Genomic DNA, 72,089 nt, shown 5'->3' on the forward strand with positions numbered 1-72,089 from the left:
CTAAGCTTCCTTTTTGTGTTTAAGCTCATAGAAGATTTCTCTGTTAAGTCAAGCTGGTAGCCTCCCAGATTTGCTATTCTTTCTGCACATCAGAATGATTCCTTCCTGTGCTCTCAATAAGGCTTCTTTAAAATACAGCTAGCTCTCCTGGACTCCTTTCCCCCTCATATTAGCCTCCCAGGGTATCCTGCCCATCAGTTCCCTGAGGGAGTCAAAGTCTGCTTTTCTGAAGTACAGGGTCTGTATTCTGCTACTCTCCTTGGTCATTGTTGCCCAGGTTGCCACCCACTTCTACTTCCCCTACCAATTCTTCCCTGTTTGGGAGCAACAGGTCAAGAGGAGCACAGCCTCTAGTTGGTTCCTCCAGCGCTTGCACCAGGAAGTTGTCCCCAACACTCTCCAAAAACTTTGTCTATGGTGTTTAGTTTTCTCCTTCAGTCTTTTCATTGAAAAGCTCTAGTGCCCTCGTGGTTTGCAGCAGGGACTTGAAATTAGGCAGAGGGGTAACTCTGATATCAGGGAAGTACCCTTTACTCTTCCTATGAAAATCTGCCAGATGGGCCCAGTTTTAAGCCTTTGAAAAAAAATCCTGTTTGCAAATGATCAGTAGAGACATGTTAGAGTTTGGCTGCTAAATTTTCCGAGGATTCTGTCTGTACCAGGAATGCTCCAACCCAGGGATGCAGAGGGTGAGCATGACCTTCCCTGAATTTGCACTTGCTAGCAGCCTGGGACAGCTGTGATGCCGGACACTGAGAGTGGTAAGCCTGTCTGTTCTGTGCTGCCAGTGCTCTGCATGCTGGCACACAAGCCAAAAAAGAGGATGAGGAAGCAACCGGACTGGAATGCAGAGGGATGAGGTACGGTGGGAGTAGAGAATGCTCTGCGGGGGGAACAAGAGAGGCTCTTTGGTTGTAGGAGTCTCGGGGGTAGGAGCAGAATCCAGGATATGTGGATGGGACAGGACTGGAGGGAGTGGGAGAGGGGCAGGAATCATGAAGGTAGGAAGGATAAATGCAGGCGGGGCCCAGGTGCAAGATCCCGGGAGGGGGAATGGTCAGGACCTGAGAGGGATTGCAGGAGGGTGAGGGACAAAGGCAAGAGCTTAATAGGAGTTTCAGCAGTGATAGTTCTGTGTGACTGATGTCATGAAGCTGAGAAGTTGTCATGGTTCTTATCACTGATACTTGGTTGCTAGCCATAGCTGAATCTACATCCCATTCTTATGGGGTACAGAAATACTTTACAGGTCTTTTCTGGAGGGGGAGTAGGTAGGAAAGGAGGCTGCCTGGTGGCTGAACTGACTGTGAGGTAATCATTGGTGATGTTGAAATGCCAGCAGTGATTCTGAAAGACCCAGCCTACCCCAGCTCATGCAACTTTACACTGGCCACTGCAACAGTACCAAAGAAAGAGTCAACTAATAGCTGAGCAGGTACAGAATGACAGTTGAATGCATGTTTGGTAGATTGGAGTTGTGCTGGCAGTGTTTCCTCACTAGTTGGGATGTCACTTAAAAAAATCCCAACAGCTGTAGCTGCCTGTTGTATCCTGCATAATATCTGTGAGGCAAAGGAGGAAAAGCTGCTGCCAGAGCAGAGGTGGAATAGCTGTCTGCTGACATTGAATAGCAAGACAGAAGGATTATTAGAAGAGCCCAGTGTGGAGCTATGTGCTTGAAGGAGGCTTTGAAAAAGCATTTTAACAGTCAGCTGCAGCACTGTTCTCTACTGCTTTCATGGACTTGTAATCTACATTATTTATAGGTGAGTCTTTGCATGCTGGTACCCATTCCACTGGGCCTGGAGCTTTGGTTGCTGCTGTGAATTGTGGTGTTCTTGCTGTACATTTCTGAGGATGACTAGGAGTTCTCCTGAAGCCATGATTTTTGTGGTGCCTGGTGTACATTTACAAGTACTGTTTGTTTTCTTGAGTACCACTATATATTGTGCATTATTTGTTGTGAAGTAATAAAGATAACTTGAATCTCCAAAAATAGAACTTTCCTGCGTGTGTGTGTGTGGAGAACCTGCAGAAAATCAATGTGAAAAAGACGAAAAATGTTATGCACAATTTTAACATAATTTAAAGGAGTGAGAATTTAAATTTTAAAAGGAAGCAAATATTTATGCCTATTTGTGTAAACACGTAGTCAGTTGTGGCTACACACACACCATTTATGGTTCTTATGGGTCAATGTAGGTGAAGCAATTATTTTTCTTGATGTCCCCCAGGGTGAAGTGGTGGGAGCAAGGATGCAGGCTGCAGTACCAGGATATGGTATGTTAGGTTGCGTGTGAAACAGGGATTGTGAATTTCTCCGTGGATTGCAAAGGGAGTCCAAGAATGGCAAAGGATGGAGTTACCTGTATATCCATCAGAGAGAGTATGCAGCATTTGGATCTGCTGACTGTAAAAACCCATTTTGCATTTCCTGCTCCTTGTCCTGCTGGGGCCCCCAGGCTTTTTTCCTGTTGTGAATTTCTCCATGGTTCCTGTCATATTGGCCCTCCATATCCTTTGGTCATGGTTTGATGCATTGCAAGATTTCAGGATCTCACAGAATATGTCCTCCCTAACCCTCTTCTTTCTCCTCCTCATCAGGGTCAGGTATTCTGCAGGTGTGGAGGGTATACCTGTTATAACCTTATTCCCAGATTCTGGACCTTAGCGTCCAAAATATGGGGGTTAGCATGAAAACCTCCAAGCTTAGTTACCAGCTTGGACCTGGTACTGCTGCCACCACCCAAAAAATTAGAGTGTTTTGGGGCACTCTGGTCCCACTGAAAAACCTTCCCTGGGGACCCAAGACCCAAATCCCTTGAGTCTCACAACAAAGGGAAATAATCCTTTTTCCCTTCCCCCCTCCAGATGCTCCTGGAGAGATACCCAGACACAAGCTCTGTGAAACTACGCAGAGTGATTCCCCCTCTCCGTTCCCAATCCTGGAACAAAAGCACTTTCCTCTTCACCCAGAGGAAATGCCAAATCAGGCTAGCAATCCAACACACAGCTCTCCCCTTGATTTCTTCCTCCCACCAATTCCCTGGTGAGTACAGACTTAATTTCCCTGAAGTAAAGGAAAACTCCAACAGGTCTTAAAAGAAAACTTTATATAAAAAAGAAAGAAAAAATACAAAATGTTCTCTCTGTATTAAGATGATACAACACAGGGTCAATTGCTTAAAAGAATATTGAATAAACAGCCTTATTCAAAAAGAATACAAATCAAAGCATTCCAGCACTTATATTCATGCAAATACCAAAGAAAAGAAACCATAGAACTTACTATCTGATCTCTTTGTCCTTACACTTAGAAACAGAAGACTAGAAAATAGAACTACTTCTCCAAAGCTCAGAGGAAACAGGCAGACAGACAAAAGACTCAGAGACACACTTCCCTCCACCCAAGGTTGAAAAAATCCGGTTTCCTGATTGGTTCTCTGGTCAGGTGTTTCAGGTGAAAGAGACATTAACCCTTAGCTATCTGTTTATGACACGCCCCCCAAATTGCAGACAGTGGGAAAGCTCACTGGCGGCAATTTCCTTCTAGAACTTGAAAATAAACAGATTAATACAACACATGCACCTTTACATATACTACTAAGTATATAACTAACAGACTTTTACATGTTAAGAACACTTTTTAACTACTGGATTCTGGGAAACTCTCACGGGAGAGTGCATCAGCAACTTTGTTAGAAGCTCCTGTGATGTGTTGAATGTCAAAATCAAAATCCTGGAGAGCTAAACTCCAACGAAGAAGTTTCTTGTTGTTCCCCTTGGCAGTATGAAGCCACTTGAGTGCAGCATGGTCAGTTTGTAGTTGGAACCGCCGTCCCCAAACATATGGGCGTAGCTTTTCCAGGGCGTACACAATGGCATAGCATTCCTTTTCACTGACTGACCAGTGACTTTCCCTCTCAGACAGTTTCTTGCTGAGAAACACGACAGGATGGAAGTTGTGATCTGTTGCTTCCTGCATGAGCACTGCTCCTATACCACGCTCAGATGCATCTGTGGTTACTAGGAATGGTTTGTCAAAATCCGGGGCCCTGAGTACAGGGTCAGACATGAGCGTTGCCTTAAGCTGGGTAAAGGCTTTTTGACACTCATTAGTCCACTTAACGGCATTTGGCTGGGTCTTTTTGGTTAGGTCGGTTAATGGGGGAGCGATTTGGCTGTAGTGTGGTACAAATCGCCTGTAGTATCCGGCCAAGCCTAAGAAGGATTGGACCTGTTTCTTTGACCTTGGGACAGGCCACTTTTGGATAGCATCCACCTTGGCCTGTAGGGGGTTTATGGTTCCTCGACCCACCTGGTGCCCCAGGTAAGTCACTCTGTTTTGGCCTATTTGACACTTTTTGGCCTTAACAGTTAGTCCTGCCTGCCTGATGCGCTCAAAGACCTTTTCCAGGTGTAGTAGGTGTTCGGGCCAGGAGTCTGAAAAAATGGCCACATCATCGAGGTAGGCAACTGCAAATTCTCCCAGTCCAGCTAGTAGACCGTCTACCAGCCTCTGGAAGGTGGCGGGTGCATTTCGAAGGCCGAAAGGAAGGACATTGAATTCATACACCCCCGCATGGGTGACGAATGCTGACCTCTCCTTGGCAGGTTCATCTAGCGGTACTTGCCAGTACCCCTTGGTTAAGTCTATTGTAGAGATGAACTGGGCACGTCCCAACTTTTCCAATAACTCATCGGTACGTGGCATTGGATAGTTGTCCGGACGAGTTACAGCATTTAGCTTACGGTAGTCCACGCAAAAGCGTATTTCCCCATCTGGTTTGGGTACCAGAACCACTGGAGATGCCCATGCACTGGTAGATGGGCGGATTATACCCATCTGTAGCATGTTCTGGATCTCCCGTTCTATAGCAGCTTGGGCATGAGGAGACACCCGGTAGGGTGGGGTTCTGATTGGGTGAGCATTACCTGTATCAATGGAGTGGTATGCCCGTTCAGTCCGTCCTGGGGTGGCTGAGAACAATGGGGCGAAGCTAGTGCACAGCTCCTTGATTTGTTGCCGCTGCAGACGTTCCAGGGTGGTTGAGAGGTTCACCTCTTCCACGCCACCGTCTTTTTTTCCATCGTAGTAGACACCGTCAGGCCACTCCGCATCATCTCCCTGGACTGTAAACTGACAAACCTGTAAGTCTCTGGAATAGAAAGGCTTGAGAGAATTAACATGGTACACTTTAGGCTTTAGTGAGGAATTGGGAAATGCTATGAGGTAGTTTACAGCTCCCAGGCGCTCTTGGACCGTGAATGGCCCTTCCCATGATGCTTCCATCTTATGGGCCTGTTGCGCCTTCAAGACCATAACCTGGTCTCCTACCTTGAAGGAACGTTCTCTGGCATGTCTGTCATACCAGGCCTTTTGCTCTTCTTGAGCATCCTTTAGGTTCTCTCTAGCAAGGGCTAAAGAGTGTCGGAGGGTGCTTTGTAGGTTGCTTACAAAGTCCAGAATGTTAGTTCCTGGAGAAGGCGTAAACCCCTCCCATTGCTGCTTCACCAACTGTAATGGCCCCTTAACCTCGTGACCATACACCAGTTCAAATGGTGAAAACCCTAAACTGGGATGTGGTACAGCCCTGTAGGCAAACAGCAACTGCTGCAACACTAGGTCCCAATTATTGGAGAATTCGTTGATGAATTTTCTTATCATGGCCCCCAAAGTTCCATTGAACCTTTCCACCAGGCCATTGGTTTGATGGTGGTACGGGGTGGCAACCAAGTGATTCACCCCATGAGTTTCCCACAGTTTTTCCATGGTCCCTGCCAGGAAATTAGACCCTGAATCTGTAAGGATGTCAGAGGGCCAACCTACCCTGGCAAAGATGTCTGTTAGGGCCAGGCACACAGTGTTAGCCCTGGTGTTGCCTAGAGCTACTGCTTCTGGCCATCGGGTAGCAAAGTCCACTAAAGTCAGTACGTACTGCTTTCCTCTGGGCGTTTTTTTTTGGGAAAGGGCCCAGAATATCCACAGCTACTCGCTGAAATGGGACCTCAATTATGGGGAGTGGCTGGAGAGGGGCCTTGACCTGGTCTTGAGGCTTACCCACTCTTTGGCATACCTCACAAGACCGGACATACTTGGCAACATCCTTGCCCATCCCCTCCCAGTGGAAGGACTTCCCCAACCGGTCCTTGGTTCTGTTCACCCCAGCATGGCCACTGGGATGATCATGGGCTAAGCTTAAGAGCTTCTCCCGGTACTTAGTTGGAACCACCAACTGTTTTTGCGGCTGCCATTCTTCCCGGTGTCCACCAGAAAGAATTTCCTTGTATAAAAGTCCTTGGTCTATAACAAACCGGGATCGATTAGAAGAGCTGAGAGGCGGTGGGGTGCTCCGTGCCGCCGCCCACGCTTCCTGAAGGCTGTCATCTGCTTCCTGCTCAGCCTGGAACTGTTCCCTTGAGGCTGGGGTCACCAGTTCTTCCTCAGACTGTGGACTTGGGCTTGGTCCCTCTGGAAGCGATGTAGGTGATGGGGTTGTTTCCGTTGCTGGTGAACCACTCTCCGCTGGTGCACCTGAGGGTATTTCAGGCTCTGGCTGAGCCTTTTGGGTATGGCTGTCTGTTGTTTCTGCCAGTTCTGGCTCGCTGGCGCCCACTGGCGTTGAGTTTGAAGATGTGGTTGCACTTGCTGGTGCTGGTTGCTGTTCCAGTTCCGGGCCTGGTACTGGAGATGCTGTGGCTGTTTCAGTGGTAGGCATGGAATCCGGGTCCACTACCTCTGTCTGGGTCTCTGGTAACACAGACGGGGCGTCTGTGGACGGCTCAGGAACAGGAATGGGTCTGGAAGCTTGCCTGGTTTGGCTACGGGTAACCATTCCCACTCTCTTGGCCCGCTTCACTTGGTTGGCCAAGTCTTCCCCCAGTAGCATGGGGATAGGATAATTGTCATAGACTGCAAAAGTCCACATTCCTGACCAGCCTTTGTACTGGACAGGCAGTTCAGCTGTAGGCAAGTCTACAGCTTGTGACATGAAGGGGTAAATGGTAACTTTGGCCTTTGGGTTGATGAATTTGGGGTCAACGAAGGATTGGTGGATAGCTGACACTTGTGCCCCTGTGTCTCTCCACGCAGTAACCTTCTTTCCGCCCACTCTCAAATTTTCCCTTCGCTCCAAGGGTATTTGAGAGGCATCTGGGCCTGGGGATCTTTGGGGTGATGGTGGTGTAATGAATTGCACTCGCATGGTGTTCTTGGGACAGTTGGCCTTGATATGTCCCAGTTCATTACACTTAAAGCATCTTCCATCTGATGGGTCACTGGGCCGAGGTGAGTTACTGGAGACTGGTGAGGTTGAAGAGTAGGGTATCTGTGGCTTTACTTGGGTGGTATGGAGGGTCTTTGGCTGTCCTCGGTTGTAGGGTTTATGGTCTGTGTGCCCCCTGGGGTAATCGTTCCCCTTGACAGTAGCTTTTTTGCTTTCTGCCAGTTCCATCCATTTGGCTCCAATCTCCCCCGCCTCAGCGATAGTTTTGGGATTTTTATCTTGTATGTACCGTGTGATGTCTTCAGGAACACCATCCAAGAACTGCTCCATTTGTATGAGGAGGTTCACTTCTTCCAAGGTTTGAATGTTGTTTCCTGTTAACCAGGCCTCATAGTTTTTTGCAATGTAGTAGGCGTGTTTGGGAAATGACACCTCTGGTTTCCATTTTTGGGTTCTGAAGCGCCGACGGGCATGATCTGGGGTTATCCCCATCCTGTATCTGGCCTTGGTTTGAAAAAGTTTATAGTCATTCATTTGCGGCTTGGGCATTTCAGCTGCCACCTCTGCTAAAGGTCCACTGAGGTGTGGCCTTAATTCTACCATGTACTGGTCTTCGGGGATGCTGTACCCAAGACAGGCTCTTTCAAAATTTTCCAAGAAGGCCTCGGTGTCATCACCTGCCTTGTAGGTGGGAAATTTCCTGTGCTGTGGAGCAAGACTTGGCGCCGGGTTGTTAGGGTTGGCTGGCACATGCAGCCCAGCTTTTGCCATCTCCAGTTCATGTTTTCTCTGTTTTTCCTTCTCTTCATTCTCTTTTTGTTGTTTTTCCATTTCTCGGCGGTGGGCCACCTCTTCTTCTTCTTGCTTCCTTCTGTGGGCCAACTCTTCTTCTTCTAGTTTTCTTTTGTGTGCTGCCTCTTGGGCTGCCTGTTCTCTTTGGAAGGCTGCCAGTTGGAGGCTTTCTTCCTTTTCTTTCATCTCCATCTGTCGCCTGTGTTCAGCGTCTTTGATTTGTTCTTCGGCGTCAATCTTTGCCTTAGAAGTCATGGTTCCTGTTTTCTTGTGTTGGGGTGCCCTCCGGTGTTTATTTTCTGAACTGCAGGCTCTCTGTTGCCTCCTGAAGTCTGCCTAGCAACAGTGCTTTTTTCCTTTTCTCTCTCTAGCTAATGTTCAATTAAGGGAAACCAGAAAAACCACTTTATTTGCATGCATATAAGTGCTGGTACTTGCCTGCTAATGGGAGGGCTATTGCATGACAAAAGACCCTCAACAGTCTTCTCGCTTAACATGCAAACCACAAACTGCTAGAGAGAGCAGAAAAAAAAAAAAATTCTCTCTGGTTCCCTTTTAAAACCAAACTGTTTCTCTCTGCTAAAAAGCCCTTAGCAGAGAAAAGAAAAATATAATATTCCTACTGGCTTCTGGATTCTGTCTATATCCCGCCGCTGCCACTCATGTTATAACCTTATTCCCAGATTCTGGACCTTAGCGTCCAAAATATGGGGGTTAGCATGAAAACCTCCAAGCTTAGTTACCAGCTTGGACCTGGTACTGCTGCCACCACCCAAAAAATTAGAGTGTTTTGGGGCACTCTGGTCCCACTGAAAAACCTTCCCTGGGGACCCAAGACCCAAATCCCTTGAGTCTCACAACAAAGGGAAATAATCCTTTTTCCCTTCCCCCCTCCAGATGCTCCTGGAGAGATACCCAGACACAAGCTCTGTGAAACTACGCAGAGTGATTCCCCCTCTCCGTTCCCAATCCTGGAACAAAAGCACTTTCCTCTTCACCCAGAGGAAATGCCAAATCAGGCTAGCAATCCAACACACAGCTCTCCCCTTGATTTCTTCCTCCCACCAATTCCCTGGTGAGTACAGACTTAATTTCCCTGAAATAAAGGAAAACTCCAACAGGTCTTAAAAGAAAACTTTATATAAAAAAGAAAGAAAAAATACAAAATGTTCTCTCTGTATTAAGATGATACAACACAGGGTCAATTGCTTAAAAGAATATTGAATAAACAGCCTTATTCAAAAAGAATACAAATCAAAGCATTCCAGCACTTATATTCATGCAAATACCAAAGAAAAGAAACCATAGAACTTACTATCTGATCTCTTTGTCCTTACACTTAGAAACAGAAGACTAGAAAATAGAACTACTTCTCCAAAGCTCAGAGGAAACAGGCAGACAGACAAAAGACTCAGAGACACACTTCCCTCCACCCAAGGTTGAAAAAATCCGGTTTCCTGATTGGTTCTCTGGTCAGGTGTTTCAGGTGAAAGAGACATTAACCCTTAGCTATCTGTTTATGACAATACCCTGCAAGGCCACCATGCCAGAAGCTGCTGATAAAAACAGGCAGATGCACCATTAGATTAAGAGTCACAAGGGAAAGAAAAAAGGTAAGTTTCAAAGCTCCGTTCCCTTATTCCCATAAATACTTTTTTTAAGAAATGCTTATTAACATTCAGCTTTGAGGCGCCTTGGAACAACACCTCTTTCAAGCCCTGGTGGACAGACTGGCAGGGCAACCCTTTTTCCCCTTTCTTGTCCTTTAATAGTGTTATATGGAATCCTCTGGGTGAGCATGAATGGGTTATGAAACAAATAAAGGAGGTGTGAAGAGCATGTATATTACAGTAACAGTGCAGTTGGCAGAGTAAAGATGTATGTGTAAACAAACCATATTAGGGCATTAGTGAAATAGGGCAGAGTTAAGATTGCATGGGAACCCTTAACTTTGCATGTCCTGGTATTCAGACGTTTGAATTTTGCTCAACTCAATGTTCTACTTCAACCCACCAGCCTAGTATGTTTACCCCTTGCCTAGATTCCTGGCCTTTCCTTATCTACTCTCAAAAATCCAAACAAAATGCAAATAACAAGACACTTTCCATGGGGCTTTAGATCTAAATACATAGTATTTTAAAACACTGCTTTATCTCTCTGCTACTTTTTTTTTTGCTTGTTAATGCCACTGTTTGTTCTTATGCTTATTTTTGTTTGAGTGCAACTCTTAATTGGTATATTCACTGAGGTGCCTTCTCCCAAGGGTTCACTGTTGTGGAGAACAGTTCAATGAATCTCTAATCAAATGTCTTTTGAAGAAAGAGCTTGGTATCTTTAAAAAGATTGGGAAATTTCTAAACAAGTATGTAATATTAAACAATGTGGGCTGGAGAATCAGACTGAAAGCTATCTGCAAAAAACAAAAGTACCAAAATCCAGTCTGTGGTGTTTTATATTTTCTGATACTAGAATATTCCAGTATTTCATTAACTGTTCATTTCTGCAATTGTTTGTTCCATTGCCTTAAAGTAGCTGCATTTTCATACCAGCGTTGCGTCTGACCTCAGAGCAACAGGGTATGTTTCTGAGGGGGGAAATAAAAGAAAGAAGGGATGTGATCGTTTTTCAGAAATAGAACTTCTAATGGAAGGATATTCAGTACTGGATATTCTCCAAGTTTCTCCGTTACTGTTTGTGGCAGTAACAGTAGCGGAGTAGCTCAAAAATAATAGCAATATTCCCATTGCTTAAACTGATCTGTTGTTTCTTGCTAAGATGGCAAAAAAAACCTTACTAGTGAAGTATCTAAGTACCCACAAAGTTAATGCTTATGCATAAAAGGATGTCATCAAAACCAAATCAGCTCTCATTGGAAGTTGTTCCATGAAACCAACAACATTGTTGCAGCCATTGTTTGGTCTTTAGTGTCAATTTTCCTCTTTCTTTGTTGCTGCTTAGTTCCTGTGGTTTGGGGATTTGGGGGGGGAGTGTAATATACTTTTTGGGGTGTATGTGTGTGCAGCTCCCATTGGCCCAGTGCAGTGATCCGCGGCCAGTGGGAGCCACAATCGGCCAGACCTGCGGATGGGGCAGGTAAACACACGGGCCCGGACTACCAGGAGCTTTCGCTACACAAGCGGCGACCCCTGTTTGAGAAACCCTGAACAAAACAAAGGCTACAGCCAATATAACCACTAGCTTTCCAGTCTAGGACCCCAGAGCTGTATTGCCCTGCCCTGATCAAAACCCTGACCAGTATGAATTAATTATCCAGTTCATCTCCCCCTCAATGTGGAGAGGAAATGCAACAGTCCCTTGAGCTAAGATTCTCAAGCACTTCACTCCCAAACTAACTGGTTTAGATTAAAACATAAAATAGGTTTATTAACTATAAAAGAGAAATAAATTTTAAGTATTATAAGGGATAGCAAACAGATCAAAGCATATTATCTAGCAAATAAACAAAAATGCAAATTAAGCTTAACATACTAGATAGATTGGATATGAATTAGCAGTCTCTCACCCTGACTGAAGACAATACAAGCAGGCTTACAGATTCTTAAGGGACTAACTGCATTTGCTATGCAGTTTGGAATCCAAATCCACATCCCCATTTCAAGTCCTTTTCCTTAGGAGTTTCTCTTAGGTGTTCAGTTGTGGGGGAGTGAGGAACAACAGATAATGTCACTCCCTGCCTTATATAGCTTTAGCAGATGATGGGAACCCTTTGATTTAAACTTGGTTCTCAGAACAGTTTGTAGAAAAATACAGACATCCCAAAATGGAGTCCAGAGTCATGTGGCCTGGTCATACCCTTGCATAACTTGCTGAATCATAGCAGCCATTACTTACAGGCTGTCTGGTGCATTCTTAGGAAGTCTCACTGGGTGAGGGATAAACTTCTCCTAAGGCCTATTGTTTTTCCTAATGGTCTATTACTTGAATAGGCCCTTCCCAGTCAGGTATATAGACTGGAAGCATTTTGCCTAGTGGGTGTTGCCCAGGTGTGACTATATGTGAAATTCAGATACAGAGTCAATATTCATAACTTCAGATACAAAAATGATATATGCATACAAATAAGATAATCATATTCAGCAAACCATAATGTTTCCAGTGACACCGTTCTTGCACCGTCTTGTACAAAATGCATCATAATTATGCCATAATCACATCATAATATTACCACTATGACTAATATGAGTTGCAGTGTCGCAGATACCTTTGGGAAAATTGTTTTTTATTGTTGAAATCTAAAGGAGTAAAATCATGAGTATTTTAAACAGAGAGAACATGTCTGTTGATCAGTGAGATCTATAAGCGTCCATGATGGCATCTGCCTGTCCTACGCATTTCCCACCAACAGAATAAAACATTCCCTTACTGGAATATATATATATAATCCTTCTTAGTCCTTTTATCTTTGAATTCTGTTGCATAGAACATGCATTTGAGTGATTGTAACTTTTCATTTCTATGAATAGAAATATAAAGTTTCCAGGATCCAAGGCTTTTTCACTATTGTATTTATCCTGTGAACATATCTCAAACTTTTAAAAGCCTCAAAAAAGAAAACATGGCCTTTTGTTTCATACATGAATTGTTGACATAACAACCTATCAGCTGCATCATGGACTGTTACAGGTGGCCTTGTCATAGCATAGTGCAGGTGGCAATCAGGATTACTGCCTTAAAGGCATAATTAATACTTGATGCAATTATATTGTATAAAGGATTACAGTATTAATTGCCATGACAAAAAACTGCTTACATAATCTTTATAAATGGCCATTGTATTTTCCCACTTTTCCAAACAAATGAATGCCATAAAAAGCTTCCTGCTTTAATAAAAGATTGGATTTTAGGTCACTGAATTTCTCCCACTAATTCCTTCATCAAGCTCAATATTTTGTAGAAGAAATAGAGCATATCTTTTTAGGAAGACATCCAGTCTTAAGTTAAAAAACACTCCATCTAGTGATGGAGACTCAACCACATTTTTGATACAACACAGTAGTTACTTGCCCTTACTGTTAAAAATTTACATCTTATATCTAGTTTGAATTTTTCTAGCTTCAACTTCCAGCTTTTGATCTTGTTATACTTTTCCTTGCTTCTTTAAAGAGCCTGCTGGTATCAGATATGTTCTCTGTGTAGGTACTTGCAGACTGATCAAGTTGCCCCCTAACTTTCTCTTCCATAATCAATATAGATCAATCCCCTTCAGTCTCTCATTGTAAGGTATGTTTTTCAGACCTCCAGTTCATCAGTTAAAGTTAATAAATACAAATATCACTGTAAGCAAAATAAAACAAACAGATGGGAAGAAGTTTCTGGCAATATTTGAAAAGCAAAGACACACAAGTTGCTAGTAACACTCAGCAGGACAGAGCACAAATAGACAAGATTCCTGAACAGTCATTAAAAGCAATTCACAGTTCTAAACATTCCAAAAAGAACCTTATAAACTATTAGTCTTTTAAAATCAAATGGAAAAGGCAGCCTACTTAATAAAAATGGGATTTTCATAGGTTCCAGTCTGTTTTCTACTGAACGGCTTGGCTGAATCCAAAATCTGATTTTTCCATGATCTGGAATTTTAGTGCTAGGAGACAGGCTGGATTTTGTCAAGTGATTTCAGGCTAAATCAAGTAGGGACTGGTCAATACATTGATTCATTTAGAGCCATATTTTCAAAAGAGCTATCTTTTGTCTGTACACAAACCCACATTGACAGGTAGACATCAGATTGTTAGGGTCTCAGTAATAGAATTTACAGGCACATATATGAGTTAATATTCAAGCTTTGAATCTCACAAAGAGAGAAAGCTCAAAAATGCGACCTTCAGAGTTATGCAGATATTACTGGAGATTACTTTGTGTCTTATAAACCATGTGGTCATGTTCCCCTTTGATTTTCAACACTTCAAAATTTCAGAACTAGTCACTATTTACATTTTGGGAGGGGACAACAGTAAGTTTCTAGTTCTCTTCCTGACAAAGACAGCCTTGAAAACAAAAGAATCATTAGGTGTAAAATGTACCATCAGTTTTCCCTAAAGCCTACTGGTGATGCATGGTCTCCTCCCTCTAGCATGGGGTTGATTTTTGGGATCTGTGAAATACATGATCAAATGTCATTCCATTTCTAGGATGAAGCCAGAGCAATGTGTGACCATGGGGGCAGTGTAGCCTAAGCTCTTGATGTTGACCCTCGGCCACCGAAACTCCTGGCAGCCAGCCAAAATGAACCTACAATACTGAAGAGCAGCCACCATGGCCTCTGGCATCTTAGTATAAGGGTACGTCTACATTACCCACCGGATCGGCGGGTAGTGATTGATCTATCAGGGATTGATTTATCGTGTCTAATATAGACATGATAAATCAAGCCCTGATGGCTCTGCCATTGACTCCTTTACTCCACCGCAGTGAGAGGTGGAAGCGGAGTTGATGGAGGAGCGGCGGCAGTCAATCCCATGCCAGGAGGTTGCGATGTAAGTTGACCTAAGATATGTCGACTTCAGCTACACTCTTCTTGTAGCTGAAGTTCCATATCTTAGGTCAATCCCCCCGCCCATCCACCCAGTGTAGACCAGGCCTTAGGTGACTTCTGGATTCTGATCGTCACTCTGACTTGCTCTGGCCCTAGTTAAATTACTTAATCTTTGTGCCTTCATTTCCTCATGTGAGTTGTGTGGTTATTAACTAATTAATGTTTGTGAGGGTTATGTAAGTGTTAAAATTGGCCAGAACAGACGTTCAACATATTTAGAAAACTCTCTCTTCAATTTTTTTTTAATGTTGGCGAATAAATGCAATGAGTTCCTATGAAAAGGCACTACCTTTCCACAGAACAGTACATCAGGACTATATACATGTAATTACACATTTATGGCAGCATTTTGACATCCATGCTAATGTAGAAAAGCACTTTATTCTGCATGTAATGCCATCAAAACCAGTTGCAAAGTAAGGCACTATTCAGTATGAGTAAAGTTAGAAGAATTTGGCCCTTACTGTTTGTAAAAGCACTTGAGATCTTTAGATAAGACAAGCTAAGTGGTTTATCAATTCAAAGTATTACCTTCTGCAAGCTACAGTTTCCCATCTCAGCCCTAGAAATGTGCAAATTTCAATGGATAATGAGAATAGTAATGCATGCCTCTGCTGCCTACATAGAATTTAAGACCAGAAGGGACCATCAGATCCTCTAGACCAGTGGTGGACAACCTGCGGCCCGCGCAGTTTCCCACAGCTCCCATTGGCCGAGAATGGCGAATGGCAGGCACTGGGAGCTGCGGGCGGCTGTGCAAATGTAAACAAACTGTCTGGCAGCCTGCCAGCAGATTATAAAATTGTAGAGCAAGCATTACTTTACATGTGGATTGTAAATAAAGATTATGTGCAAAAGGACTGATCCTATTTACCTTTTTGGTCTGGTATGGCATTTCCTAAATTCAGTTCAGGGAACCTACATATTCTTAGCATATCACAACTATTACAAAAGTATGCCCTTGCATTCTCCTGAAATTTCAAGTCTTTCCATTGACTTCAATGAGATTTGGATCTGGACCTAAATCCCAGTACACATGGGGGCCACAGGCCTGGTGACATTTCATTACCAAATAATGTGAAGTTCTTAACTGTTAGACAATCAGAGGTCAGGATTAATATTTTAACTTGAGAGAGAAAAACAGACTCAGACAATAGGGAATATTCTCAGAGGGCCTTAGCTAGACAATGGGATCACAGAAAGAGAGCAATTACATCATAATACCGAGTACAAAGATAATTTTGATCTACACTACTTTCTCCAAGACATTACAGGGGTCTTGGACATTGGTACACCTTGGTCCGTCCTATCCTCAGCCTGTGGCACATGATTATCAAGTCTCCTATGGGCTGTAACGCTTTGGTCTAATTTTGCTTGCTATGTTTAGTATATTGGTACTGGGTGGTATTGGTGGCCTGAGATATACAGGAGGTCAGTAGTGGACAACCTGCAGCTCACGGGCCGCATGCAGCCTGACAGGGTAATTTGCTGGAGAGCCACCAGACAGTTTGTTTATATTTGCACAGCCGCTCGCAGCTCCCAGTGCCCACCGTTCCCGGCCAATGGGAGCTGCGGAAACAGCGCGGGTCTAGAGGATCTGATGGTCCCGTCTGGTCTTAAATTCTATGTAGGCAGCAGAGGCATGCATTACTACTCTCATTATCCACTGAAATTTGCACATTTCTAGGGCTGAGATGGGAAACGATAGCTTGCAGAATGTAATTCTTTGAATTGACAAACCACTTAGCTTGTCTTATCTAAAGATCTCAAGTGCTTTTCATAAAAAGTAAAGACCTGGGACTATAGGTGTTGAGATTCTCTCAGGACCAAACTAGCACATATTTAAAAATGTATGTGTAGCCCCACCATGAATTCATAGTCTGTTTTAGAGACTGATACCTGATGTGTTTATCATGATTTTCTCTGTTAGAATCAGTTTCATGACATTCATAGGCTAGGGAGGCACTGATACAAGGAAGAGGAGGTGTGCTTGCTGCATTTCTTTTTTTTCTTCCACCTCATTTTTTTTTTTGCTATGATTAAACCCTCTGCCTGTTACTCTTCACACAGCAGCATGCAAGAATCAGTCAATAAACAGATAAAACAGTAATAATAGGGAAGGTAGGATATTAACCCTTTTCTAAAAATACTTGGTCGAAATATTTTTAGGATTTGTTTTTCTTCTCCATTTAGTGGTGAGTCTGTACAGTGAGAATTTGATACTTCTGCTAGGATAGACTTCAGTGCTCACCCTTTGCTACACTATGAACTTCACGCTATGATATATTAACCTGCTGAAAATGTCCTTCAGTATTGCACAGCAGCATCTTCAAAGATGATAAACTACCTTCACTTATGACATTTGCTGTGTTTGATAACATGTTAAATGAAGTAGATATGAGCAGTTTCTTTCCCCTCATGTGTAGTATATATGACAGTCAAGAAAGATTTTAAATCATACACTGCTTCCACACAGCTAACACTCAGGCCTTTAGTATATGGCCAGTCTGTTCTTTTGATGTAACATTTGTAATTCAGTACCCTTCTGCAAGCTTTGTTGTGTGGAGTCTTTGGGAAATGAAACAAAAAATAGAATTCGTCTTCTCCAGCTTGCTTGTGTTGTTTCAGGTAAGCTCAGTTAAATTAATCTAGTAGTAATAAAATTAGTTGTTTTCTAATTAGTCTTTGGTAATTAGAAAAATATTTAAAACAGCATCATCAGATGTTCTGCTTTGGTAATTAGAAAAATATTTAAAACAGCATCATCAAATGTTCTACATACTCCACAGTAATTACACTTTTCCTTGGCCATTGTGTTGGCACTTTACCCTAAAAAAATACATCTCACATATCAATCTTTTATACTCTGCATATTTTTCCTTTTCAAAAAAGTCTAGCTTTCTCTAGTATTTATCAGCAACCCTGATAACTGATTCACCAAAAAAAACCCCAAAAAAACCCAAACACCTTTCTTGGTTAATAGTGTGATTCTTCTGTTCCTCTTATACAAACACCATATCTCTCTGACTGCTTTGCTTATCTTCTATATTAATGTAGCATACATGAAGTCATCAGTGTCAACACTTTCATCATTTACTAACATATTTTAAGTCCTTTTTTGACACTGGCAAACATTTTGTTGCAGGCTAGCTGATTCTTTATCCCCTCTCTTCACTTCCATCTGTTAGCATTTGGCCTGTTCTCAAGCAAAATCACATCACTAGCATATTCAAGATCTTTCAGATGGCTGATTTTGGTATCAGTGCTGGGCAGTACACCCGAGCACATCTCTAATGATGACCCATTATTTCTTATATTAATACACTAAAATGATGTCACGGGCAATCTTCTGTTTCAGTCAAACCTCATTTTCTCATTTTGTAAAACATGTGTCTTTCCTGCTGGCAGCCATAAAGCAGCTTTTTTTAAGCCTGTATCAAGTCATGAGGAATACTTAAAAATGCCACAGTATGACACACTTCATTGACAGTTTCCCAGCATTCTTCTATAAATAGGTCTCAGATAGGAAGATTGTTAACAATTACTGGTTCTGAAAATGACCTTGACTTTTACTGGCCCCATACCACTAACAGCAACAGAATGACAGAACAATTTTTAAACTCATTTTAACCAAAGAATTTGTTTATTACCAGGACTAGTACCGCTGATTATTTTAATCTGACTCCTCTGAAATTTGAGTCACAACCAGTCTGTTGGATCTGCTCATCCCCATCAGTGTAAACTGAAAATTATTAGTCTAAAAGTAACCTGATGCCAAGACTTTATTGTGATGATGTTTCAGAATAGCTCTCCCTCTTTATTTTTAAATTCTTCCTCTTCAATAGAACTTTTCACCAAGTGGCCATGATTTTATGGAGGTTCCTCACTCAGCATTGCTCATGAGTCCTCAAAGAGTCCGGTTACACTCTCAATAATAATAATCTTTCCATTGATTTCAATGAAAGCTGGACTAAGCCTCAGATGTCTACTTAGATCATTATATCTTACCTAATTTGAGGCTTGACTGTAGCTTACATGAGTGCAGCTGGTGAGAGAGTGCAACAAACCTCCCTTGTACGTCTGGCCAGCCACAGCTGCCACCCTGTAATCAGGGGACAAAAGGGGCTGCTCTCTTCCTCTGGATTCATGGCATCTCAAAAGTGGTGGGAATACTGCACATAAAGTGTAACCACATGAAATGTCATGTGGCTTTAGGCATGTTGCCCCTGTGCATGAGGAGCATGTTGCTTGAGGAATTCAGACTTCACTACTAGGATAATGATTGCCAGTGCAAAATCCTAAGCTACATAGATAGCACATCTTGAGGGTGGTACAAAGCCTCACTGCTCATGGAGGAGCTATGTTTCAATGGAAAAGTTGAGCCCTTGGTGACCATGTTGGGCATTCACAATTTATTTTCAGTGATCATACTTCTGAATGTACCTTATGTTGCACAGTTCAACATCCCGGCCAGCACATCCCTCAGCCCACGCCACTTCCAGCAGGCCCCATTGGCCTGGAGCAGCAAACCGCGGCCAATGGGAGCCACGATCAGCCAAAACTGAGGACGCAGCAGGTAAACAAATTGGCCCGGCCCGCAAGGGGCTTTCTCTGAACAAGCGGCGGACTGGCTTTGAGAACCACTGCAGTAGTGCACTATAGAAATCACACCCCCATAGCGCAAAATACTGTTTCACGTAGACAAGCCCTTACATACAAGTAACAATTTCCAATGTTGAGTGGGTACTTTTCTTTTGTGAAATCTGAAACTTTTTTCAGTGCACATTGGTTAAAACCAAAAATCAGAAGCCCTACAATAGTTTACTTCATTTAACGTTTTCTCCAGAATGCAGGCCAAGTAGCATTATATATTCATATATTCTTCTCAAGATTAGATGGTTATGCAATTAAGTGCTTTGTTTTAAAAAGCATTTCTTAAGAAATATTCAAGCATAAAACTGTATTGACTAAAATATCATGGGGAAAAAAGGAAAAATGAAGAAGGAAATAGGCTGTGCGTGGGACAGGTCATGACTCGTGATCAAGTGACTCATGATCAATTTGATTAAAACACTTTTCCTCTGAGGTACAGCATATAAATACAGTGATTAGTAACATTTCAAAAGATCTCACTCCTTCTCTTTTCTCTCGGTTGAACACTTAAACTCAAAGGAACAGCTTTTTATTATACCAGGCAGTTAGAAACATGGACCCTAATGTCCTAACCAAGAACCCAAACTGCAGACCAAATCAGGGACCTGATTATATTTCCATTATTACCAATGGTCCACAGGAGTTTACTGGGAGCCAGCTGGGCACAGAATAGTATCCATTGGCTTATTTTTATGAGTGACCATGAATAGGTTGAGAGGTAGGCATTTTCCACTTCAGTAAGGCACTCAAAAACAAGACCATAGAGTTAACGCTGACCAGGAGCCATTCCAGTGCATCATAGAAATAGGTCTTCACTGTAGAAAATGTTACGAAGAGGGGTTAGACTAATCCAGTACTTAGTGGTATACAGGTACTTCTCTGGTGCCCCCTTAATTTCTGAAACATGTAAGCTTTTATTTTAATGGTAACAAAACTTCTAGACCTTTATGGTTGTGGGGAAAAAATACTTTTTCTGCGTAACGAGTTAATCACATTTAAAACTAGGATATCAGATTAAAAGTGAACTCATTGGCTATGCTTAGCATTATAGTTAATGCATAATTCATGCCTGCACTATTTATACTACGCTGGCATAAAAGGTAAGATACTATGAAAATGTTAACCCTTTTAAATTAAGAATTAAAACACAAGCACGTACATTACTGCATTCTTTATTTCTAATTAAACAACAAATTATCTTTGTTTCATAAGGCACCAAATTGTAGAGGGCTAAATCACTGATGAGTAACACAGATTAAAAAAAATCAGAAAATAGATTATTTATTAAAGAGTAGTGTATTGTGGAGAACTATATTTTTGTATGCAGATTGTATGTAACATACTAGTTTGTTTACTGTCCTGTATTGAAATGACATGCTCTAATATATCGGTTTGTAATTACATTGCCCTCTATTGACTTGCTGGAAAACATAAGCTCTACTATTGCTAAGTAGGTATTACAAGGGGTAGAAACCTGTGATTTCTGCAGCAGCAGGTAAATTCTGTTTCCTGAATATGCACTTGTTGATAATCCTGGTGTCCCTATATTGGTGCATATTCTCTGATAAACATAAAGAGTAGATTTGTTCTATAGTTTCATTGTAGTCCTCTGCCTGTCTGTATCCAACTGTTATCTCTTGTCTTATACTTAGATTGTAAACTCTTTATGGCAAGGATCACTCTATTGTTCTGTTTGTGTAGCATTTAGCACAATAAAGTCCTGGCGTATGACTCTTATGTGCTATAGCAGTGTTTCCCAAACTTGGAACGCCGCTTGTTTAGGGAAAGCCCCTGGCAGGCCGGACCAGTTTGTTTACCTGTCGCGTCTGCAGGTCTGGCTGATCACTGCTACAGGCCAATTGGAGCTGCTGGAAGTGGCATAGGCCAAGGGACGTACTGGCTGCCACTTCCAGCAGCTCTCATTGGCCTGGAGCAGTGAACCACGGCCAGTGGGAGCCTTGACTGGCCAAACCTGCAGATGCGGCAGATAAACAAACTGTCCCAGCCTACCAGGGGCTTTCCCTAAACAAGCAGCGTCCCAAGTTTGGGAAACACTGTGCTACAGTAATACAAATCATACTACTAACCTGAACTAATGGAACCTGATCTGCCTGAGGTGAAAACAAGATAAAGACAACGGATTAAAGAGGTATGGTATTCCCCATCATCTCTTTGGCTTGTTGAGTCTGAAGTATAAAGTCAGTGCAGTGATCCTCATTGTTAACTATTTCACTGTTCCTTATTTTAGGGCAGGCAAGCAGCTGCTCTGGACTTGTAGGAGGAGTTTGAGTCTGTGAATGTTTGACACTTCCTGGCAGTATCCAGGGCTGTGAGGCACCTCAGTACCACCTGACCATGGGGAAACCTTGTTTGTGCCTACCGTGTGTCAGTTCCCTGACTCCACCGGCCACGCACAACATAAATATTCCCCTCTAGGCCATGCAGGCCCAGCTCTCTCTCTACAGGTTAGCACCAAGCCCTCAGCTTTCTAAGCTTCTCCCTGGAGTGTCCAGCCTGTTCCAGAGGACACTCACAGCATTCACAGATACATTGCTTTCAAAGAAACAGTACACCCCCGCTTGCTGTTTCACCTCAGAACACCAATTTGCTCAACACACGGCACTTAGATATGTTCATAGTGAAAACAAATATAAGTTTATTTAACAGAGTAGAGATTCAAATAATACCAAGTAGAAATACTGGAAACAAATGTTTACATATCAAATAAAGTCATAACACATTTTCTAGAGCCTACACTTGGTACTTTCATGTTTTACAGAGCAACGCTCTCCCAAAGTTCTTCCAGCATTTTGCAGCCAGGCTTGGCTGTGATCTGCTGTTCATGAGACAAGTACACTGTTCAGCTTGACTCCTTGGCGAAAAAGACAATGGGTATCTCTTGCGTCCCAGATGTACTCCAACAGTACATTGTCTTTACTTGTAAACAGGATCCTTTCCTGCTGTTTGTATCTTCCTGTACATTTCCTCTCATGAAGATTTTACAATCTCACCATTTGCATTTGGCTAAGTATGCAAACAGGCATCCAGTATGAGATGTACAATGTCCAATGCACCACATGACGAGACAGAAAGATAAAAGTCTGTTTCCTCCTGCTTGAAAGGAACCTGTCTGAGACATGTCATCTCTTGGTTACCTGCCATAAAAACCTAATTATCAATATAGATCAGTGGCTCTCAACCTTTCCAGACTACTGTATGCCTTTTTAGGAGTCTAATTTGTCTTGCATACCCCCAAGTTATACCTCACTTGAAAATTACTTGCTTACAAAATCAGACATAAAAAAGTGTCACAGTACACTATTATTGAAAGATTGCTTACTTTCTCATTTTTACCATATAATTATAAAAAATAAATACATTGGAATATAAATAGTGTACTTACATTTCAGTGTATAGTATGTACAGCAGTATAAACAAGTCTTTGCATGAAATTTTAGTTTGTACTGACCTCTCCAGTGCTTTTCATGTAGCCTGTTGTAAAACTAGAAAAATATCTAGATGAGTTGATGTATTCCTTGGAAGACCTCTGCGTACCCCGAGGGGTACAAGTACCCCTGGTTGAGAACCACTGATATAGATATATAACTCCTTAAATAAGTTGTCCCCAACCTTTTTCATCTGGTGGGTGCCAGACGATGAGCCACCAAGGACCGTGGCTGGCGGATGAGCATCCACCAAAATGCCGCCGAGAAGCGGCAACGTCAATGGCAGTCGCTGCCGAAATGCTGCCGAGAAGCAGTGTCTTCCAGAAGCATCGCCGCCGAAATGCCGCTGAAAATCAGCATTTCGGTAGCGACGCCTCTGGATGATGCTGCTTCTCGGAGGCATTTCGGCAGATGCTTGCCCACCGGACAGTATGCGGGCACACACAGATGCCCTGGCGGGTGCCATGGTACCCATGGGCACTGTGTTGCAGACCACTGCCTTAAATATTATCCGTACATGCCTCTCAGTGGGCTACTGGCTCTCAGTAGAGATCTTGCATATTACCAGTTAGAGAATTATTATGCATGTATCTGACTCAGTGGGTCCATGTAAAACTTGTACCTCCTGTGCCCTCTGCCAGCTTGGCACCAGGAGGTCCCTAGGTCACAGAGTTAAATCCTAGCTTCACTGCAGACAGTGAGAGTTTTGCCATTGACTTAAGGAGTTATGTATCTATACTGAATATTATGATCTTATGACAGGTAACCAGGAGGCTGAATGTCTCAGACAGGCTCCTTTCAAGCAGGCGTAACAGCTGTTTATCTCTACTAACTTGACTATCTGATTTGCTCCTAAGACCCTCAGTGTCCCTAGTGTCTACTCCCATCCTTCCCTCTCTCCTCCAGACCCGCTGCCCGCCCATTCGCCCTTCATTTTGCCCTTCCCTCCACCCACAATCTGCCCCTCCACGCACTCATCTCCTTATCCTCCGCAGCATCCCTCTCCCTCCTTCCCCACGCCCCTACCTCCCGCAGGGCTGGGGCTCTCGGGGCAAGGCACAGGCAGGAGCTCTGCACGCACCCTTCGCACATGCCCATTCGGGCCGCCGGGGGAGCTGGAGCAGAAGCAAAGCAAGAGCAGCCCGGGCTGGTAGCCGGCTTAGCTCCGCCCGCCTTGGCAATGCTGCCGCCGCCGCCGCTCTGCCTCCTTCTCACTCCTCTCCACAGCTGTCTCTCGACTCCCAGCACCAGCTGCTGGGCTGCACGGCGAGGCGCAGAGGCGGTGGTGCCATCGGCTTGCTAGGCAGAAGAGGAGGCTCCGCTCTGGGGACAGCCACCGGCTCGCCCGCAGCGGCAGCTAGAGCTGCTCCCCCGGGCAAAAGGGCATCCCAGCCTCCCGCATGTGTAGCTAACTCTTCTGGGGAGTCGTGTTGTGTTTTCTCCCTCCCGGATCCTCGCCCTCGGCGATTATTTTGTAGCACTGGCTGCCCCCTCCGCCCCGGCCCGCTCGATCTTTCTGGGCAGCAGTTTGAACACTATTGGAGAGAGAGCGAGAAAGAGATCTGCCTGCACTTGTAATGAGAAGTATTAACAACAAACAGAAGTCAGTCCACGCGTTGATGAAGGGCGCGGGCCCCCCGGCCCTGCTGCGGGGCAGAGCTTTCTGACAAATAGCTGAAGTTCAGTCGATCCTGTCTGAAGTTGAGCTCTCGGTGCAAACCGAAAGGAGAAGAGGCGAGGGGGGCCCGAGAAAACTACACCGCAGCCTGCTCTTTTCTTTTCAACACTTTCCTCAGTTCTTCTGCCACAAGCTCTGCTGCTCTGTCCGCATGGAGTGGGACACTGGCAAGAGAGGCTGCTAAGGTAAGCTGATGGCCTTATATTTTAAAACACGCGTAAGTGCAAAAAATAGGAGAGATGGGGAGGATTTTGTCACAGAAGTAGCGTGAGAGGTCTGATGCAGTTTGCAACCGAAACTTGTTAAGTTGTCCAAAGCCAACATAAGCAAAGGGAAAAATTCCGCTGTGCACGAATTGGTTCATAGCTCCCTCTGATGGCTTCAGTCAAATATACACTGTGTGGCCACACTGGTAAGGAGTATAGTGCACAAGGCGTAATATCAAACTTTTGATATATGTTCCCTTAAGGAGAAGAGCCCTAGGAAAAATAGGCTTCACCCTGAGAAGCAGGGCATCCCGTATGTGTGCTTGTATGATTTAGGTTCTGTAAAAATAAAGGGTTGAGAAACTTGGGAAAACGTTAAATCTTAACTTTTTTAAAATGATTAGGAGAATACACAGACACATACTGGAACTGTTGTTTGGAAAATAAGCCTGATTCTTTATTTCTAACGGAGTATTACAGTTGCATTAGTTCACATGAACTCTGCTAATGTAAAAAGATAAAATAATATATCAGGCCTTGCAGTTTCAGATAACTTGGAAAAAGTAAAAATAAAATAAAATAGAAACTCAGATCATGAGTTAATTCTACTTTGATTCTGAAGCTAATTTAGTGAGCAGACTTTGACAAGGTTGTTCTTTTACTGCTTCTTTCTAGCCTTAATATTTACTGTAGATGAGAACCTGCGGATTCTTTCTGATGCATTTTAAATATTTGTAGAATGTATTTTGAGATCTGTACTACATCAGAGAACTTTTGTGTTTCCACAGAAAGGATCGAATATGCAAAGCCAACGGAAAACTGAAATAGCACTTTTGGTTGAAAAACACTGGCTTTGTACTCCTTTCAAGTGTTTTACTTTTACTTCGTGATGGGAAGAATAGAATAATCAGAACCATTGGGACATAGGTTGGATTTCACTAGTTGAAGATGAAATGAAGATAATAGAAGACGACATGAGAGCATATTGTGTGTTTTATGCGTATGCATCCAAACAAACCTTCCACAAATAGACATGAACAGGAATTAGAAATATTTTTTTTTCCAGAGAGAGAGGCTAATGGAGAAATGTTATTGTTTTCCTCCTCCACTTTCACACTCTCAAGCCTATGAAGAAGAATTTTTTTTTTATACAAACGAGAGAACAGGAAGGCTAGGGGGAGTAAATTTGACATCTGAGTCTATTGTAGAAAGTACTGAGCATTTCTACTTCGGCAAAAACAAAACATTGTCCTGAATAAATGTAATGATTTCATCATCAGTGCAATTTTTTCCTACTCTAGGAATGGCATTTTATCAGAATGTGACGGGAAAGGATTTTTGTGTGAATTCAGTTATTTTAAATTCAATTTTTGGGGTCATTTTCCAGTGCTTTTCAGCAAAAAAAGATACTACGTTTTTTAGTCCCTTGACTTATTTAATCAGATTGTGTTTCACATGGAAAATATAGAGACTTTACCTTCCTTTTAGTTTTATGTGTTATGCTTTACTGTTGTAGCTGTGCAAAGTACAGACAAGGCATCTGTGGTTCAACTTTTCAGAAATCCTTTGTTTTGTTTTCAGTACTGTACTTCAGATAAGCTGAGGAGCGAGTCTATCTTATTCTTTTGTTTTTAAGCAAAAATGCCTTAAGTGTACACTGTTATATTAGCTGAATCAACATTTGACATCTTAACACTGTGTTTTGTAAAGATGTATCCTTGAAGGGAAGGAGCTGCCTAATGGATCATGGCTCTTATGTTTACACTACATATTTTATTTCTAGCGTTAGTGATGTTTGCTCTCTCCACTTTTGAAGAATCTGTAAGCAATTACTCTGACTGGGTGACTTTCACAGAAAATGTGTATCAGAATGAGAAACAAAAACTGCAAGATTTCAGTGCCAACCAGAAGCTGAAAAAAACTATTCTTCATCCAAGCTTATATTTTGATGCCGAAGATATCCAAGCACTGAGGCAAAAGTCTCGTACAAGCCATTTACATCTGTTCAGAGCTATCAGAGGTGCAGTGACAGCTATGCTGTCCAGCCCATCATACTACCTACCTCCACCCAAGCATGCTGATTTTGCTGCAAAGTGGAATGAGATTTATGGTAACAATCTGCCTCCCTTAGCTTTTTATTGTTTGCTATGCCCAGAAGATAAAGCTGCCTTTGAATTTGTTTTAGAATACATGGACAGAATGGCTGGCTACAAAGACTGGCTGGTTGAGAATGCTCCAGGAGATGAAGTGCCACTTGGTCACTCCTTAACAGGTTTTGCCACTGCTTTTGACTTCTTATATGGCTCACTGGATAACATCAGAAGACAAAAATATCTAAAGAAGATCTGGATTGTGAGTGAGGAAATGTACGAATATTCAAAAGTCCGCTCATGGGGAAAGCAACTTCTCCATAACCACCAAGCCACTAATATGCTAGCACTGCTCACAGGTGCCCTGGTTACTGGGGTGGACAAAAAATCTCAGACAAATATTTGGAAACATGCCGTTGTTGATGTGATGGAAAAAACCATGTTTCTGCTCAATCACATTGTAGATGGCTCTTTGGACGAAGGAGTAGCTTACGGCAGTTACACAGCTAAGTCAGTAACCCAATATGTTTTCCTGGCCCAGCGCCATTTTGGTATTAATAACCTAGAAAACAATTGGCTGAAAATGCACTTTTGGTTTTATTATGCCACACTGTTACCAGGCTATCAAAGGACTGTGGGCATAGCAGATTCTAATTATAACTGGTTTTATGGCCCTGAAAGCCAGCTGGTTTTCCTGGATAAGTTTGTAATGAAGAATGGAGCTGGCAATTGGCTGGCACAACAGATTAGAAAGCACAGGCCCAAGGATGGCCCAATGGTGCCATCCACTGCACAAAGGTGGAGCACACTTCACACTGAATACATCTGGTATGCTGCAGAGCTAACTCCTCAACCTCCCCCTGACTATGGCACTGCTAAGATGCATGTGTTTCCTAACTGGGGAGTTGTTACTTATGGGGCTGGGTTGCCAAATACTCAGACCAACACCTTTGTGTCCTTTAAATCCGGAAAGCTTGGTGGCCGTGCAGTCTATGACATAGTTCATTTTCAGCCATATTCCTGGATTGATGGATGGAGGAGTTTCAATCCAGGACATGAACATCCAGATCAGAACTCCTTTACTTTTGCCCCCAATGGACAGGTGTTTGTATCTGAGGCCCTATATGGACCCAAGTTCAGCCACTTGAATAATGTACTGGTGTTTGCTCCATCTCCTACAAGTCAGTGTAATCAGCCTTGGGAGGGACAACTTGGGGAGTGTGCACAGTGGCTTAAGTGGATTGGTGATGAGGCTGGAGACTCAGCTGGGGAGATTATAACAGCTTCTCAGTATGAGGAGATGATGTTTGTGAGTGGTGAGGCAGCATCTGCCTACTCTTCTGCAATGAAACTGAAAAGCGTGTATCGTACTTTGCTACTCCTAAATGCTCAGACATTGCTAGTAGTAGACCATATTGAGAAGGAGACAGACTCTCCCCTCAGCTCTGTCAGTGCCTTCTTTCATAATCTTGACATTGATTTTAAATATATACCCTATAAGTTTATGAACAAATATAGTGGAGCCATGATGGATGTGTGGGATGCTCACTATAAGATGTTTTGGTTTGATCATCATGGGAATAGTCCTGTTGCCAGGATACAAGAGGCAGAGCAAGCAGCAGAGTTCAAAAAGCGGTGGACTCAGTTCATAAATGTTACCTTTCCCATGAAAACCACTGTTACAAGAGTTGCATATGTGTTCTATGGACCGTATGTTAATGTTTCTAACTGCAGATTCATAGATGATTCCAAATATGGATTTCAAATTTTTCTAAATGTCAACAACACTGAAAATATTGTCTCCATTGTGACTGAATATCACAGTCTGAGGACAAGGTTCAATTATTTGGGATTTGGTGGCTTTGCCAAGGTAGCTGATCAAAACAAAGTTATCAAATTTGGTCTAGGCACTGAAGCTGTACAAGAACAGATAACAAATAACAGAACAGTTTTCCCATTTGGATTCAAAGTGAATATAATAGCAGGATTAGTTTTGGGCATTAGTTTGGTAATACTGGCTTTTCAGTGGCGGTTTTACATTTCCTTCAGCAAGTTGTTGCGCTGGATACTAATACTGGTTATCACACTGTGGTTTATTGAGCTGGTGGATGTATGGAGCACTTGCACTCAGCCTATCTGTGCAAAATGGAGCAGTGACATCATAAATGTAGACCCAAATACAGGCAATACAGCCAAACAATTAGAAGGAAACCCTGTTGTTTTGCCAGATGTGGTAATTACCTCACTTCCCAGTTCCGGAGCAGACATTTTAAAGCAACTTTTTTTTAACAGCAGTGATTTCATATACATCAGAATCCCTACAACTTACCTTGATATCCCTGAAACTGAACTTGAAATTGACTCATTTGTAGATGCATGTGAATGGAAGGCTTCTGATATCCAAAGTGGCCGTTTCCGTCTACTCCGAGGCTGGCTCCAATCCCTAGTCCAAGACACAAAACTGCATTTACAAAATATTCATTTACATGAAGCCAGCAGAAATAAATTAGCTCAGCATTCTACCAGAAGTAAGGACAAAAAGAGAAGGTCCAGAAAGAGAGAGTCTTTGTCAGAACAAAGAAGCAGAACAAGAGGAAAATTAGACAAAGATGCTGAATACATTAGGGAACTGAGGAGACACCTTGCCTATTATCCATATGCACGTCCTGTACTTAGTTTAAGTAGTGGGAGCTGGACATCAAAGCTTCCTTTCTTTCAAGAAATCATAGGTCCCTCAATGAGGGCATTGTATGTAGTAAGGGACCCTCGGGCATGGATCTACTCAATGTTGTATAAAAGTAAGCCAAGTCTTTACTCCTTGAAAAATGTTCCAGAGCACTTAGCTATGCTGTTTAAAGTGGAAGGCGGGAAAGAAAAGTGTGGTTTACATTCACGCTATGCCTTTGAATATGAATCACTGAGGGAAGAACTCTTGGATTCTAGGTCAAATGCAGTTTCTGTGCTGTCCCATTTGTGGCTAGCAAACACAGCAGCAGCGCTGCGAGTAAATGGGGATCTGCTGCAGACAAATTATCAGCTGGTCAAGTTTGAAGATATTGTGAGCTCTCCTCAGAAGACAGCTGAAGCAATTTATGCTTTCCTTGGTATTCCTCTGTCTCCTGCTAGCTTAAACCAAATATTGTTTGCCACCTCCACCAATCTTTTCTACCTTCCTTATGAAGGTGAAATATCACCAACTAGTATTCATGCCTGGGAACAAAAAATGCCTATTGAAGAAATTAGACTGATTGAGGACATCTGTTGTACCTTGATGGACCACTTAGGATACCCAAAGTTTACAGTTTAAATGCTGCAGGTCAGCAGTAGTTTGCACTAATGATCCCCAACTCCTCAGTGTGTGAATAAGAATTAGAGAGTTTGTTTATTCTTGTAAAATGTGTGTACAGTCTGTTACATGCAGAAAGATTTATTTAAAAAATAGATATTTGTTCTAGCAGGATTTTTAAAAACAAACACTTATAACTACTTTTGCTGCCTTTCAAATAAAGCTGTGTGAACCTTTACAAATCTACCAGCTGGGGAATGGATAGCTCAAGGGATTGGTAATAAACTATGGAGCCTTGCACTTCCAGGTGAACAGTTTGACTCCAGCACGAGTGGGTAGTTGCCCAAAGTAGTTACCATCTGATGGCTGTTTGGTGGCCTATATGAAATGAGTTGTTGGTCTCAGCCCACTTCGTAATGGGATCAGATTTGCAGGTATATTCTGGCCACTTGCTACCCCAATAGGGCAAAGGAGCCATAAACTGAGTAAAACTGGGATTTAAATCTGTTGTTCATCACTTGAGTTGGTGTTCTAGTAAATCTGGCCCCTTTTTAGGAGTCTCAGCAGACAGGCCAAGGGCTGACACGGCATAGAAACTGAATGGTATGTGATATGGTTCCTCCAGAACTGAAGCTCTTTGGTAGGGTTTTACGAGGATGAGTTCTTCCTGTAACTATTCTGTAGATAAAGAGAAGACTTCAATCTCCAGTTCCATCAATCTGGCACCTTCTCTGAGCACTAAATGAACTTTGGGGATGGGTGGGAGAGGGAAACCATCACAAGAAATCCACAAAACCCATAAAACCCCATAAATCTATCAGTTAAAAATTAGCTGAGAGGTTTCTAAAGGATCCTGTGAAACTCCAACGGTGCTCCACAATATTAAACTGCTCCTGGATTTTCAAAGCTGCTAATGCTCTCGCCACTGATGCTGCTGCTCTGTGCAGCTCCTCTTAGCTAAGAGAATCTGAATGAACTTCCTCTTTTCTCAGTAAGACTCCTCCATCCTTCTTTGTTTGTTGTAACACACTATGAAGTCTCTTCTCTTTTTAGCTGACCATTGTGCATAACTCTCACTAATTCCAGTGGCAAAGGTGTATGAGTTCCTGTCAATGCAAACATTTGATGTCATCATCATCAGTGGTAATATATTAATATCAGGTGGGAATGTAGTGATTAGAAGAGCCCAGATAAATCTCCAGACCCGTGTTTCATCAAGGGATGATTAGCTTTTCTGTATACTAGATCTGCCAGCAACATCTTATGGCTGGTCAAGGTAGCTCTTTGCGTTGAGTCACTTCTATGAGGTTTCTCTCTCCTATTCCAGGCTTGGATGACAATTAATCTCAGTAATTTCTTTCAAGCATCTGATTATTTTAAAATATGATTTTTGTTTCTTTAAATCTGCACTGAAATGTCACATTGATTTGGAAATACATACCCTTTGTGGGGTGAATATTTGCTTTTGGTAATATCTTCGTCATGCGGCAATTGTGTTTTTCCTTGAGTCATATATATATTTTTTTCTTTTCACAATGTTCTTTTTTTTTAAAAAAAGACAATGTTGAAATTGTCCTAATTTATCATACTCAGCAGTCTTTTGAAATGCATACATACTGTAAATATCTTCAGATGTGTAAATCAAACCATAGATGATGTCAGAGACATCTGCTTTCTTTACCGTCTGTGTTATTTTTTCCCCATTACTAATGAAGTTGTCATGAAATGTGCTTAGTTTTGTTTGTAGGAGCTGGAATCAGAGTTTTGTGCTATTATATTGAAATATAACAGTAGAGTAATTACCATATATTTGGGTGACAAGCATTAGGCAATGTCAAGATGTAATGAGTTTCTCTCTACAGATTGCAATTCTCTTGCTGATGTTTAATATTAAACATCTTGCTGATGTTCTCCCCTTTTTTCCTGCTGTTCCCCCCCCCACACACAGATTTTTTGCACCCTCTGCATCCTTTTGTGATCTCTTGTTCTGACCTAGATAAAAGTGACTCTTTCTCAGCCATTCCTTATTATGTCAACATGTGCCTCTGGTGTGATAAAGCTGTTGCTATGTTGCAGTCTCACTAACCATAACTTGCCTGTCACTTTCCTTTGATTATAATAGAGACTCGGAGCTGCTTTTTCTCTTCTTCTTTCCTGGGTCTTACCTCTGGCTAGGTAGAATGTCATGTTAAAAGAAATATTAAAGTTTGTTAATGTACACTAACATGTAAGTGAAATTTTGGATCCCGACTATCATTCTCTCAAATCAGTTTTTTTTCTCTCTATCTCTCTGTTATCAGTCATATGTAAAATTGTTGCCTTGTTGCCAACATCATTGCTTTTATTTGACAGACAGAGCATTTGCTTTTCTTCTCAGGATTTATGATCTTGAATCAGAACAAATAGAAAGGCTTTCCTCTGTCATCTGTTTTAGGATTGCTCAAAGACTCAGGATTGACTGCGTTTTGGGGGGAAGTAGGAAAGAATATAAAAATCCCTTCTTGATAGTGCTGCATGAAAGGCTACAAATAGATTTTAAACCAGCTCTTTTTGATGGGCTGAGGTGAAAAGGGGAACACTCAAGGATCAGTAGGTCGTCCCTGCAGCTTTCAGCATATAGGGTTATCTCATGCCCTTTGGCTGATAATACATGTCACTACTATCATTTATTCTGGCATACTCAAGATTTAGGACCTAATTATCCACAGTCTTGCATCTTCTGAAGTTAAACCAACTATAATGTTCTCCTGTTTGGGTTTGGTAATATTTTATACCCCTTTGTACAGATGTAATTGACTCTACTAGGTACATGACTGGGGAGAATTAGATTCTTTGGGAAGAGAGTTATATCAAAAGCACAAAAATTAAAAGAAAAAAAAGAATGAATCTAAAGAAAGTAATGACTGAAAGCCATAGTCCTAAGGTTTCAAAATTCTAATTGCATGCATTACGGGAGCTTAAAATAACACAATATTGTTATATATTCTAAGGAAACTGAGCACATGGTGCTTTTGCTTCAAAACTGCTAACAGAGAACCCCTATGATAGAGAACATTTCTACTTGCTGGGAAGAAAAGAGCATATGTCAACTAAACAACAGAGCACTATGTATAAAAGTAGCTTATGGGACTGGATTAATCTCACAGAAGGAAAGAATATCAGAGCAAGTGAGGCTCTGCAGTGTTGTGGGGGCCTAATTTCTATAGAACACTTAACAAAACAATCCAGAAATCCCAGGTCAGAAGATTTGAATTTTTATTTTTTTAGGCTGTATACAGTTAAAATATTACTAAAAATGCAGTGTCCCAGAGCTTCATACTGATCATATTCAAACCTGCTTTTTCATGTATCATGCCTCCATTGTCCAGTGGGTTCACCAGTTTTGCAGTCCAGTCATACAAAAAAGTATCCATTGACTTCAAGTTGTGTGGTCTGTGAATGAAAAGAGTGCAGGATCAAAATGTAATCAAATGTGTCTACATTTCTGTGAGGTCACCTGCATAACAGTTTATGGATTTCGGTAGCATTTTAGAAACTACGTAACTATAATTAGAGCTGGTTGGGGAAAAAAGTCTGTCAGTTGTGTTTTAACAGAAAATAGCTTTTCAATGCAGTGGAAATGTTCATGCAAAAATACCTGTTTTCATGAGATAAGTGAGTTTTTAATCAGAAAACCTTAAACTGAAAACAAAATACTGTTTTTGACAAAAACATGAAAAATTGTTTTAAGAAAACTTGATAACTTCCCCTCCCCCCATTTTTGTCTAAATTTGGAAAAAATGGGGAGAAAAAATCTGTCAGCTCTCCCTACCATTCAAATATGCATTCAGTTGGCTCTCATCCTCTGTTCTGTTGCCTCTGTGTAACTCCGCTGAAATATAGCCAAGTTGCATTGGTGTAAGCGAAAGCAGAACTTGGCCCACTGTTTGATCAAGTATTCTAAAATTAGGCTTCCAGGCTTTGACAACTGCCCTATCTTTTAATCATTCTTTTGTGCCCGGGGCAGATGAGAAGATGGAAAAATAATAAGGTACTCAATCTGTTGTTTTAGGTTGAAGAAATCAATACTTTGAAAATTATCTTTTAATTAACAGCTAGTTATAAGTAAAATAAACTGTGGGAGGCCTGAAATCTAATGGTATGGCAACTCTCCAGCTACTTTTAATTTAAAATAGATCAGCTGATAAATTTTAAATGATTTCTGAGTTAGTCACATGACTTCACTACCACAATAAGTACTTGTCAGAGGGTATGTCTGTGCTGTTGCAGGGAGTATGCCTCCCAGCCCAGACAGGAAAAGACACTAGCTTACCTTGAGTTAGTGTGCTGAAAATAGAGGCGTATGAACATTGCACCATGAACTAGCCACCTATGTCCAAGCCTAACTGACCTCCTGGATCTGAGCTCAGTGACTAGCCCAAACTGCCACCCTTAATACTACTTCCATGCTGTTATTTTTAGCATGCTAGCTTGAGCCGAATTAGCATGTATTTGTTTATCTTGGCTGGGAGGCATTCTCCCAGCTGCAGTGTAGACATATCAAGAGGGTCTCCAATCAAGTGAATGTTGAATGCCTTCGTACTGAAATTCTAGGCTAGAACCCTCAATGTATAAAAATCTAAGTTAACAGGCAGGGCAAGCAGTGAGCTGGAAAAATATGTATGCTACTTAGGAGAATGTCCATTGCAAACCCATATCTGAGACCTGTGTGTATGTTTCATTTAGGAGTTAAATAGAAGGATGTATTAGGGGAAGCAGGACTAAATAATCCAGGGGATTGGTAATGGATAGGAACATTTCTTTGGTATATCAATGGTTTGAGTCTAGCTCTAGGTCATTACAGACCTAAGGTCATTACCATATTGACCAAATCCTGTTGACTCACCCATACAAGTAGGACCTCTGACTTCAGTGGAAGTACATGGATGAGGAAGGTGAGTGGGATTTACACAGACTGTATCAGAGTTCAAGGCCAAGACTATAGCAGGGTTCAAAAAAGAACTAGATAAATTCCTGGAGGATAGGTCCATCAATGGCTATTAGCCAGGATGAGCAGGGATGGTGTCCCTAGCCTCTGTTTACCAGAAGCTGGGAATGGGCAACAAGGGAGGGATCACTTCATTACCTGTTCTGTTCAGTCCCTCTGGGCATCTGGCATTGGCCACTGTCAGAAGACAGGATGCTGGGCTAGATGGATCTTTGGTCTGACCCAGTATGGCTGTTCTTATGTAGTTAAATGAGTTGGTGAACTCAGTATTGTTATTGGCAGTACATGATCACATTACGAAAACCACCATCACAACTGCATCCTTCTTAATAGCCTCAATATTTTTCCAGTGGCAGATCATGGATACAGGACTTCAGTACCCTGGTATCATTCTGGCACCTTTCACTAGTACTAACATTCAAATGCTCATTCAAACCAACCTCAGTCCTTAAGATGCTACTTTTCCAGCAAATAATGACTTTTTAAAAATTTAACCTGGGTAAAATTTCAGTATTTCCATGTATAAATGTTTTCAGCTTCCATATAGATAAAGAATTTTCCACAGAAATATGTTTTTACTCATTGTAAACAGTCTTTTACTTTCTCTCATGCACAAACAGCCCAAAAAAATAAAAAGGGAAAGTGAAAGCTTTTGTCAAAATGACATTGATGCAGACATAAGATTTCAGCTATTGTAATGATAACTTATTTGCATGGCTTCATTCATGGATCAGACTGAATTTTCATTTTAAAGAGAAAATTTTAATATTTCACTATTTATTACCTTGAGATGATGTGACAAATGACATCCAGAAGAGAGCTGGACCCTTAGGGTGCTATGGGTTATTTCTAATAATAATATGGTCTTGTTACTGTGATTTTATTAGTTAATATGACCAGGTGTAAACTTTTGAAATTCTGCAATATCTGTACTCAAAACATTTGCCCTAGGCAATTCATGATCAAGGGTTAAAGTACAGTTCATATATATTTGGCAAACAAGTAGAGAGCACTTGTGTGACTTGTTCATTGTTATATTTGGAAATAAACATAAAGTATTTTTGTAATTTGAATTTGTGACATTACTTTTTAAGAAAGAACTCACTGAAATTAGTTTTTAAAAATACACATAAAAATACCTTCACCAAGAAGCATACATAACTAACCAAAACAAGCACATTATCTTATCATCATAGCCCTGGTCTTCCCTTTCTCCTGAGCTTGTTAGGCCCCAGTTCGGAACACCACTTAAACATGTTTAAGTACACCATTAATGAGGATGCTTTCCTGAATCAGAGTCTCTGTAGGCCTAGACACATTCTCATTGAATTCATCCTCATTCCACTTACAGGTGTAAAATTGCAGATATTCATAAGTGGAGGATCAGGGCCTTATATTGTAAAGTGTTTGGAGCAGGGACTGAGAGTTGAAATCTTGGCTTATTAAACTCAATGAGGCCAACATTTCATAAAGTGTTTTCTCCCTGGAAAGGGCCATGCAAAATTATGGCACTAATGATAATACCTAGCTCTTATATAATGTATTTCATCAGTAGATTTCAAAGCGCGACACAAAAAAGGTAAGCTTTCTTATCGTACAGAAGGGGAAAGCTGAGGCTCAGGAAATGGAGTGACCTGCCAAAGTGGACCCAGAAGGCTAGTGGCTGTGCTGGTAATAGATCTCAAGTCTCCTAAGTCCCAGTCCATCACTCTATCCACTAGACAACACTGCCTCCCTTAAGTAACGAATAAATGCTTTGGGGACAATCTGTGACAACACATTCTGGCTTTAAAAGTTATCTAGTTGTATTTTTCTCTTTAATATTTAAAGAAATATTTAGATCACAGGGAAATATTGTATATCTATTTCTTAATATTTCCAAAAGACCTGAAATTACTGAAACCAAAAGCCTATGTATATCATACAAGTTTATTCTTCTTGGTGTATGATACATTGCAGAAAACAAAGAGTAATGTTTTGTAGGGTTTAATTCGTGAATCACTTTTTAGCCTGAATCAAGCTACAGGTTAAGATTATCTGATACATTTATAGACCACAAAAGAAAGAGCATAAGAATGGCCATTCTGGCTGAGACCGAATGGTCCTTCTAGCCCAGTTTTCTGTCTTCTGCCAATCGACAAACCTAGGTGGTTTGGAGAGAATGAACAGATCAGGGCAATTTATCAAGTAATCTATCCCCTGTCATCCAGTCCCAGCTTCTGGCAGTCTGAGATTTAGGGGGACCAGTAACAAAGGTTGTGTTCCCAACCATCTTGGCTAACAGCCATTGATGGGCCTATCCTCCATGAACTTAGCTAATTCTTTTTTTTAACCCAGTTTTGACCTTTTTACCCAGTTTTGACCATTTGACCTTCACAACATCCCCTGGCAACAAGTTCCACAGCTTGATTGTGTGTTGTATGAGGAATTACTTCTTTATGTTTGTTTTAATCTTACCTGTTCATTTCATTGGGTGACCCCTGGTTCTCATGCTATGTTGTGATGAGGTGTACTTGCCCTGCACTGGAGCGGAAGGGATTAAGACAGGACTCTTAGCAGCAGAAGACATGTCTCCTTGACCCTGCTGGGCATATTTCAACTGCTGCTCAAGTATAAAAAGGAACAGCCTAGCTCAGCCTGGGCTGACCGCCGAGGAGAAACAATGCACCTTGCTCGCTTCAGTTGAGGAGCAGCCAGGATCCTGGACCGTGGGAGCAGGAGACACCAAGGCCCAGGCAGGCACCCAAGGACCTGAGCACACCCCAGGGAGATTGCAGTCATCAGCCGAAGAGCCCCAAGACTCCGAAGACACTCCAACATCAGCTGCAGGAGTCACGGTAAGAAGTAGCCTAGGGAGGGACTAGCCAGTGTCCCTGCAGCAGTTGGCATGGTGCAGGAGGATTCCCTGCCAACTTAATGGCAAACTCATTTGCCCCTACCAGGGCCCTGGGCTGGGGCCCGGAGGAGCAAGGAGGGCCCAGGCTTTCCTACCTGGCCAACCCCCTCCCCCTCCCGACTGGCCATTGGGCTGCGCTTCCCTGCAGCTGAGGGGAGTCCTACTGACTCTGGCCATTAGGCCATGCTTCTCAACAGCCAAGGGGAGTCCTACTGACTCTGACCATTAGGCTGAACTTCCCCAAAGATAAGGGGAGCCATTTGACCATGCAGCCCTGAGGCTGAGGGCAGCCATATAGAATTAACCGTGGGGCTACCACACACTCTTAATCTACCCCTAGGGTGATGAGGTGTACAACATATGTGAAGGAGAAAAGTAACACTTCAGAGAGACAAGGGAGGTGAGGTAATATCTTTTACTGGACCAACTTATGTTGGAGAGAGGTAAACTTTCAAGTCACACAGAGCTCTGCATACTTCCCTATTCACTTTCTCCACACCATTCATGATTTTACAGATGTCAGTCATAGCCTCACCTTCATCATCTCTTTTCTTAGCTGAACAGCACACAGTATTCAAGGTGTGAGCATAGAATGGATTTATATAGTGACATGATGATATTGTCTGTCTTATTATCTATCCCTTTCCTAAAGATTCATAATAGTCTGTTAGCTTTTTTGACTGCTGCTGCACATTGTGACAGTGTTTTCAGAGACTCCAAGGTGGCTCCAGTGACTCCAAAATATCTTTCTTCAGAGTTAACAGCTAATTTAGAACCCATCATTTTATATGTATTGTTGAGATTGTTTCCTAATGTGCATTACTTTGCATTTATCAACATTGAATTTAATTTGCCATTTTCTTGCCCAATCACCCAGTTTTTGTGAGATCCCTTTGTAGCTCTTCACAATCTGTTTTGGATTTAACTATTTTGAGTAATTTTGTTTAATCTGCAGATTTTGCCAAGTCAATGTTCCTCTCTTTACCAGATCCTTTATAAATATGTTGAATAGCTTAGGTCCTAATACAGATCATTGGGAGGCACCACTGTTTACCTCTCTCCATTCTGAAAACTGACCATTTAATCCTACCCTTTGTTTCCTGTCTTTTAACCAATTACTGATTCATGAGAGGACCATTCCTCTAATCCCATGACTTCTTACTTTGTTGAGGAGACTTTGGTGAGGGATCTTGTCAAGGGCCCTCTGAAAGTATAGTACATATACACTGGATCATGTCTTCACAGGTCTGCTGACTTCCCTCAAAGAATTCTAATAAATTGGTGGCACATGATTTTCCTTGACAAAAGCCATGTCGATTCTTGCCCCACATATTCATTTATGTGTCTGATAATTCAATTCTTTACTATAGTTTCAACCAATTTGCTTGGACCAGAAGTTAGGCTCATTGGCCTGTAATTGCCAGGATTGCCTCCATCATTTTTAAAAATTGGCCTTGTGTTACTATCCTCCAATCATCTAGTACAGAGGCTGATTTAAGTGATAGGTTACATACCACAGCTAGTAGTTCAGTAATTTCATATTTGAGTTCTTTCAGAACCCTTGCATCAATACCATTTGGTGCTGGTGACTTATTACTATTTAATTTATCAATTTATTTCTAAACCTCCTCTGTTGACTCCTCAATCTGGGACAGTTCCTCGGACTTGTCACCTACAGAGAATGGTTCAGGTGTGAGAATCTCCCTCAAATCCTCTGCAGTGAACACTGATGCAAAGAATTCAACTAGCTTCTGGGAAACAGCTTTGTCTTCCTTGAACGCTCCTTTAGGATCTTGATCATCCAGTGGCCACGCTGATTGTTTGGCAAAGTTCCTGCTTCTGATGTACTTTAAAAAAAATGCTGTTTAGTTTTTGTGTCTTTTGCTGGTTGCTCTTCAAATTCTTTTTTGGCATGTCTAATTATACTTTTACATTTGACTTGCCAGGATTTATGCTCCTTTCTATTTTTCTCAGTAAGATTTGACTTCCAATTTTTAATGATGCCTTTTTGCCTCTTTTGTGGGGGGGATGGGGAAGTGAGGGACAGGCCTGCCCACTACTCTGGGCCCTGACCCAGGGATCCTCTAGCCACAGCCACTTACTGCCCTCCTCCAACTCTCCACTACTGCCTACTTCCCTGGGCCACTTCCTCATAGCCCCTGCACCTTCTCTGCCCCCTTGTGTCAGGGCCCCAGTGTGGAAGTCATCAGCCTGGAGCTCCCCCAGCCTCCGCTGACCCTGCCCAGCCCTACTCTAAAAGCCAGTTATTTTCCCTTTGCCCTCCAGGGAGACACTGCCCTTCTTTCTGCCCAGCATCCTTCTTATAGGGCTCAGGCTGGCCCTGATTGGCTGTTTTCAAGCTTCCACTTGACTGGCTCCCAATAAGCCCTTCCAGGATTGGCTGGAGCTCTGTGCAGCCTCTCTGGCTTGCTTTAACCCCTTCAATGCCAGAGTGGGACAGCTGCCCCACTAGAGGCAGTAAAACTTTGCTGATATGTGATCTATCTATGCATATGCTTTATAATTCATCACACTAATAATGGTGTATCCCCCACTGTCTCAGCAAATGTTTAAAAATGGAACACAGCAGTATTGTTTTACATTATTAAAATATAATCATTTTAAGTGAAACATAATATCAGAATGTTGTTAAAGGCCAACAATGTGCCTGGTGTTATATGAGACATGGAAAACGAGACCGAGTCAGATTCTGATCTCATTTAAACCAATCTAAACCAAGAGTAACTTTGCAATGCAATTAATCTTGAATTACACTGACGTAAATGCTTCCCCCACCCCCGAATTTATCACCCCTTCATCCTGAAGATTTTACAATGTAGGCACCAGTCCTTTAAGGTTCTGTGTTTAAGCGGACTTTTGCAACCTAATGGACCCCCACGTGGAGTAGCTGTAGCATGCATAGTAGTATATTGTGAAGCACTGAGAATGAGGAGTACTTGTCGCAGTACCTTAGAGACTAACAACTTTTTTTGAGCATAAGCTTTCGTGGGCTAAAACCAACTTCATCGGATGCATGCAGTGGAAAATACGGTAGGAAGATATATATAAAAAGAGAACATGAAAAAATGAGCGTTACCATACCAACTCTAACGAGACTAATCAATTAAGGTGGGCTATTATCAGGAGGAGAAAAAAAATGTTTGTAGTGATAATCAGGATGGCCCATTTCCAACAGTTGACAAGACGTGAGTAACAATAGGGGAAAAATTAGCATGGGGAAATAGTTTTTACTTTGTGTAATGACCCATCCACTCCCAGTCTTTATTCAAGCTTAATTTAATGGTGTCTAGTTTACAAATTAATTCTTATTCTGCAGTTTCTCATTGGAGTCTGTTTTTGAAGTTTTTTTGTTGAGTATTGTGACTTTGAGTCTGTAATCGAGTGACCAGAGAGGTTGAAGTGTTCTTCTACTGGTTTTTGAATGTTATAATTCTTTACATCTGATTTGTGTCCATTTATTCTTTTGCATGGAGACTGTCCAGTTTGACCAATGTACATGTCAGAGGGGCATTGCTGGCAGATGATGGCATATATCACATTGGTAGATGTGCAGGTGAATGAGCCTCTGATAGTGTGGCTGATGTGATTAGGTCCTATGATGGTGTCCTGTGAAGAGATATGTGGACAGAGTTGGCAACAGGCTTTGTTGCAAGGATAGGTTCCTGGGTTAGTGTTTTTGTTGTGTGTATGGTTGCCGGTGAGTATTTGCTTCAGGTTGATGGGCTGTCTGTAAGCAGGGACTGGCCTGTCTCCCAAGACCTGTGAAGGTGAGGGATCATCTTTCAGGATAGGTTGTAGATCTTTGATGAGGCGCTGGAGAGGTTTTAGTTGGGAGCTGACGGTGATAGCTAGTGGTGTTCTGTTACTTTCTTTGTTGGGCCTGTCCTGTGGTAGGCAACTTCTGGGTACTCTTCTGGCTCTGTCAATCTGTTTCTTCATTTCAGCAGGTAGGTATTGTAGTTATACGAATGCTTGATAGAGATCTTGTAGGTGTTTGTCTCTGAGGGGTTAGAGCAAATGCGGTTGTATCTTAGAGCTTGGCTGTAGACAATGGATCGTGTACTGTGGTCTGGATGAAAGCTGGAGGCATGTAGGTGAGTATAGCGGTCAGTAGGTTTCCAGTATAGGGTGATGTTTATGTGATCATAGCTTATGAGCACTGTAGTGTCCAGGAAGTGGATCTCTTGTGTGGTCTGCTCCAGGCTGTGGTTGATAGTGGGATGGAAATTGTTGAAATCATGGTGGAATTCCTCCAGGGCTTTTTCCATGGGTCCAGATGTTGAAGATGTCATCAGTGTAGTGCAAGCAGAGTAGGGGAGTTAAGGGACGAGAGCTGAAGAAGCATTGTTCTAAGTCCACCATAAAAATGTTGGCATACTGTGGGGCCATGCGGGTACCCATAGCAATGTCACTGACTTGCGCTTTAAATTAGGCTTGAATAAAGACTGAGAGTGGATGGGTCATTACACAAACTTAAAACTATTTCCCCATGCTAATTTTTCCCCTACTGTTACTTACACCTTCTTGTCAACTGTTGGAAATGGGCCATCCTGATTATCATTACAAACGTTTTTTTCTCCTGCTGATAATAGCCAACCTTAACTGATTACTCTCGCTATAGTTAGTATGGCAACACTCATTTTTTCATGTCCCCTGTGTGTATATATATCTTCCTACTGTATTTTTCACTGCATCTGATGAAGTGGGTTTTAGCCCATGAAAGCTTATGCTCAAATAAATTTGTTAGTCTCTAAGGTGCCACAAGTACTCCTCATTCTTTTTGCTGATACAGACTAACACAGCTACCACTCTGAAACCTATGAAGCATTGGACAATAATTAAAGTTATAGTTATTTAACAATATTTTCCACTGTAGTTATCCTTTCTTAAATTGCTTGATCTCATAGCAATTTAAGAAAGGATCTCATAAAATCTTATGATTTGCAATGAGGCTTCCAATCAATAAAAACTCTTTTTGACTTTATTAAATTTAAAGTTATTGCTACCTTTGTTTGCATATGTAACTAATTGGGGGAAGCCTGGTAAGGGGAATCCTGCCCTTAGATACATATGGTGCATTTTACATCAGCAGTAGCTTCAGGCACATATCTGAGGTCAAAGTTTGTTCCCAAGTTTATATTGCTATTTACTGAAGGATCACAAAATTTCCAGCTTGAGTCTATGAACAGAGAAGATGACCTTTTATTAAATGAAAAAAAGATTTGATGCTTGAGATCTAGTCTACAGAACAAAGACCAGGGTTTTTTTGGGGGAGAGTTATTCAGGCACACACAAATACAGCAGGACAGAAGGTGATATGCAGCAATGGTAGCACTATATTACTTTCAGATAGATCCTAAGACTTTCTAGCCAATGGACACCATCAGTTTATTTGCATGTAGACAATTTAGGCCCTGTCTATACTGGCAAGTTTGTGCGCAGTAAAGCAGCTTTCTCCTTTGTAACTCCCAAGGTGTACACACTGCCAAGCCTCTTGGTGTACAGAAACAGCTTATTTGCAGTGCTGTAAAAGAAGCACTCTGACAAGAGGTGTACAGCTTTCTGCACTGTCGGATCTCAGCAAAGCGCAAACAGGAGAGGATGCCCCTGGTAAGTGGTTTCGATTTGGGGAATCACTGACACGAGTTGTTGTGGGCATGAAAGTTGCAGAAAACAGGCTTGTCTGTATATGATGAATGTACCACCACATGCCTAGTCTGAGTGGTGGAACAGGCTGTTGATCGACTCCCTCACTTCACGGGAATCTGCCTCAGAGATCTCCAGGAAACTCTCATGGAAATACTTGGAAATCTGCTGCCACAGGTTCTTTGGCAGAGCTGTTTTGTTTCTTGCCCCATTAACGGTAACTTTCCTGTCCCACTGTGGGCGTGGGGAACCATTTCTGCACACAGGCGAGCCACATAAGGGCCAGGATGGAAGCCGCAGTCTTGGAGAAGACCCTCCCTTGATTCCTTGCTCATCCTCAGCAATGAGATATTTTTCATAATGATCACAGCCTGTGGAAAATGTGGGGACAGAAATGATTATCAGCCCTCCCTCCTCCCCCCACAATGCTGGCTCTCCCCAAAAGCCATGTGCCCATTGTACAGTAGGGTCCAGGAACACTGATTTACCCTGCCCCAGCGGCTACTCACTATTTTTGGTATCTTGTGTGCTTGCCTGGGAGTCAGCCAGTTAGTGATAGGTATGTGAACAGTGGCTGCATTTTAAATCACTGAGTCAGTGTTCTCTGTGTTGCAAACAATACTGCTTCTGTAAAATGTTACATTTTGGCTTCACAGAGATGACTTTGGGGGCCCAACCTTCCTCTTTGTTATCATCGGCTGAATGGCTGCGCAGTATTAGAACACAGCCATGAAGAACCAGGGAGGACTTTCTGCATGACATTATGATGCACTCCGGGGCCGAAAAACAGGAACTGAAGGATGGTGGGACAGCAAGAAGAGGGACTGAAAGGAGAACATGGCATGCCAGAATGAAGCCATGGAGCAGCTCTTAAATGTTATGGAGTACCAAGTGGACATGCTCGACAGCTCTGCGCCTGCCCTCTCCTGCAGCTGCTGTTGCAAAACTCTTTCCCATGCACCCCCCAGACACTGCCAACACACTTTTATCAACCTCCTGGCTCCAGTCTGTACCCACAGCATTCCACTCCTCCCTACTCACAGTCCAGCACTGCAGACTCCCAGAACCCACTGTACTCAACACTCATCCCTCTGCAGTTTGGCCCTCCTAACATTCAGTACCCACTGCACTGTACTCCATGTACATGCATGATCCCTGGACATGCACAAATCTTTAGCTCTCCTGGAACCCCATCTTCTCCTTGGACCTTTCCTTCCCCCGTCCCCCTCAGTGCTGATGTATTTTTTGTTATTGTTGTTTCACTCTCTTCTCCAGTTGTTGTTTTTTAGTAAAAGAATTGTGTTGCTTTGAAAGCAATCTTTATTCTATTAGTTGAAAGGAAACAGAGCCCTGCAAAGCAACAAACAGTTATCTTGAACCTTCATATTCCATCATCTTCACCAATCATAATCATCTCCTAGCATTACAAGCACTGCACTCCTGAGCATAGCAACAAATATTAGTGGCTTTCAGCTTCAAATTGCTGCGTCAAGTCATCCCTGATTCTTCTGGCCCCGTGCTGTGCCCCTCTAATAACCCTGTTCTCTGGCTTTTCAAATTCAGCCTCCAGGCGCTGAGCCTCAGTGGTCCAGCCTTGAGTGAAGCTTTCACCCTTCCCTTCACAAATATTATGGAGCATACAGCAAGCAACTATAAGCATAGGAATATTGTCATCGGCCAGGTCCAGTTTCCCATATAGGCAATGCCAGTGGGCCTTTAAATGGCCAAAAGCACACTCAACAGTCATTCTGCACTTGCTTAGCCTATTGTTGAACCGCTCCTTCCTGCTGTCAAGTTGCCTTGTGTATGGCTTCATAAGACACGGCATTAAGGGGTAGGCGGGGTCTCCCAGGGTCACAATGGGCATTTCGACTTCCCCTACAGTGATCTTCTAGTCAGAGAAGAAAGTCCCTGATTGCAGCTTCCTGAACAGCCCAGTGTTCCAAAAGATGTGTGTCTCATGCACCTTTCTGGACCAGCCTGCATTAATGTCTGTGAAACGCCCACGTGATCCACAAGCCCCTGGAGAACCATTGAGAAACACCCCTTTGGATTAATGTAAACAGCGGTTAGGTGATCTGGTGCCATAATTGGAATATGCGTGCCATCTATCACCCCTGCACAGTTGGAGAAGCCCATTTGTGCAAAGCCATCCACAATTCCACTCATGGTCTTTCAGAGCAGGATGCAATTAATAGCCCTGCACACTTCCATCAACACAAGTCCAACTGTCAACTTTCCCATTCCGAACTGGTTAGCAACCGATCAGTAGCAGTCTGAAGTAGCCAGCTTCCACAGTGCAATTGCCACATGCTTCTCCAATGGCAGGGCAGCTCTCATTCTCGTGTCCTTGTGCCGCAGGGCTGGGGCGAGCTCATCACACAGTCCCATGAATGTGACTTTCCTCCTCCAAAAGTTCTGCAGCCACTGCTCATCATCCCAGAGATGCATGATGATGTGATCCCACCACTCAGTGCTTGTTTCCCAAGTCCAAAAGCAGCTTTCCACTGTGGTCAGCACCTCCATGAATGCCACAAGCAATCTTGTGTCGTAGCTAGTATGCATGGCGAGATCAATGTTGCACTCCTTTTGCCTTTGTAGTTTAAGGAATAACTGCACTGCCACTCATGACATGTTAGTCAGAGTGAGCAGCATACTGGTCAACAGTTTAGGATTCATTCCTGCAGACCAAGGAGGCAGAGTGTGCAGGACACAAACCGTCGAAAGATGATGCCAAATGTGGATGGAAGCACAGGGATTGCTGGGATGCAAAGCAATGCATCATGGGGCATTGGGACAGGACCTAGGATGCCCCACGACCCCCTCCACCTTCTCACAACTCTTAGTGGCAGAAGAGGAAGAGATGTACTGTGGAATAGCTGCCCAGAGTGCACCGCTGTGAATACCACTGCAAGTGCCGCTAGTGTGAACACACTATTGCACAGGCAGCTGACAGTTTGAACACACAACAGCAGCTTCTCTTCAGCACTCTCTGAGCGGCACTGTAACTCTGCCAGTGTAGACGTACCCTTAGTTACCATTAACCCCATATTTATTGGATTAAAGAAATGGTACAAAGTACATATCTGATATCACCGAAGTCCCGGTAAAAGTAAATTATTTTGATATAAAGATTTTCATAGACTATTACAATAAAGAGAAAGAAAGCTGATACTATTCTGGCATCTTTCTTCTTTAACTAATGTCCAAGAAAGTGTTCAAATATTTTATTGGTCATCTTCAGATTACTATATTTATATATAAATAGCCTTATGCAGTTGATTGCTGGTTGCATAATGATGCAACATATCCAATGTTCAACTAAAAAAACACTGATAATTCTTTACAGACAACTAAGCCTGCATTGTAGCGTCGGCCTATATCTTGGCATAGAACATGCTATGCTATAGCTAATTATGTACAATCCATTTTAGTAAGTGGAAATTCTGCTTCTGTTCCACATATTCAGTTTTTGGCAAAATCTATTTGGTACGTCTCTTCACAGAGACTGAGCTTTTTAACAGGGAATACACATGTAAGAAGTTGTTCTAATTTCCTTTTCAACTTAAACACATTCTATTTGAATCAAAAGATGACATAATACCTTATAGTGGTAGGTTTTTTGTTTTGTTTTTTGTTTTTTTAGGCCTTGGCAAGATTTTCTTCTACAATAGGCTTAATGGTTGTGTGGACTATTGGCCATATTTTCCCCCAGTTCTCTGTTGTTAAGGTTTTAACCAAAAGTAGGATCCTCTGTCATTTGTCAGATGTGTATGCTTACTCTGTTTCATCATCCTACCCTCACACACAATCTTGTCTTGCTTGCTAGAGCTTTAACTCAAACATCTGTCTTTTTTCTGGAGGTGCAAGAAAAATGTCTGCTAGACAGACTACATTTATTCTTCTGGACAGGATACAAAATAATTTCCTTGACTGTTGCACATTCTTGGATAGCCTCTTGCCTTTTTTGTGAAAAGTCTTTAATGTAGATTTCATCTAACACACTTTACACTGGATATTAAGGTTAAAAGGAAACTCGTGCTAAAATCAGTTCAAAAATACAGAGGTCCCAAGGATAATGAAAACTTTTATGTCAGTAACAGGGGTTCTTTTATGGAATAGACATTAATGTCACAACTCTCAACTGCCTTGCTGAAGGAGGAAGCAGTTGCACTTTTTGGCTCTATGTGTATTTCCATCCTATGAACCTGCCTAGAAGTAAAGTTATCCCCTTTTGTTTCAATCTTAGTTTGAAATTTCCATTTTGTTCCATTGTGTCCAAGCTTCACTTGTGTTTCAGACTGGCTTATTGAGAAATGTACATAGTCTCAATCTGGGCAGTAGGGTTGTGGACAGGAATTGTGATTCATACACAGATGACTGCAATAAAAGAAAAAAAAAGATGGGGAACAAGATGTCAATGGTATTGAAGAGAACAAGTTGACTGTACAAAAGGCTGCAGTTGCAACATTAAAATGCTTAAAAAGAGTATGTTAGTACAGTAGAGACACAAGGTGGGTGAAGTAACGCCTTCAATTGGGTCAATTTCTGTCAGTGAAAGAGATAAGTTTGTGAGCTACACAGAGCTCTTCTTCAAATCAGAAGAATATGTATGTTTTAGTGTTTCTCTGCGTTGTGCACTATGACTGCCACAGTAAAGACCTTCATTCACTTTTAGTTTCACTTTTTGTTTTGCCTAAATTACCAAAGGAGTAGAGAGGGGGGAAAAACAGTGGTTTGCATATGCCTTACCCATGACCTTCTTTATACCATGAAACCGTTGAGGTATACGTAATCCCTGACTAGACAGATACCGCTCAGTGCAATTTTATACAATTATTCAGATATGGCTACAGCTTTACCTACTGAACATAATTATTTTGTACATCCCTGGACTCTTGTTGGTCAGGGGTATGAAAAAAACTCACCCCTGACCCACAAAAGTTTTACCAATGAAAAATGCCAGTGTTGATAGTGCTTTGTTGGTGGGAGATGCTTTCCCGTCAACAAAGCTACCACCCCTCATTGGAGGTGGTTTTATTTTGTCATCAGAAAAGCTCTCTCCTGCCAACAGAGAGTGGCTACACTGTGTACCTTACAGTGGTGCTGCTGTAGCTGCTGTTTCACCACCCTATACACTTCCTAAGTACCTCCACATGGGTCAAATTGACCATAGAATTGATTAAGCACCAGGTGATTAACCTATTAACAAGGAGATTCAGCAGGGAGGAAAGGCTAGAGAAGCCTGGGATCTCACAGAGGGAAAATCTCCCATACATCCGGGGGAACGGTAAAAGCTTTATGTGGTGGGGAGCAAATAATTGTATAGCATGTTGTAAATGAAGCATATAGTATTGAATTTGCCATGGGAGTGTGAGGACTGTTTGCAACAAGGAGTGCAAGGGGAGGGAGCACTGCCTTGTGTCAGTTCCAAAAGGGAGAAAGAGGCATTTTGTGGTACATATGGAAGTAAAATATGAGGTGCATCATAATCTGGCTTTCCAGAGGTGGTATGCTACTGCTAGCCTGGCACAGCATAAATTACAGGTAGATTTGTGACATGCTATCTGGTGTCACAGACCCCTTTCCCAGTGGATTCAAATTGACACCTGTGCAGAGAGCCAGCATGAAGCCTAGACGCTAATTAGGTCAATGAGCACAGGGTCTGCCATTGTTTTGAGGTCAGGAAATGCATTTTTAGTGATTCAAGTCGAGTTTTCTGAAAGGAGTTTTAAGGGGAGATTTGAAGACAATATCCAAATGATAACTACCAGTAGAAAGAGATTTGAGGAGGAATTTAAAGGTAGGATGAGAGGATGCATGGAATATAGCAGAAAGGAGGGTCTTCTTCTAGAAAAGCAGTAGAGTTGCCCCCTGTTCCTCTCCCCCCTAAAAAAAAAGTGTGGGGGGGGAAAGGATTCACTCAAGAAACAGGCATATATATGATACATTTCTTGGGAGCCTGACTCTCTGCTGCTGTGAATTAGCATAGTGTCATTGAAGGAAAGGGAGCTAAGCAGATATCAACAGTAAAGATCTGGACCATAGTTTGCAAGAGAAATGTCCGCATGGAACAGCGTTTAGCTTAAAAACGGGCTATCGTAATGTCTGGGAGGTAGGCTAGAATTGGAGCTATAGTAGAACTGTATAATACCTTAATTTCTTTTCTTCCCTTTCTGTAACTAAAGAAAACAGCCTGCAGCCCAGTTCCACAGGGAAAAGTGATCTCTTTGAAGATCTAGCTTCTTCCATTTTCTGTTTGTACACTTTTTAAAAAAACCTTATTGGGTTTATCTAATCTGCACACAATTAGAAGTATAATAAAGAAAATATTGGCTGGCACTTGTGAAGGACACACTATCTTTATTCTCTTACAAGGAGGAGAATAAATCAGCAGGCAGAGGTCTATTGGGTTTCTACCTATAAACTGTGCCAAAGAATGACTTCTGTGTTCCCTATGGACAGACAAGAGTGATAAACAACCTATTGGTAACAGTATATCACAGGGCACAAACTTGAAAGTTAAGCCAGGTTTCTTGAGAAGTTTACTGTGATGTGTAACTATCTCAGAAAACCCAGTCCAAGTTTTGATGATCCTAGGTTATGGAAGGGTGATTTTTGGGTGGAAATCAAGTGATTTGAAAAATTACAATAAAACATTACTCAGTTGGAATTGACTGATTAATTCAAACTGAGAAATTCTGCTACACTGCGTAGGTTTGGACAAAGTTCCGACAGAGCCCTGGCTGCCAGGCAGATTCCTGTCAGAAACCTGTTTGGTTTTCTGCCAGCTCACCAGCCCATTTGGTGGGTGAGAGTCTGGGAGCCCCAGTTCCCAGGCTCTTGGCTCCTCAGCAGCCTGGATTTCCAGGGTTTGTGATTCTGGGGCAGCCTGCCAGGTGCACTGCCCTGAAGCCAGGGCTCCATTTCCTTTGTCACAGTTGACATTCATTCCAAATCAGAACACAACCAAATTTCAAAATCCTCTGCAAAATGGAATTCTTTCTCTGCCCATCTCCAGAAAGGAGCTCAGTTACTGCCCCCTGCACCTTCCCTTCCCTTATCTTAGAAAGGTATGGGGCAGTTACAGGGGATGGCCTCATGGTAAAGGTATTCAGGCTCCCCTGGCTGCTGCTGGGGTCAGAGGATCCCAGGGCCCTTTTTCCTGGGCTGCTCCCTGATGAGGGAAGGATCCTTGGATCCCCCCTCACTTTAAGGCTGCTGATGCTCAAAGAAGGAAAGGAGAACAATTATAGCTCCACTTCCTTAGAGGTGGAATAAGGAGGAAAAGAGAGGTGCCCGAGTGCTGTTTGTTATCACCTCTGTTTGTGGAAGCTGGACATGTGTACATTTCATAAATAAAATAATTACACTAAGAAAACATCTAACTCCCTGTCGCTGATTTTCCTGCAAACCACAAAATCTGATACTACTTCATATCACAAGATTGCAAGTGTTTTACCACAGAATTCAAAGGGAGAAGGAGCGGACCCTAAATTTAGGATGACCAGATGTCACAATTTTGGGGTCTTTTTATTATATAGGCTCCAATTATCTCCCACCCCCATCCCAGTTTTTCACATTTGCTGTCTGGTCACCCTACCTAAATTTGAGTTCTGCTGCCAGATAGCCTTGGGTCTGCAGAACAGGAAGTGCCTTTGCTGCAGGGGCCTGTAGTTTCCTATTCACACTTCCATAGACGCCAAGATTTTTGCTGTTATCGTACACCCTTTCCACCTAGTTATTTATTTTTCTCAGCTAAAGAGATGTCAAATCTTATATATTAAGCACTGAACAGTGATATAAATAAATTATGACCGTTAGGTGGAGTGTTCGCAAGTCTTAGCAAAATGCTGCAGCATTTGGCTGCAAAGTGAGGCCTTTGTTTGCAAACAAGGAAACGTTACTGAGAGTTCATTAACCTGGAACGTGGCTACTGCTCAGAGCAAACACCCAGAAATACTACAGTTAATTTATTTTTTTTTCTTAGAATTGAAATTGCTAGCAGTTTGAACCTTTTGAATTATAAGGAGGAACTATGAACTCTTAGAACAAGCTATTTAACAAAGCTGGAACAAACACCAACAGAGCAATCTTTCTGAATATTGAGAGTTAATTAGTTACCAATGTGCTTCTGAAAACTTTACCCAGTGTGTTAACTGTACAACGAATCACTTGCTTAAGCTTGAAAGTACAACCAGCTCTAGGTTTGCAGGGTCCTCTGCTAAATAAGGTTTAGAGAACTGCAGGAGCTCAGGTAACCTATGGAAGAACTGAGGGCTTTTTAAGTTGACTGTGAGTGGTAGAAAAAGCTCTTCGCTGCAGATATCTGATCTGTCTGCCGCTCTGCGAGATGGGAGATGTTTCTTGATGATTTTTGCAGATGTAACAACATATCTGAGTTTGAAAATACCCTGCATCTGTAAGTATTTCTACCTCTGATCAGTCTGCTCCCTAAGGAGGGAAGGCTGCTTAGAATATTATGCTAGAACTGCCACTACTATCTCCTATATGACCAGAGGCAGTTATATTAATCTGCCTAGAACTAGGAAGTAAAGAGGAAGTTAATAAAATATACAGAAGGCTTCCATGACCTTCATGGTGGTGGCTAATAGAGACCTTCTCTCCTAGGAAAATGAAGCCTATAGAAAGAAGAGGAACAGGAGTACTTGTGGCACCTTAGAGACTAACAAATCTATCTTGGCTACACAAGCTTATGCTCAAATAAATTTGTTAGTCTCTAAGGTGCCACAAGTACTCCTGTTCTTTTTGCGGATACAGACTAACACGGCTGCTACTCTGAAACAGGAAGAAGAGGAAGTCTCTGAACATTGTGCGGTGGCTGGGTGGAATCTGAAGGAAGATTGTAGAGAGAAGTCTTTCAACATTGTGTGGAACAATGCCTAAATACCTCTAAAAATCTGGGCCTAAGCCTGTCTCACTTTCAAAAGTGACTTTGGCCCTTAGTAGTCTCAGTCCAATTCACTTTCCAATCCTTTAAAAATTTGAGCCATAGAGGCTGTTTTCCCATCCTTTCCACCTGAAAACCTATTTTGCACACCCTTCCACAACCATGGACTAGAGAGGTTACTCCAGAATGTGTGTTGTGAGGCTGGAGGGTAGCAGGGACCCTGCAGTAGTGTGATCCCCATCCCTTTGCCCGCTCTTTAGTGTTTAATTGAGAAAGTGTGAAGAGTGTATCCTCATCTATTACTTTATCAAAATGCATAACCTTAAAAAGAGAGGAAGGTTGGCCTTATGGCGAAGGCACTGGTCCAAAACCTGGGACATCTGGCTCAACTTCCAGCTTGGTCACAGACTTACCATGTGACCCTGGGTTAGTTACCTCCTTTCTGTATTTCAGTTCCTTGTCTAAAAGTGGGATACCAATATTTCCCCTCTTTCCAGCTGTTGTCTTGCCTCTGTATATTGTAAGCTCTTCATACTATATGTCTGGAGCACTTAGCACAATAGTGCTGTGATGTCAGGGTATGTCTACACTACGAGATTATTCTGATTTTACATAAACCGGTTTTGTAAAACAGACTGTATAAAGTCGAGTCCACGCGGCCACACTAAGCACATTAATTTGGTGGTGTGCATCCATGGTCCGAGGCTAGGGTTGATTTCTGGAGCGTTGCATTGTGGGTAGCTGTCCCGTAGCTATCCCATAGTTCCCGCAGTCTCCCCCGCCCATTGGAATTCTGGGTTGAGACCTCAATGCATGATGGTGCAAAAACAGTGTTGCAGGTGATTCTGGGTAAATGTTGTCACTCATTCCTTCCTCCATGAAAGCAACGGCAGACAATCATTTTGCGCTCTTTTTCTCTGGATTGCCCTGGCAGACACTATAGCACAGCAACCATGGAGCCCATTCAGCTTTTTTTTTTACTGTCACCGTATATGTACTGGATGTTGCTAACAGATGCGGTACTGCAGTGCTACACAGCAGCATTCATTTGCCTTTGCAAGATAGCTGAGACAGTTATCAATTGTTCTGTACCATCTGCCATGCCATTATAAATTGGCGATGAGATGATGGTTATCAGTCGTTCTGTACCGTCTGCTGCTGTCATGGGTGCCCCTGGCTGAGGTTGGCCGGGGGCGCAAAGACAAAAATGGGAATGATTCCTCGAGTCAATCCCTCCTTCACGGTATCTAAAAGTAGAGTCAGTCCTGCCTAGAATATGGTGCAAGTGTACTAGAAAACCAGTGTACCAGAGAGCACAGCCGCTCTGTGTTAGATCCCGCAGAAATGATGAGCTACATGCCATTCTAGGGGGTGCCCCTGCAACAACCCCACCCATTGCTTCCCTGCTCCCCCAACCCTCCTGGGCTACCATTGCAGTGTCCCCCCATTTGTGTGATGAAGTAATAAAGAATGCAGGAATAAGAAACACTGACTTTTTAGTGAGATAAAATGAGGAGGAGGCAGCCTCCAGCTGCTATGATAGTCCAGGCAGGACATTAAATGGTGCGGGGGAGAGGAGCCCAGCATCCTGCTGCTATGATAGTCCAGGCAGTACAGAATCTTTTCTTTACACATGAAAGGGAGGAGGCTGATGGAGCTCAGCCCCGAGTTGCTATGATGAAGATGGTTACCAGCCGTTCTGTACCATCTACTGGGAATGACCGGGAGTCATTCCTATTTTTACACTGGCTTCCCCAGCCGACCTCACCTGAGGCCAGCCAGGAGCACTCGCGGGCTGATGATGACGACAGATAGCAGCCATATTGTACCATCTGCCACCGGGGAGGGGAGAGGAGAGGATACTGCTGTTCACTGCCGCAGCATCGCGTCTACCAGCAGCATGCAGTAGACATAGGGTGACATTGAAAAAAGTCAAGAAACGATTTTTTTCCCTTTTCTTTCACACAGGGGAAGGGGGGTAAATTAACGAGCTATACCCTGAACCACCCCGGACAATGTGTTTGACCCTACAGGCATTGGGAGCTCAGCCAAGAATGCAAATACTTTTCGGAGACTGCTGGGGACTGTGGGATAGCTGGAGTCCTCAGTACCCCCTCCCTCCCTCCATGAGCATCCATTTGATTCTTTGGCTTTCCGTTATGCTTGTCACGCAGCACTGTGCTGTGGACTCTGTATCATAGCCTGAAGATTTTTTTCAAATGCTTTGGCATTTCGTCTTCTGTAACGGAGCTGTGATAGAACAGATTTGTCTCTCCATTCAGCAGTCAGATCCAGTATCTCCCGTAAGGTCCATGCTGGAGCTTTTTTTGGATTTGGGACTGCATCGCCACCCGTGCTGATCAGAGCTCCACGCTGGGCAAACAGGAAATGAAATTCAAAAGTTCGCGGGGCTTTTCCTGTCTACCTGGCCAGTGCATCCGAGTTCAGATTGCTGTCCAGAGCGGTCACAATGGTGCACTGTGGGATACCACCCGGAGGCCAATACTGTCGATTTGCAGCCACACTAACCCTAATCCGATATGGTAATACTGATTTCAGCGCTACTCCTCTAGTCAAGAAGGAGTACAGAAACTGGTTTAAAGGGCCCTTTATATCGATATAAAGGGCCTTGTTGTATGGACAGGTGCAGTGTTAAATCGGTTTAATGCTGCTAAAATCGGTTTAAACGTGTAGTGTAGACCAGGCCTCAGTTGGCGCCTCTAGGTGTTACTATAATAAATAATAGGTGATTTACTAATCTTGGACTCATTTAAAAGGGTTAAGGGAGTTGAAATGCAATTTTAGAGACAAAAGGGCAAATGTATATTAACTTCCCCCTCTTTCCCAGTACTAGTCCTGTCACTTTCCTTCAGCTTCTCTTCATAGAGTTTTCATTCTGAGGTGTTTTGTCATGTAGGATTTTTGTAACTATCTCCATTTTGCTCATTACAGAAGCCTAAAAATTTAGCTCTGAAAGTTGGTAGCATCCTAAACAGAGTTTTTGAAAAAAGACATGTAAAGTCTCAAGAAGAGCCAATTTACTGTAGTAAATTAAAAAAAAAATACTGATTCAGATTCAAAGTTGGGTGGGGAAAATACCCTTTTTCTCACTCTCCAGTGATCTTTAGTATAGACTTAGTATAGTATTCATGCTGAACAGCACTTCCTATCTTACATAACTTCAGAATGCTGGTCTGAAAAAGAACTAGCACACATCTCCTTTAAAGAGACATTGTCAAGTTAAAATAAATGTTAAATATGCATTTTGTAAAAAGAAACATTAATAAAATCTAAGCCCAATAGAAATGTTTCCAATATCTATTTAAATTTAGTTTTTAAAGAAGGAGTAAACATCCCCTGGTAGCATTTGAACCCAAACACTGCAGCACCTGCAACCTGAAAGTGAAGCTAACAAGTACAAATAAAGCAGGTTTCATGGTCCAAACTCAGAGAATGCATAACTAGTGACAAATAAACTGAATTTTTAAAATGATTTAACTTAATTTATTTAGTTCAGAAAAAAACCTGGATGGTGCGCATTCAACGACATCAGGGACATCCTCCAAGGAAAGAGCAGCAAAACAACTTGTGTGAATCTTTTTAACTTGACAGTTCTTCCAATGATGCTATATGGCAGCGAAACATGGTCGCTGACGAAGACTGAAGAACATCAACTGTCTGTCACACAGAGGGCGATGGAACGAACATTTTTGGGCATTTTGCTCCATGATCACATCCCCAGTGAAATAATTAGGCAGCAGTCTGGAGTGCGAGATGTTGTTGAAAGCAGGCTCAGCAAAATGCGGTGAGCAGGGCATGTGGCCCGACTCAGTGACAACAGATGGACTGCAGCTATATCTGAGTGGTATCCGCGAGAACTGAAATGGCCACACACTCGGCCTCCAAAGAGATGAGATGATTTCCTAACAAGATGATATAGACAAGCATGGCAAAGGATGGCCAGAGCGAGAGAAGATTGGAAGACGTGTTGTGATTGGTTCAGTCTTAACTGATGAAGGACCGACAGTTTATGCAGTTCAATAGGTGTTTGAATCAGGACCTGGATACTCCATCTGACTCAGGATTGAGCCCTTTGAAAGCACACTTGTGCTCACAAAGTCCATACTTGCATGTGCAAATGCACAACGACCCGGTTAGGCCCTTGCAAATATTGACTTTTGCATACTTAGATTGGATATAATCATTTTTGTGAGTGTGCGGTTAAAGATTCCAGCTGAAAAAAGCTGAAGTTGGAAAACTTCGCGCTATGGTTGTTCTTCAGAGTATATTGCATTTCCATATTGTGTCCTGTAATATAGATAAGGAAACAGTCAGAGGTGCCATATGCTTCTCAGTGCAAGTAGATCAATGACAGTCAAATTAGTTTTAGAATTGCATTTCTATACATATGTCTAGATTAGTGGTTCTCATCCACTCCACACTCAGAACACCCACTGATTTAGCTGGATCCCACCTCCTATTTACTAATCTGGGAAGGGCAGTGTTGTCACGATCCTCTGATACCTGTTTGTAACCAAGTAGTTTCAAAGAGAGAAAAACAAGTTGAGGTCTATTCTTTCTGGAAGCACTAATTTTGCTACTGCTATGCTGGGGGAGATGTCTTGTTTATTCTTAACAAAGAAAAGAAGTCTGCTGATCAGCTTTCCTTAACTGAGTTTGGATTATAATTAGTTCAACCTTCATCCCTAGACTGCATTTGTAATGAGCTGTGTTCTCATTGTGTTTAGTCTTTCTGTGCTTTTCTGGCTTTTTCATAGCCTTGCTAAGCAAAAGATTTACTTTTTGTATTTGTTCATCCTATTAGGTTGGTTTATAAGAAACATAAAGCTCCTAAAATTCAGCGGGAAAAGGAGTTGTGTGTAGCTTACTTAAGCAATGAACAGTTGACAGAGAAGGATACGTGTAACATTAAGGACTTGTAAACTGAATATAACAATTTTTACAAGCAGGGAGAAGTAAAATTTCTAAAGGTGATTAAACCATTATTCAATGCTAGATGGAAAAAGAAGAAAGGATTTGTAAAGAAATTGTGAGGGAAGGGCGGGGGGAATCCCAGACAGCTAAAAACTGAAGAGGAAGTTAAAAGTGGTTGATAGTTTAAAAAATAGGTTATAAAGGTGGTAAAATTCAGTATTGGGGAAGTTGTTGAAGCATCATTGACTTTTCTCTAGCAACGTTGTCTAATGAATCTCAATTACTTCTATGGATTTCTGCCCATTCACTACGGGGCTAAATTTGGGCCCAGGGCTCATATTTTAGAGAACAGATATGCACTAGAGTGATGCACATCCAATATAGGCATGATAGCAGGGTTTAGAAGTGGAAAATGGTGATGACTTGATTCTGACTGGTCAACGATTTCACAACAAAAGGACAAGAATAATCAGGGTTTTATGTATAAATGGCTCAGGTTATGACTATTCTGTGGGATGTAACTGGATTTATTCAGAATGCTAGGGAGACGTCCATTACGGAAATATACTGGAAATGAGTGAACCAATTTGCAGAAAAATTCTCACCTCAAATGCAAATCAAACTGAGCCTGAACTTCTAAATAATTTAGAATACTAAATAGGCAATATAACCAGGAATTTAGAAGGAATATAAAGCCTCATGTTTGAGGGCATACACAAGTCTATCTATTAAAAATTAAGAAATACAACTTTGGAGTAACTACTTACATTAGAGTTTCCTGCTGTCATAACTTTCCTACTCAGATCTGAACCTTAGAGTTCAGAACATGAGAAGCTAGCATGAAAACCTCCAAACTTAATTACCAGTTTGGATCTGATATTGCTGCCACCAGCCAGAGAAGTCGAGTGTCTGGCTCACTCTGGTCTCCCCAAAACCTTCCCTGGGGGACCCCAAGACTCAGATGCCCTGAGTCTCACCACAAAGGGAAATAACCCACTTCCCTTCCCCCTCTTTACCTCCTCCCAGATTTCCCCACCTTGGGTACTCTAGGATATCCCCTGCTTCAAGTCCTTGAAACACAAGTACCGAGAGATCAAATCTCTCTCTCTCCTCACCCAGAGGGTATGCAAAGTCAGGCTTAGTAAATCTAACACAAAGAGATTTTCCCCCTCCATTCGTTTCTTAGCATTAACCAGTGAAAAAACTCAAACAGGTCTTAAAAAGAAAGCTTTATATAAAAAGAAAGAAAAGGACATAAAAATGGTCTCTGTATCAAGGTGACAATATACAAGGTCAATTGCTTAAAAGAAAAAATGAATAAACAGCCTTATCCAAAAAGAATACAATTTAAAACATTCCAGCAACTACACACATGTAAATACAAAAAAACAATATAAACCTATTGTCTTACTATCCTTGTATTTACAACTTGGAAACAGAAGATTAGAAAGCCTGGAGATAGAGAGATCACTCTCAGAGCCGAGAAAGAGAACAGACCAAGAACAAAGGACTCACACCAAACTTCCCTCCACCCAGTTTTGAAAGTATTTTGTCTCCTGATTGGTCCTCTGGTCAGGTGTTTCAGGTCACTGTTTGTTAACTCTTTTATAGGTGAAAGAGACATTAACCCTTAGCTATCTGTTTATGACACCTGCACTTTCCTCTGAAATGCCTGTTACTAGCCTCTATGTATGGCAGATGCTGAATTAAATGGATCACTGTTCAGATCCATTAGTTTAGTTACTATGTTCCTAAATATCAGACAGCTGACATAAGTATTCTCCATTTCCCTAAGAAATTTCCTGTCTTTACTGAATTCCATCTTAGAGTTTCAGCAACCTTTACTGGGTCAGCTACTCTCTTAAGACCTTATGTGCAGTGAACCTTTCTTTGGGGTCAGAAGAAAAGAATACTGTTTGTGGCACCATTTGGTCTAGAGAAGACCTGGATCATGTGAAATTCAATTAGATAAACTGGCCAGAGCCAAGGAAAGTGAGTATTCAGGCTTGGGCTCCTAATGCCTTCTTGATATCACAATGCAGAGAATGACATGGGGTAGAGAGACTCTTTGGGATTAGGGTGACTCAAGGGTGAGAGGGTCAGAGAGTGGTAATTGAATGAAAAAGAAATAGAAAGATATGCCAGGAAAGGTAGAAGGATCTAGCTGAGATAGTGGGCAAGAGGGTGTGAAAGAGAAAATGGCATGTGGAGGACAAGGTTTGTGGATGAGAGAACAAGGAAGGCTAATAGGTTTTTTTATTATTATTGAGTATCAAAACCCTTTTAATCTTATCTGAAACAAACCTTTTTAGATGTGCATCTCATTAATATATAGTATATGAGGATAATAGTTACATAAAAGGGGATCTGAGCATTCCAGGCAGTTCAGAAGGAAGGTGCTGAAGCGTGGGGGACAATATTAGAAAAGCAGTGCCTTCAGTCGGGGTGGCTCCAGGCACCAGCACGCCAAGTGCGTGCCTGGGGCAGCAAGCCATGGGGGGCACTCTGCCTTCCACAGGCAAGCCGCTGAAGGCAGCTTGCCTGCCATGCTTGGGGCGGCAAAATATCTAGAGCGGTCCCTGCCTTCAGTTACTTGATTTATTAGTTAAATAAATGAAAACTGTGCATCCTAATAAAAAAAAGAGGGCCAGATTTGTCCTTGGTGTAATACCACAGTCTTTACTGAAGCTGTAACCAGTTATGAAGTTAGTGTATGACTCTTAGTTAGACAAATTAGTCAATTTTCTAGTAATTATAGATGCATTGGTATATAAGATAGCACAAGAATTGCCTATTACAGAAACATAATGAGGTTAAAGCAAAAGAAATCCAGATATATTGGTATGTTTTTAAAGGCTTTGCTTTTATTATTCAATATGCAAATACAATGGGCAATTACAGGAAGTGTGCACCATGGGATTTCAGCAAGAACTCGAATAAAAATGAAAAGCTTTCAAAATCATTGTTAACCACCTCAAAGTGCTTTAATCATTCTTTTTTTATACAGCTATACTGTAACAAATCATTCTGACAAAAGTGCTACTCTTATTTTATTATGTCTGAACATAGCTCTTGGTGCTTGTATCTAATTGAGGCATAAGCCTAGTAAACTAAATTTGGTAGGGTATTGATTGTTTCCTGTATCTCTTTTTAAAAAAAAAATCTTAAATCATCTATCAATCACTTTCACAGATAATTAGTTTGCTGTACTTTTTATTCAAACTTCCCCTGAATTGGCAATCATTTTCAGACCTTGCATCAGTCAATCAAGTTCATATTACTACACAGACCATCCATTTTACAGCTTATCTCATAGTTGTTGCCATATCATTTAAAGTCATTCAAAAATCTTTATACACCTTTTGTCAAGTCAGATCACAAACCTACATCTATTTCTCTTGTGAATATATTCTCTTCCTTTCTCAGTTGTCCTTTTCTGTGTTTTTTTTATCTGTCCCTTTGTTTCTCTTTGATTTGGTAAATGGATTTTGATCATTTTAAAATATATGGAGCCCATTGCTTATCATGAACATAAGACCTCATAATTCTGTTTGAAGAATATGTCATCAGTACTTTGACTTTCTTCTCTTCCCTATAGCTCTGATGTCTCATCTTCAGAATAAATGTAGTCCACAGAATCCCAGGGATAATCTGAGGCTCCAAGGGCTACTGAAGTCAATAGAGCTATGCAGATTTATACCAGCTGAAGATTTAACCTTAGGTCTATTACAAAATCTCAGGTGAAGTCCTGACCCTGTTGAAGTCAATGGGCAAAATCCTCGCTGTCTTCAGCTGTCAGAATATCACCCCAGATTTCTACTTGAAATCAGAATGATCAGCTATTGTATTGCTGCATAGCCACATGTTAGCACTAACTTATTTAACCTGTGATTGCTTTTACAAAAGTTCTTTTTTAAATAAAGGAGTTATCTTTATCTGGCTGCTTGTTGTCATGGATCAGGGTGCTGAAACATTTGGGATATATCTGAACTAGGATGACTTGCTGCCCTAAGAACAATTCACATTAGTTACTGTCTATTTCGATCTCCTTTTATTACTTAATTGTAGAAATTAACACAAATAAACCCATGCAGGTGTGAAGAACATAATCTGCTCTTTCAATAGTTGGCAAATCCAGTAGCTCAACTGTGGGAAATGAAGTCCAATAAAAGATCCATTTTGTTTTTCTAGGCAGAAAATCCTTCTAGGAGACATCTTCATTATTCATTGGCAATAACCTAACTGAAGTTTTCTTCGAGTAGCATTAACATTTGATGATAGAAAATGAAGGCCAATGAGCAGGAGGTGTATGTGGCTGCGTAAAAAGAATGGGCCTTTGGGAAATAGAATAGCTGAAACTTCAGTTGTAACAATTATATTTTTATGGCTCAAGACAGAAATAAAATATTGAAATGTGAAATTAATGCAGAGGTTTAGTTGGAATGCTATGAAAAACATAGAAGCTGGGCATATAAAATCATTTTCTTATATCAGTGTGTCTGTTTATGAATGATCAATTACATAGGAGCCAGGAATTATACATGAGGTTACACTACTTCATTTTCTTTCACAGCAAAATGCTGGGAAACCCTTCACATTAAAAATCTACATTGCATGAGTTCTACTTACAGGAAGTTCACATGCAGATTATAGTAAGTGCTGAACCTTTTATGAATTACAAGTTACTGTCTCTGACTTTTGGTGATGTCGTGGTCATGTGTATGCAAAGGAACATTAATAAGCAACTGTGAGCTTCAAAGTAAATTGCGATATAGTATTACTTGGGACAAAGTGGCATTTCTATGCCTAAAAAATGCACAAGTTGGCAAAGTGGGAAGTGCGGGAAGAGGGAGAGAATCAAATAAAACACTGTCCTTTGGCAACTCTCCCCTTTCATGCTGTAATAACACTTAAAAATAATTTATGTATCCAAATCTCTCTGGTGGCTAGTCAGAACTCAGTACACTTGTTTTGTTTTTGTTTTGTTTTCAATTTGTTATGCTGCTGTGCATCTAGGCTACAAGAGGTATATAATTGCTTGCAGCAGCAGTTAGTAAAAGCTTGGGATGCACTATGGTGGTTAATTTCCTAAACTTTATTTACAAATCCTACATATCCTACTGAACACTGAAGTTAAATGTCATCTTTGATTTAGCTCATTTGATTAGGAATGTTTAGGTTCACATTTCTACATGTGCATAATGGTACTTTGTTCTTTTACTACCTCATGTGAAAATCCACAGGTTACATGCACAATCACAAATACTGATGTCTAAGCAGATTACCTTCCCAGACAGTGAGTCTGGGGAAGGGGTGCTGCAGAAGCCCATCTTCTGGTATATCAAAACCATTGGAACTGCATCCCTGAATAAAGAGAATCTCTTTCAAACACTTTGGGCACAGGGTGATTTACTGAACACCACTACAGGTGCGTGCATGACTAACCATGCATATGTACTGTAGGAGATTTAAGCAGGCATCTGGGTGGGTCTGTGCACAGTTATTAATATTTTTTATATTACAATATTGAATAAATGCCCCAAATGTAATCAGAATGAAACCATTTTGTCTGGATTTGTACATACCCTTATTAAGAAACCATCTTTACTCTAAAGAGCTTCCAATCTAAATAGACAAGTGTAGCGGAGCGGTCCCGGGGCTCAACCCTCCTTGAAGGCAGGGGGGAGCCACACCGGCTTACCGCACTCCGTTGGCCCGGGGCCCGCTCCTTGCTTCGGCGTCGTGTGGTCACCCACTGTCACTTCGGGCTCAGGCCCTTTGTTGCCGGGCTGAGCAAACAAGCAAACAGTTATCAGGTGGCTCAGGCCCTTCGTTGCAGGGCTGAGCAAGCAGGCATAATAAATAGGGGGGCTCAGGCCCTTTGTGGCAGGGCTGAGCAAACAAGCAAATAGTCAACAGGTGGCTCAGGCCCTTGGTTGCAGGGCTGAGCAAACAAGCAAATAGTCAACAGGGGGCTCAGGCCCTCTGTTGCAGGGCTGAGCAAACAGGCAAACAGTTAATAGGGTGCTCAGGCCCTTGGTTGCAGGGCTGAGCAAACAAGCAAAGTCAATAGGTGGCTCAGGCCCTTGGTTGCAGGGCTGAGCAAACAGGCAAATGGTTAACAGGGATGGCCTCCTCAGGCCAGGGAGGAGGGGGAGTCTGCCACCCTTGATGGGGTGGCAGGGGGAGCGCAGGCCCTCCCACTCCACTGCGTTCCAGCCTGGGGCCCTAGTAGCGGTCAACACCGCTGGCAGTCAGTGGGGGAACCTGACCGAAACACACTGACATCGGCTCAGGTGAGTCTGCAGCCTGACTGGAGTCGGCTGCCCCCGGGCCACTTCCAACCTCCCCCTCACTGGGTACCTGCCATCCGCCGGCATCGTCGGGTGGGTCCCAGACCATGGGTTCCTCAGGATACCGAGCATCGGGAGATCCAGTCCACTCCTCCGGGTACTGAGCGTCGGGAGGTCCAGTCCACTCCTCTGGGTACGGGGCGTTGGGAGGTTCCGACAGCTCCTCCGAAGGCCGGCCGTCGGGAAGCTCAGGCAGCTCCTCTGGGTACCGGGCATGGGGTAGGTCTGGCCAGTACTCCTCCGGGTATCGAGCACGGGGCAGGTCAGGCCAACACTCCTCTGGGTACCGGGCACGGGGTAGGCTGGGCCCAGCGGGAGCTCGGGCCCCAGTGTCTGCCTTCTCCGGCAGCCTTCTCTCAACTGAGCGCTGGGGCCAGGCTTTTATACTTCCTGTCCCGCCCCTTGACTTCTGGGGGGCGGGGACAGGCGACGGTGGCCTTGGACTTCCTGTCCCGCCCCTTGACTTCCGGGGGGCAGGGACAGGCGGCGGTGGCTCCGCCCGTTGCCGCACCTATTCTGGCCTGTTCCTCTCAGGTGCGGCGGGGAGTGAGGCCCCCTCACTACAACAAGACAGAGAGGATGGGAGACAATTTTTCCTATCTCCTCTTTACCAATGGGGAACTGAGGTCCACAGAGGTTGTGTGACTGTGCCCAAGGTCACACAGGAAGTCTATGTAAAACCAGGAACTGAACCCATGGATCTTCAGTCAAAGTCCGGTGCCGTAACTAGAATGGATCTAATCACTTAGCTGCTTTGGTATTACAAACCAGACTCTCGGTATATATATGAATATGTCAAAAGAGATGCCCACCTGTAAACTACCCTTTTGAAATACAAGGCAACAAATATAAAGATAGGACAGCTGTGATAACAGTTAAGAGCCAAATTACAAAAGGGTTCCCATATGAATAACTAAATTAAATATTCAGAGTAGCAGCCGTGTTATCTGTATTAGCAAAAAGAACGAGGAGTAATTGTGGCACCTTAGAGACTAACAAATTTATGTAAGCATAAGCTTTTGTGGGCTAAAACCCACTTCATCAGATGCATGCAGTGGAAAATGCAGTAGGAAGATATATATAAGCTCTAAGATACAAGCACATTTGCTCCAACCCCTCAGACAGAGACAAACACCTACAATATCTCTATCAAGCATTCTTATAACTGCTGAAGTGAAGAAACAGATTGACAGAGCCAGAAGAGTACCCAGAAGTCACCTACTACAGGACAGGCCCAACACAGAAAGTAACAGAATGCCACTAGTCATCACCTACAGCCCCCAACTAAAAACTCTCCAGCGCATCACAAGGATCTACAACCTATCCTGAAGGATGATCCCTCACTCTCACTGATCTTGGGAGACAGGCCAGTCCCCGCTTACAGACAGCCCCCCAACCTGAAACAAATACTCACCGGCAACCATACACCACACAACATAAACACTAGCCCAGGAAAAGACGGTTACTCACCTTTGTAACTGTTGTTCTTCGAGATGTGTTGCTCATATCCATTCCAATTAGGTGTGCGCGCGCCACGTGCATATTCGTCGGAGACTTTTTACCCTAGCAACACTCAGTGGCCGGCAGGTCACCCCCTGAAGTGGCGCCAGTATGGCGCCTGATATATACCCCTGCTGGCCCATCCACTCCTCAGTTCCTTCTTGCCAGCTACTCCAACAGTGAGGAAGGAGGGCGGGTGTGGAATGGATATGAGCAACACATCTCGAAGAACAACAGTTACAAAGGTGAGTAACCGTCTTTTCTTCTTCGAGTGCTTGCTCATATCCATTCCAATTAGGTGATTCCCAAGCCTTACCTAGGCGGTGGGGTCAGAGCGAGATGTTGCGGAATGTAAAACTGCTGCGCTGAAGGCGGCATCGTCTCTAGCCTGCTGGACCAGTGCTTAGTGTGATGCAAAGGTGTGTACGGAAGACCAGGTGGCCGCGCGGCAGATTTCCTGTATGGGAACATGGGCCAAAAACACGGCAGATGAGGCCTGAGCCCGAGTAGAATGGGCAATAAGAGGACCCATAGGAACATGGGCCAAGTCGTAACATGCCCGAATGCAGGATGTCACCCAAGATGCAATATGCTGGGAGGAGATTGCCATGCCCTTTATGCGTTCCGCCACTGCCACAAATAATTGAGGTGAACGGCGGAAGGGCTTGGTCCTCTCAATGTAGAAGGCGAGAGCCCTATGGACATCTAAAGAATGGAGCTGTTGCTCTCGTCTCGAGGAATGCGGCTTTGGGCAAAAGACTGGCAGGAAGATGTCCTGGTTAACATGAAAGGCGGAGACGACCTTACGGAGGAATGCCAGGTGTGGTCACAGCTGTACCTTGTCCTTATGGAACACAGTATATGGAGGGTCCACAGTCAGTGCCCGAAGCTCCGAGACTCGTCTAGCGGAGGTGATAGTCACTAGGAAGGCCACTTTCCAGGACAGGTACAGCAGCGAGCATGTGGCTAAAGGTTCGAAAGGGGGCCCCATGAGCCTGGTTAAGACAAGGTTCAGGTCCTAGGTAGGGGTAGGCCGTTTGACCTGTGGGTATGGTCGCTCCAAACCCTTGAGGAATCTTTACACCATAGGATGGGAAAAAACTGACTTGCCAGCCTTACCCGGATAGAAGGTGGATATAGCCGCTAGATGTACTCTTAGAGAGGAGATCGCCAATCCCTGCTGCTTGAGAAACCACACGTAGTCCAGAATAGTGGGGACTAATACGTAATGTAGAGAATAGCCGTGCTGGTTGCACCAGTGGCAGAAGCGCTTCCATTTCGTGAGGTAGGTCGAGCACGTGGAAGGCTTCCTGTGCCCAGCAACACTTGCTGTACTGCGGCGGAACAGCGCAACTCCGACTGGCTTAACCAGCCAGGAGCCATGCAGTCAGATGGAGGGACTGCAGGTCCGGATGGTGCATCCTGCCGAAGTCTTGCATGATCAGATCCGGTCAAAGAGGCAGGGAAATTGGGTCTGCCAGGGACAGGTCGAGCAGCATGGTGTACCAGGGCTGCCTCAGCCAAGCCAGAGCGATCAGGATGAGGCGGGCTCTGTCTCTCTGGAGCTTGATCAGGACTCGGTGGATGAGAGGGAAGGGTGGAAAGGCGTAACAAAGACGTCCCGTCCACGGGATCAGGAACGCCTCCGACAGGGAGCCCGGGGAGCGACCCTGTAGAGAGCAGAACACCTGGCATTTCCTGTTCATTCTGGAAGCAAACAGGTCTATGTGGGGAAATCCCCACCTCTGGAAAATCGAATAGAGGACATCCGGACGGACCATTCGTGGGATAGAAAGGATCTGCTCAGGTGATCCGCGAGGGTATTCCGTACTCCCAGGAGAAAGGAGGCCACTAGATGTATAGAGTGGGCTATACAAAAGTGCCACAGGCGTATTGCTTCCTGACACAGTGGGGAGGACCGGGTCCCGCCCTGCTTGTTGATGTAATACATGGCCGTTGTGTTGTCTGTGAACACCGCAACACAACGGCCGTGTAAATGGTGCTGAAATGCTTGGCATGCCAATCGGACTGCTTGCAGCTCGCGCACATTGATGTGGAGCATCATTTCCCGTGGCGACCAGAGGCCTTGTGTGCGCATGAGCCCCAGGTGGGCACCCCAGCCCAGCGAGGACGCGTCCGTTGTCAGGGACACGGAGGGCTGGGGGGGGTGAAACGGCAGGCCTGCACACACTTGGGATGACGTCGTCCACCAGCCGAAGGAGCCTAGAACATCCGATGGAATTGTTAGGATTGTGTCTATGGCATCCCTGCCTGGCTGATAGACTGACGTGAGCCAAGTCTGCAGCGGGCGCATGCGCAGTCTTGCATGCCTCGTGACGAAGGTGCATGCTGCCATGTGCCCCAGGAGAGCAAGGCAAGTACGAGCAGAAGTGGTCGGAAAGGCTTGCAGACTTTTGACCAGGGAGACTATGGCTTGGAACCGGTGCAGGGGTAAACTGGCTGTCGCAAGGTTGGAGTCCAGCATTGCCCCGATAAACTCTATCCTCTGTGTAGGCACCAGAGTGGACTTGTTGGGGTTGATGGTCAAGCCTAGACTCACAAACAGCTCCCTGATGATGGCGACGTGGCCAAGCACCTGCACCTCCGAAGTGCCTTGGATAAGCCAGTCGTCGAGGTAAGGGAAGACGTGAATATGACGACGGCACAGGGAAGCAGCGACAACAGCCATACATTTGGTGAAGACCCGAGGGGCCAAGGAGAGACCAAAGGGAAGGACAGTAAACTGGTAGTGATCCTGATTTACCACAAAGCGCAGATACCTTCTGTGCGGAGGATAAATTGCAATGTGGAAATATGCGTCCTTCATGTTGAGAACAGCGTACCAATCTCCGGGATCCAGGGAAGGAATGATGGTTCCTAAGGATACCATGCGGAACTTGAACTTTTTGATGAATTTGTTCAGTCCTTGCTGGTCCAGGATGGGTCGGAGGCCCCCTTGACTTGGGGATTAAGAAATACCGGGAATAAAACCCCTTGCCCCATAACTCCTCCTCCTCTATAGCTCAGATGAAGAAGAGCTTGCTAACCTCCTGGATGATAAGTTGCTCGTGAGAGGGGAGGGACGAGGAGGGAGGATGGGAGGAGGGTGGAGAAATAAACTGAAGATGGTATCCAAACTCCACCGTGCATAGGACCCAACGGTCCGAGGTCAGCTGGGGGGTAAGGGCCCTGGGGTTGTGGGCAGAAGGACTATCTCTGAGTCTCGGGTGTGTGCATTCCCAGTGAACGCATGATAACCCAATTGTCCTTCAGACTCTGTAGTCTGGGATCTGTCTTTTGTGAGAAAAGACTCTGCCCGTCAAATGGCAGGTCTTGGATTGTATACTGTAATTCGGGTGGTAGGCCGGAAGCCTGCAGCCACGATATGCGACGCATGGCTATACCAGATGCAAGCGTTCTGGCTGCTGAATCTGCGGCATCTAAGGATGCTTGCAGTGTGGTCCTGGTGACCCTCTTCCCCCCTCTAGGAGAGCTGAAAATTTCTGGCGTGAGTCCTGGGGAACTAATTCAGTGAACTTGCCGACAGCCTCCCAGGTGTTATAGCTGTATCGGCTCAAGAGGGCCTGCTGGTTCTTGTACGGAAGCCTCGTCCTGAGGTACCTCCGTCTCTGGGACATCCTGCTGTGCAAGGGGATGCGCAGGGTCTTCCTCCGCAACCGAGGGGGAGTCCGGCTGACTGTGGCCTCTGGTGCATGGTGCTCCGAATGGCTGGAGCGTGCTGGGCCCATCGGCTCGCCCTGGGCTTGGTGGTAGGCCCAAGGCGTCTAAAAGGACCATTGCGGTGGTCCATGGTCCGAGTGGGCCTGTGCATCCAAACTCCATGTAGGAGGCGCTGGCCGTGTTTGGGGAGGCGGACGGGTGACGTGATGGCTACGGAGGAGCTGATGTTGACTGGGCCAGGCCTCTGCTCCCATAGAGCTCGCCTCTATGCAGTGCCAGTGAGCGGTACTAGGAGCCATGGCGGTATCTCGATCGGGACTGGGACCTGCTAATAGCTCGGTGCCGGGAGGTCGACCAGTGCCGTGTGTCGTTCCGGGATCAGCTGCAGTAAGAGCGTTGGTGCCGCGATCTGGACCAGTGCCGAGTGTAGAACGACGGCGACCGGGATCTCGAGCAGTGCCGCTAGTACGACCGGTGCCGTGGGGAACGGTACCGGGACTGCAAGCGGCCCCGGGATCTTGAGCGATGACGAGGTCGAGAGTGGTCTCTAGATCTGGAGCGGGATCGACGGTGCTCAGTGGTGCCCGGTGAATGTGGTCGCACCATGGTGGGCTTGCCCAGCGACTGAAGAACCCGCACCGGCGGTGCCGGGGGTTGGGACAATTCGGGCTCTGTAAGAGCAATGAGGTCGCGTGCCACGGAGAAGGTCTCCGGTGTGGATGGCGCGATGAGCTCAGCCACAGCGCGTGCTGAGGAGCTGAGAGGCACCGGACTCAACGGCTCCTGAGAAGCTGGAATCGACGGTGCAGAGATACTCGGTGCCGCGGCAGATGAAAGTGCCGGGCAGTCCGGTTTGGAAGTACGCTCCAACTGCGGCGTAGTTGTCGGTGCCGCAGGAGCCTTGTGCTTCTTACTCCTCGGTGAGAGGGAGCGGTGCCAGCTGGAGAGTTGGGCTGGTGAAGGGTGGGGGAGCGAAGCCCTTGTCGGTGCCGGGTGGTCAGGAGCGGAAGAGATGCTTGGTCCCGGGTGCTGGAGTCGGTGCCGAAGATGGAGGAGTCAAAGCTCCCTCCATCAATAGCTGTTTTAAGCGGCTGTCCCGTTCCTTCTTTGTCCGGGGTTTAAACGCCTTGCAGATCCACCTTGCGGACAAGTGCCGAGACTCGCCTAGGAACCTCAGACAGGAGTCGTGCGGATCTCCTGTGGGCATCGGCTGATGACAGGCCGCACAAGGCTTGAAGCCCGGGGAACCGGGCATGGGCCCTGGTACCGGGGGAGGAGAAGGGGCGAACTCCTGATCCTCTTTAACTATATACAGAACTATAAAAAAACTAACTTTAAATACTAACTAGAACTACAATAAAAGAACTATATACACGATACTATACAGGAGAGTGAAGCGCTAGGGAGGTGGAGAACAGCTAGCCGTGCTCCACAGTTCCAACGACCAACACGGGCGGTAAGAAGGAACTGAGGAGCGGATGGGCCAGCAGGGGTATATATCAGGCGCCATACCGGCGCCACTCCAGGGGGTGACCTGCCGGCCCACCGAGTGTTGCTAGGGTAAAAAGTCTCAGACGAACGTGCACGCGGCGCGCGCACACCTAATTGGAATGTATATGAGCAAGCACTCGAAGAAGAACTTATCCTTGCAACAAAGCCCATTGCCAACTGTGTCCACATATCTATTCAGGGGACATCATCATAGGATCTAATCACATCAGCCACACTATCAGAGACTCGTTCACCTGCACATCTACCAATGTGATATATGCCATCATGTGCCAGCAATGCCCCTTTGCCATGAACATTGGCCAAACCGGACAGTCTCTACGTAAAAGAATAAATGGACACAAATCAGATGTCAAGAATTATAACATTCAAAAACCAGTCGTAGAACACTTCAGTCTCCCTGGTCACTCAGTTATAGACCTAAAAGTCTAAAATTTCAGAAACAGACTCCAATGAGAAACTGCAGAATTGGAATTAATTTGCAAACTAGACACCATTATATTAGGCATGAATAAAGACTGGGAGTGGATGGACCATTACACAAAGTAGAACTATTCCCCCTACTGTTACTCACACCTTCTTATCCATTGTTGGAAATGGGCCATCCTGATTATCACTACAAACATTTTTTTTCTCCTGCTCACAATAGACCACCTTAACAGATTACTCTCGTTATACTTGGTATGGCAACACCCATTTTTTCATGTTCTCTGTGTGTGTGTGTGTGTGTGTGTGTGTATTCTGGAAGTTACCAATGGAATTATATTTAATTAAAAAAGAACGAGGAGCGTGTGTGTGTGTGTGTGTGTGTGTGTGTGTGTGTGTGTGTGTGTGTGTATCCTACTGTGTTTTCCAGTGCATGCATCCGATGAAGTGGGTTTTAGGCCATGAAAGCTTATGCTTAAATAAATGTGTTAGTCTCTAAGGTGCCACAAGTACTCCTCGTTCTTTTTTAATTAAATAGAATTCCATTGTTAACTTCCAGAATCCTCTTGGGTTTTTTTTTTGTTTATTTTAAATCTAAACTGGTATTTTAAATTAAAATAAATTTAAGACTACCTGAAAAGGATTTCAGTTTACGCTCCCCTTCACTCTGTCATCACTGGTGGACTCCTGGCGTCAGGTTGCTAGTGAAGTAGGTTAGTATCTTATGGTGGCCAGATGCTGGCTTTAATTTAGTTTAAGATGTATCTTGCACAAGGCAGAATCTTAGAAGGTTTTCTCTGATTCATGTAACACTAGCACAGAGGCTTGGCACCATATAAGAATGTGGAGAGTAGTTGCAGCAGCAATAAAGCTTCCTAGTAGTGCTTTAGTGACTTCGATGCCTTGCTATATCACTACTCCTCTGTAAACGAAGTCCAAATGTGCTCCCTTCTTCTCTTGTTCCTTTCCCTTAACAGAAGGTAGCATCAATTGCTGGATCATTTTCCCCACCAGCAGGAGATGCTGTGGGAAGCTTGAGGAATCTGTATAAATAGTTTATCTTTGACTTCATGAACAGGAAATGTTCTTTATTTGGAAAGAATAGAGAAACATACTGTTAACTCTGCAGTAAACAGGTATCTATTGCTGAAAATTGCCAGTTTAACAGTAGTCAGCCCAGTAATTCAGGAGGAAAATGCTCTGTGGTTTTTAATAGCCAGGCGGTTTTTAGTGTATGAATATTTCTCCATCTAATTTAATTATTTTGCATACAGGTCACAAAAATGAACAT

At 43.3% G+C, this 72,089-nt stretch overlaps 1 protein-coding gene and 2 long non-coding RNA genes across 3 annotated transcripts; 2 read left to right on the forward strand and 1 right to left on the reverse strand.

Moving 5' to 3' along the window:
• Positions 1 to 23,786: 23,786 nt before the first annotated feature.
• On the forward strand, positions 23,787 to 34,965 carry DSEL (dermatan sulfate epimerase like). Its single transcript, XM_030552676.1, has 2 exons — positions 23,787 to 24,536; positions 25,346 to 34,965. Exon 2 carries the CDS (start codon positions 26,304 to 26,306, stop codon positions 29,952 to 29,954), a length of 3,651 nt encoding a protein of 1,216 aa, XP_030408536.1. The 5' UTR covers positions 23,787 to 24,536; positions 25,346 to 26,303; the 3' UTR covers positions 29,955 to 34,965.
• Positions 34,966 to 35,090: 125 nt separating this feature from the next.
• Positions 35,091 to 44,772, forward strand: LOC115646635. The gene is made up of 3 exons (XR_003999087.1): positions 35,091 to 37,757; positions 43,311 to 43,447; positions 44,140 to 44,772. It is a non-coding gene; the product is annotated as an uncharacterized LOC115646635 (long non-coding RNA).
• An 18,887-nt stretch (positions 44,773 to 63,659) lies between these two features.
• On the reverse strand, positions 63,660 to 71,086 carry LOC115646633. Its single transcript, XR_003999086.1, has 3 exons — positions 70,997 to 71,086; positions 70,686 to 70,688; positions 63,660 to 63,674 (listed from the first exon to the last, which is right to left on the reverse strand). It is a non-coding gene; the product is annotated as an uncharacterized LOC115646633 (long non-coding RNA).
• Between the last annotated feature and the right edge of the window lie 1,003 nt (positions 71,087 to 72,089).

The sequence above is a fragment of the Gopherus evgoodei genome, chromosome 2 (genome assembly GCF_007399415.2).
Source record: "Gopherus evgoodei ecotype Sinaloan lineage chromosome 2, rGopEvg1_v1.p, whole genome shotgun sequence".
In the NCBI taxonomy this organism is placed as follows: Eukaryota; Metazoa; Chordata; order Testudines; family Testudinidae; genus Gopherus; species Gopherus evgoodei.

Coding starts and splice junctions, on each gene's coding strand:
- DSEL (XM_030552676.1), top strand. CDS start 26,304: ATGGCTCTTATGTTTACACTACATATTTTATTTCTAGCGTTAGTGATG.